The 72,089-nt window shown below is 36.0% G+C and overlaps 2 protein-coding genes and 1 long non-coding RNA gene across 3 annotated transcripts; 2 read left to right on the top strand and 1 right to left on the bottom strand.

Moving 5' to 3' along the window:
- Window positions 1–24,626: 24,626 nt before the first annotated feature.
- On the top strand, window positions 24,627–39,829 carry LOC123874828. The gene is made up of 15 exons (XM_045920353.1): window positions 24,627–24,941; window positions 25,340–25,739; window positions 26,307–26,397; window positions 27,407–27,615; window positions 30,064–30,148; window positions 30,892–30,946; window positions 31,788–31,904; window positions 32,436–32,726; window positions 35,928–36,140; window positions 37,182–37,374; window positions 37,549–37,615; window positions 38,110–38,312; window positions 38,893–38,977; window positions 39,050–39,104; window positions 39,560–39,829. Exons 1-15 carry the CDS (start codon window positions 24,655–24,657, stop codon window positions 39,798–39,800), a joined length of 2,592 nt encoding a protein of 863 aa, XP_045776309.1. The 5' UTR covers window positions 24,627–24,654; the 3' UTR covers window positions 39,801–39,829.
- Window positions 39,830–46,389: 6,560 nt separating this feature from the next.
- Window positions 46,390–48,291, bottom strand: LOC123875313. The gene has a single exon (XM_045921065.1). The coding sequence runs from the start codon at window positions 48,289–48,291 to the stop codon at window positions 46,390–46,392; it is 1,902 nt and encodes a 633-aa protein (XP_045777021.1).
- A 3,447-nt stretch (window positions 48,292–51,738) lies between these two features.
- Window positions 51,739–52,740, top strand: LOC123874830. The gene is made up of 2 exons (XR_006798014.1): window positions 51,739–52,018; window positions 52,369–52,740. It is a non-coding gene; the product is annotated as an uncharacterized LOC123874830 (long non-coding RNA).
- The last annotated feature ends 19,349 nt before the right edge of the window (window positions 52,741–72,089 follow it).

Raw genomic sequence — 72,089 nt, 5'->3', positions numbered from 1 at the left:
CAAATTGTGGTTTAAATAACATTGAGGTATTTAGAAGGCTTATTTTACAATGAAAAATGAAAAATGTTTATTTACAAAATACAGTCTTGTACAATTTTCCTGTGTCTGGTCACTGGTGGTACCCGCACTAGGTTATCCTGTATCGTGGGTACAATGGAATAGATAGTGAACATAGTGTTAAACAATATAAAAAGTGTGGTTTACTTAATGATGGGCGTTATTGTTACTTTTAAATAGTTTTCAGGATGTATCTACTATGTCCTGCCGGGGTTTTATTTCTCATTAAATGATTTCACAGGTGAATATCTCACGGAACGTGGTATTTCAATCTTCACACTTGTAATCGTGTGCCGAATTAGTTTGGTTAAGAGTTACGATAGGGATTTATTTTCACATAGTGGTTTTGTTTTACGGAAGGTGAATTTCTGGATTTAGGTTCAATCGTTTGCTGCATTCATTGTATAGATAGATGTTTTCCTTTTTCTAGCACACAGTGACGCGATATTATCACACAGCACTCATTGGGCATCTTGAATGTTGTTTTGTGAAATTATTATTTTTTGTAAACCGCTTTGGAATAAGGTAGAAAAAGTTACATGAAATAGCTTTTCGTTTTACGCCTGCCAGTGAAATAATCCGCCTCTACTTGTAATGGTTACTGAGTGATTGGGGATATAAAATGTTAATTGATAAAAATGAAGGTGATCCGTTGTAATAAAGTAATAGTGACCAGGGTTAATAAATTGAGCATTTTGAGAAATATAAATCCTAAAATGGGTGTAAAAGTAGGTTTATCTTATCTGGTTATTCTTTAACTAAATTTAAAATTATGGTAGGTAGGTAGTCAGATAGTTTTAAATACGGGGTGCATAAATAAGTGTTTTTTTTTTACAAAAGTGAGGAGAAATGTTTTCATTTATCTATTTTTACCACTTGAAACGCGTAATGTTTGAGTTTCAAACATAACTTTGCTGATAACAGCTCACCATGAACAACCCATGGCCGGCCCACTACTGAGCAACAAGTGTCTCCTCACAGAATGAGAAGGGTTTAGGCCGTAGTCTACCACGCTAGATAACAGCTAATTTACTTTTAATACTGGCACAATAATTTGAGTACTACGAGTAGTAGGTAGGTATAGTATATGGGCAGCGGGGTTTTTTTTTTTTACCTGTATTCACGCAATTAACTGTGTACTGCCGCATTTAAATGCAATATGATTTTGTTTTTATTGGATTAACATCGCTTGGCGGGTTAAATTCCTGGCAAATGTTCTATTAAAATTAGAGTAAGTTTTTTTTAATGGTAATATACCTACAGTACTGCCCTTAGGGCAGGGCGCGATAATAAGTACCTACTACCAAAATACTATTTTCTTTGTTGTACGATAGAAATTTTAGGCAAATATCTTTGCACTACGCTCGCGTTTGTGGCATGACATTATCCCAGAAATATATTTTAAAAAAAAATTCACGCTCGCTTGACTCGCTTCGCGATAGTTCAGTTTCGATATGCATTTAGTTAACAAAACTCTCAGGAGACCACGTTTGTTGTGCTCTCGAAATTGATCAGTCTATTTGATAAAATCGAAATGCGGTGCCTTATAAATTTCGCTTAGGAGCGCCGGTAGTATCTCATGATAATAATATGAATATTGATCATAATTTTTTTTTTAGGCTGATTAAGCATTGAAGGGTTTTCGGCTGGTCTGGCATTTCGCCTGATTTTATGTTTTTGCTTATTTAGCGCGTTCAGGAAAGCTTTGACAACGTTTTATAACATGAGTATATATTTTTTTTTGTTTTAGTTACCCAAACAAAAAAAAAAAAGCATTAAAGATGTGGGACCGAGGGATAAATCTAGTTTGATTTTTGGTTGGATTATGAAGTTGTAGTTAGGGTATTTAAAATAGAAAGATTTCAATTGTAGGAAATGATGTAAAACATGTTGAGGATAAGTTGTGTAATAAAGTCGATAATTCACTTGTTGGATGTCACGCGATCTATTGCGAGGAGGAATCTTTTTCTTGTCTCTGTTTTTATAAATACGGTGTTCTGACGGGTTTTTATTTACGTCTCGGATTATTGAATACTTTCGGTGTTTGATTGGACGGTTAGAGATTGCGAAAGCAATCGCCCTCTAATTAAATCATTTATTTAGGCATTAGTTCAATTTGGATTAAATCTCGCGAAAAGCCACGGTGGCTGTCTCTCGCGCGTCTTGGAAAGACATTCCTAATGCCTGTTTTTCTGAGGGAGGGATGCATTATCAAGTGAGATGAGCTGCAATGTTTGCGGCTGATTATTTTGGAAAATTTGCAATCGTGGCAAGTGGAGTAAAGTTTGACTAAACTATTTAATGAACTAAGTATATAATGGATTTGGTGAATGGTTATATTATATAACATTTTGATAAATGGATGAATTTGAAGAGTGTATGTATGTGGTTGATGCACATTTGTTTCATATTTTTACTTAAGTTATAAAGTATTACATTTGGTGAGTAATTATTTATATTTGGTAGGGTAGGTTTGATAAACAGGTAGTTATCTTGATTAATAAGTGAGTTATTATTTTATAAATGCGTACTTTAATGTTTGATGGACTGGTATACTTGATAAATGTGCATATTTTCATACTTCAAAGACAAGTTGTACCTATTAGTTTCTTCAAGCTTTTAGTTGCTGATAATTATATTAACATTCTTTAGAGCGCATGTCCTATGGACGAAATCGTTTATACATACTTTCACTGTTTGAAATGTTACAATCATAAAGATATAGTTATGACTAGAGGAGGTCATAGCTTGTTGCCGCTCTTGTACATCCATGTGTCGACTAGGTATTGTTATCTCAGTATATTTCAGGGAACCTCCGTTCGGGTGAAAGCGATAGCTGTTGGATAAATGCTTGTTGGGTTATCAGAAGACCGTGTAGTCTTCGATGAGGTTACTTGTAAATATTATAGCGAAATAGTAAGTTTAAAAATAGAATGAGGCTGAACTAAAAAAATGAGACAAAGATAAAAATGATAACTTAAAGCATTGAAACAGCATAAAGTGAAATAGTAACTTACAAACTATACATACATATTTATGAATTATGTAGATAGATATAGTATTACTGGATTACGTATATCAAATAAGAATACTGTCAGCTCATGTTTTGTTTTCGGCGTGGTAATTTTACGCTTAAAACTCATAAGAGATATCATGAGGTTCGCTTTCTGTAAAAGTTATTAGCTTTAACAGTTAATTGATTTATTACATTATTTATTTATTATACACTCAACAAGTAAAAGTATTTTGTTTTGACAAAATCCAAAGAAGTACCTATTGGATTAATAAGGCAAGGTACGAAGCATTGGCTGGATTTTACAACATTTAAAGTTTCCTGTTCATTTTTATCATTGAGTTAATTTGAGGCGGAAGGATCCTCTTGAAAACTTTTAAGATTAAGTTATTAGTAAGAAAGTATAGTTTGCTTAGGTTAGTTTAAAATGTACAGCCGGTAATTTAAAAAAAAATATATATATACCTATTTAATTTTACATAATAGGTGAAGCTGGTTGATGCACCAAAAATCGAATTATCATAGGAATTTAATTAAGCTAACATTTTTATTTATTATCAACTTCAAATATACAGTAGCAAACTGATTAGTTGGAATACATGCAGTGATTGGAATATTGAAGTTCCGATAGAAGAATCTATATCGTGGCTTGTTCCTTTATGGACAAGAATATTTTTTTTTGACTCGTGGGACCACTTACACAAAATATCAACGTTCGGTTTGGAGGTCTTCCATGGCTATTCCTACAGTTCCATGACGTATTGAAGAGGTTAACACTTTGTCGCTCATCACATCAACCAGCACGGCATTTGGGTATGATGGATGGATGTAGATAGGTACACATTTGATGGGGGGGGGGGTTTAGTGGTTTGTATCAATAGGAACCAGGGGTTGAATGAGGAAGGCTGAGGACAGTACGTGTGGTGCTTACTAGGGAAGGTTTATGTTCAACAGTGACCTTATGATGATGACGATGTAGATGACGATGATGATGATGATGGACGTACGAGGATGAATCTTTTACGAAACGAATAAAGGGAAATCGAACAGATGCGGGTCATTACGGTTAACATATAAAATAATGTATAAGGTACCTACTTTCTTCTAATCTTTATGATCGATCAGCTTGTGATAGAGATCTTGATGTCGTAGAGAATAGAGATGTATCGAACGGAATATTTATTTCATTTTTTTTCCTGCTATTATGTTGATATCGCTTTTCTCTATGAAAAGGAATTAATGATAAACTAATAGGTATCATTCGGCGGCGAGTCGCGACTGTGTCGTTCCCAGGGTCGAATTTGGTAGTTCTGCTTATGTTACTCGAAACGACAAAGTACGCCATATGGTGCATATTATGGCTAAAATAAAATATATAAGTATCATGTGAAATTATAAATCAAAGATTCTTTTTGCACGTAGATATTATATGGTTAAGAGGCACAAGTGACGCAACTACTGTACCCTGGCGTTTGTTTAACATTGTCCATTAGTACTTCAGAATGTGGATTTTGCTAGAAAAAAAAAACAATAGGTAATTGTAAGAAATATGGGAAGCGTAATCTGCATTAAAAGAAAAAGTTTGAATTGGAAGCAACCAGGCATAGGATTTTCATACATCCGTAATCACGTTCCTTTCAACTCTCTATCTATCACGGTTCACGATACGCCGTTCGCGGTTCGGGCCGTGACGCACGTGCAGACGGACAGACGGACGGAGAGCAGAGGTTTAGAAAATAGGGTCTCGTAGGCACCCTTCGAGGGGTACGGAACTGGAGAAAACTAAATTATAATAATGATAATAGGTTTTCTAGGTTACCAAGTAAAATTACTTCTCTTAGGTCGGATTGTATTATGATGGATGCTTATGAAACAAAATTAAATGAACGGTCTACTCAAAGTGTTTTATGTTTGCAGGATCCAAGGATGTTGGAAATGAACAAATGAGGGAAAGGAAGACCCAAAACTAGGTATGGGTCAGGGACACAAAGTCCCAAGGAAGGAAAGGATGGAAAAGCCCCGAGGTTACGGGCTATGGACAAAAAGTCCTATAGGAGGAAGGAGGTGGACCCTAGGATAAGGGTCATTAAAAATTTGGATCTGGAGGGAAAGGACCCTAGGATAAGGGTCATTAAAAATTTGGATCTGGAGGGAAATAAGGACAATCATATATGTATCCCGGTAGAAGAGAGACGCGCCAAGGCTCGGAATCCGCGATTTTCCAATAAGAAGGGAAGAAGAAAATATGTGCGTAAAACTATTGCGTTGAAAGTGTATGAAAATGTTTTGTGATTTAAATCGAGAACTGGCGGCGATTAACTTTAAGTCTAGAGAGTTTATTTTATCAAAAGGACAAGAAGTTCACTTACACATATTCATATTAAGAATCGCTCCCGATTCTAAATATAAATATAGAAGAAAACATAATCTTTAAAGGTATGGTGACTATACAATAATATAAAAAGTCAAAACACGTTATATTCGTTAACAAACTATACCTACATCTAGCTAAGATATCTATGGTGTTTGACACTGTTTGATTAAACTTTAAACTTTGTAAAAGATTTTTCCTCCAGTATGAGTTTCGGCAAGTACATTATGTAGTAGAGCTAGGTAGTTTACATACCATAATTAGTCCTAGCTTTATGTAATTGTAGCATAATAGGTATGTTCGTTTTGTGTACCATATTTATGAGATTTAGCTTTAACAGGGCTCTCTCCGTCACTCGTTTCATACCATTTCATACAATCGTAGTTCCAATTTCATTTGAATATTAAGCAACCAAAGTCCATGAAATTTTGCAGACATATTCTAGAAACTAATATCTGTGTCTGTGGTGTTTTAGATTTTTCAAAAAATATGTAGTTTTAAAATTACAGGGGCTCAAAGATTTGTATGAAAATTCTAAGACCGCGTAACTTTGAAACCGAATATTTTAACAGAAATCTGGAAAACCACAGACATAGATATTCGTTTCTAGAATATGTCTGCAAAATTTCATGGACTTTGGTTGCTTAGTATTCAAATGAAATTGGAACTACGATTGTATGAAATGGTATAAAACGAGTGACGGAGAGAGCCCTCTTAAAGTGATGCGTGTATGTACGGACTTTAATAGTATTTTCCTAACAAATAGACATATTTTGAATTTGTATAATTGACTTATATAATATAGTTCATCAGTTTTCTTATATAATTCTTTAGTGGGAAGGAGAGTCTAGTTGAACAGAACTTTTAACAATTTATTTTGAGATACTTGAAACCCTTTAAAGTAGTTTTTAGTAATTAGTTTTACATGCTCATCCCCAAATCTCTATTGAGTGTTCCTGTAAAATATTGGCTTGTGAGTTATAATTGATACTTCGGACTTTATGCATGTACCTACCTTCTTTGATTAAATGGAGGCCTCCTTTAGTTGCTACTGGTCTCGCAATTTTTGATATCTTTATGATTTTTGAAAAATTATTTATAAATTTAGAGTGTCTGCATCTTTTTATTTTAATATTAGCGGAAGAGAACAGAAAAATGAATTTTAGATTAAAGGCTAAATTTGAGTGCTACTGTAGACTGGCAGGTAAAGTTGCGAGGGTAAATAGTTTGGAATTGAATTGAGTTTATCTGCTATTTTCTAATTATATCGGATGGAAAGGGTTGCTGCGAGTGCTCTAAAATTAAGTTGCAATCATAATCAATACCAATGTATCAATAAAACTGTATATTCCTTCTAGTTAAGGTTAGCAAGAATATTAATTTAATTAATTACTATCTTATTTTTTTTTTTGTTTTGTTGAACTAAGTCTTTGTCATCTTGGTTGTGAAGTTTACATGTTACTTAAGTTTTAATTTTTTTTTTTAAAAGCGATGAGACTCGCTTAAAACAGGATGGCCGAGCTGTAAGCTTGGCCCATATTAATTATCTATAAACGTGTAGAAGTTACTGATTAGATAGTTGGCGCCACTCAAATTATAACAAATCATAACATCATATTAGAAGGCGTCATTGATTGGCTGAAGTTGTTCAACATCTGATCGATAAACGTACTATATATAAAATTCTTATAGTTTTTAGTTGATGAATTGTAGCATAATAAAGGATAATATTTGTAATCAATATATAAGATGAAAACATCTTTATTACTTAGATGATTTGCTAAACGAGCTTGATGATTTGTATATTAGTCACTAAGTTTATTCATTGTACAATTTGGATTGGCCGATAACGATAAGATAAAAAGGGGAGTGGCTAATAAACGTGGAGAGGTTACCTGTAAGAGTGGTTTTAAAACGACGACATTCGAAAATATACTAACGTAAGAGGAACAACATTTATTTGACACAAATGTAAAAGTTAATAAATTTAAATATGAAATAAAAGTATAATAATTTATCATAAAGATTGTGTTTGTGATTTCGTCAGACCTTACCCAAAACTACCTACTCATTTTACCTATTGTAAATGCGAAAGTGACTTTTTGTTGGTTTCTCAATATTTTGTCCTTCAATCACGTCGCAATGGAGCAACGGATCGACTTTTTCGCATGAGTAAAATCTGTTAAAGACCGAAAACTCTAACTGGATCTTAATTTTCAGACTTTTATGCCGGAAAATGAAAGGATTTCCACATAATTTTTACAAATCCTAAATCCTAGCCGCTGGAATCAGCTAGTCAATTATATCTTGTAGTCAATTATATCTCCCGAGATCTCAGAATAGACTTCCCAAAATTCCTCTCAAACTTTGTATCTTTAGAATAATTTTATTCCCCTAAAAAGCAACATGTTCCCTCATTAAGCGTAACTTAGAGGTGTTTATCGAACATAATTTATCACGCACCGACAGCGCGGTGAGTGAGCGATCCCCTTTATTTTGATGTGCGCCCATACGTCACGCCCGCCCATTCACATTTCAAACTGTCAACGTGATGGGTTCGGAAGGTGTTATAGTAATAAGCGGTAGCGTGAAGCGGTTAAATGATAATAGTTGTTATCCTACTAATATTATAAACATGAAAATTTGTATGTATGGATGCTTGTTATTCTTTCACGCAAAAACTACTGGACAGATTTGGCTGTTTAAAATAGAAATAGATTATACCCTGGATTAACACATAGGTTACTTTTTATCCCCGGAAAATTAACGAGTTTTCACGGGATTTTAAAGACCTATATCCACGGGAACGAAGTCGCGGGCATCAGCTGGTTGTTACATAATATGCATGTGGAAGGACAAAAAAAGAGAGGAAAATCAAAGAAAAGGATCCATCCGGGATTGCGTGAACGAGGATATGCGTGTTAAGGGGGTGGATAATGCATTGCCGGATCACAGAAACGAGTGGAAGAAGAAGACCTGTTATGCTGACCCCACATAGCGTGTAATAAGGACAAGAAGAAGATTGTTTTTTTTTTTTATAATTTTATCATTATCACACTTCACACTAATATTGTAAAGGTGAAAGTTTGTGTGTATGTGTGTATGTTATTTATTCTTTCATACAAAAATTACCGGACGGATTTGGCTGAAATTTTGAATAGAGATAGATTATTTTCTGGATTAACACATCAACTACTTTTTATTCCGGAAAATTAACGAGTTCCCACGGGATTAAAAAAAACCTATACCCACGTGAACGAAGTCGTGGGCTTCAGCTAGTTACCTATATATTTTATTACTTACTATTAATACCTTTTAAGTTTTTTTCTGTAAGAAGGGCAAAAGCAATATTTAAAAATTTACACGTGAATTAAAGAGAAAGAAAATATGTTGTAAGTAGTTTAATTATAATTATTTTATCAACCCCCGCCCCAAAAAGAGGGGTGTTATAAGTTTGACGTGTGTATCTGTGTATCTGTCTGTGGCATCGTAGCTCCTAAGCTAATGAACCGATTTTAATTTAGTTTTTTTTTTGTTTAAAAGGTGGCTTGATCGAGAGTTTTCTTAGCTATAATTTAAGAAAATCGGTTCAGCCGTTTGAAAGTTATCAGCTTTTTTCTAGTTACTGTAACCTTCACTTGTCGGGGGTGTTATAAATTTTTAATTTACACTTGTCATCACCATGACCACTAACCGATAGACGTACACTGCCGAAAATAAGTATTGTAGAGATTTCTCCACGTCACAGTTTTGCGCCATCTGAAACCAGTGGTTCTCTGCGATTCAAAAATCGCTTAGTTTGCCCCTGTGCCCTCATTCTAATATTTATTTTGCGCGTAAAACGACACTGATTAACATTTTTTGTGACATTTGTCAACCGTTTGGGGACTACTAAACGCACTACTAAATGATTTTGTGGAGTTTGTGGCTTCCCGAGTTTGGAAGCCATTTTTTATTACAAAATTTTCGCCTCACATTTACGTTAATTAGCTCATTAAATTTGCGAGATCGTTTGTGGTTTACACGTGTGCTCTTATTTATTTGTTAATTACATTTCCTTTTTTGGTAGAATTCTAAATAATTAATGACAATTCGAATTTTGGTAGAGTTTTATGAGTAATTATTATTATTGTTGTGGTTCAAAGTACGGGTATGTGGCGCGTATCGTACATTTTCCGTAGTTATGAAAGCAACATTTTTAAAAATTCCTCCCGAGATAACGCAGTCAACTTTTAGTACCATTATCATCAATAATTGATTAAATTATTTAACATCAACAATCCATGGTCACTGGTCAGTCTACTACTGAGAACTAACTGGTCTCCTCACAAGATGAGAAGGGATTGGGTAATTGTCCATCACGCTGGCAAAGTGTGGATTGCCGATTGACAGCTTTGAGAAACACTATGGAGAACTCTCAAGCATAATGCTTCCTACACGATATTCTCCACCAGGTTAAAGCGTCCCACAACCCGCTGACATCTAAGATTTTGAGAAAATCCAACGAAATAAAAAAAAAATTAAAATCCACGCTGATGAAATCACGCGAAAAGCCTAGTAGACTTACATTTTTTGTACTCAACAATGGTTTTAATAAAAAAACCGGCAAGTGCGAGTCGGACTTGCTCTAGAAAGGTTCCGCTCCAGCGTACCTACAACGCAAGAAATCACAATCCGCGGTAGGTTTACCTATAACATATACATATAGGTAGGTATAGTAATTTACAAGCTTATGACGGACGGCGGATACTATAGGATTCTTGAGAGACACGACAGACAAACATACAGACAGACAGACAACGATGTGATCCTCGGCTCCTTTTTCCTTTGAGGTACGGAACTTTAAAAACAATAGCGTCATGACTAAAAACTAATTGGCAGATGTTCGCAAAACCGCCGAATTTCGGCCGATTCGGACAATTTGCAAACAGATAACTAATCGGGAACTATTCGGAACTTGCATTGCGGGGACAATTAGATTGGAAATTTGTAAGCCCAGTATCTTTGCTTGGCTGGCGAATAGTTTGGAAGACCCGCACTGTGCATTTCAACTTATTTTGTACTATTATTCACCCTTCTACCCCTTCTACCTTTTGGCTAAGATATCAAAAGTCAAAGTCAAAATCATTTGCTCAACATAGACACTATAGTACACCTTTTGTTCGTCCCATTTGTTAGATTTGAAAGATGATATGGTGGTGATAATTAATTACGTAAACTTAAAACTAAAGCTACGAGGGTTCCAAACGCGCCCAAATCTGAGAAGAGACCACGACAAACGCAGCCGGGAGATCTTTTTCGATTATCTTTCGAGTTTGTGTTTTATTCTATCTCAAAATAAGTCAATGTACACTCTAACTCAACTTCTCTACGAGTACCTATTACTGTTTATGAGATACAGCCCGCTGACCGACATACGGGCGGACAGACGGAGGGACAGCGGAGGCTTAGTAATTCTCCAAGCAAATACCATTGGTCGTCTTATTAAATTTAACTTGACTCGTAAAATAATAGAATAATGGTACATATACCTACTCAAATAATTGGTAGGTTATATTGGTATTTATTGTATTGTGTGCATAATATAGTAATTGTTTTATCTATGTGCTTGAACCCTGGTCATGTTGTGCTACTCTCTAGGGTTACAATAGGAACAAAATGTACTGATTTAGGAATTACTTTAGAATTATAATAATATATTGTAGTCTGTTTGGTTGCCTATAAAATAATCGGTGAACATACATTAAAAAAAAAAAAAAAAGATTCCGACGAATTGAGAACCTCCTCCTTTTTTGGAAGTCGGTTAAAAATAGGGTCCCGTTGGCATCCTTTGAATATGGAACCCTAAAAACCGACTAAAATACTTTGCGAGAAGTGAAATTAGTAGCTGCAAGTCCAAAACAAAATCGGAACTCTCAAACAGATGTAGAACATTATCACCTCCACCAACACTCCTCACCTATTCCGAAACCGGAAGACCAGCATCCTCGCGTAACACTAACCACCAAATAGACAAACAAACATGCGGATAATTGATGGGGAAGCGACGTCCCATTTCGTCAGCTGTCCCCCGATGATGACATCCGAGATGATGCTGTGAAGACGTTTTGAGCTTACGATCCGATGTCGTGTATATGGTTCTCTCTCGTGTTGTAATCTTTTTGCTTTGCTCAACTTACTGACCCCTCAATCACATAATAGTAGTTGGGTCGAGCCAATAATGCGACCAGTTAGATATGTTAGTGATATTTAAAATGTACTAACATAACTACATCGATAAAGGAATACCTGGGTCCAAGCACTGGAGTATCTATAAACATGGTAATTTTCACAAAAGTAATCACTAAAAATATCACAAAATGGACTCTATTTGTGCTAAACTGTGTTAGTCGTTACCTGTTCATAGCCCACAGGTTGGTATGTTATATTTATTGACGCAATAAATTCATGCATAACAGACTTGAACATTTTATATAAGCGCAAGAAAAAATCAAATCAAATATTTAATCATGTTTCTTTTTTTTTTCTATGATCTGGAACTCCGGACTTGGAACGCTGAGCATCGAAACCGGAGTTGTGAAATAGTTTGATTTTAAAGTCCTAACTCGTACTGAAAAAGCGGGAAACATTCTATTTTTTATTTTGTACTACATAGTATATAAAATATCGTAAAATATAAAGAGATTCATAATAAAATATGACAGTTGGTATGTCTTGCTCACCGGTGTTTAAAAAAGCTTTTAAGTCTATATTAATAATTTGTATAAATAAACCACAAGTTAGGGTCGGTCGTTTTAATCGTTGTTTTAATTCGAAAAGGAAACGAAATGTTTTATCATCGATAATCATTTTAGAGCCATTTTTGTTCTGTTTTTAGCTTAGGTAGAGCGTAGCGTTTCATATCACGCTAATATTATAAAGGCGAAAGTATGTGTGTGTGTGTGTGTGTGTGTGTGTGTGTGTGTATGTTTGTTACTCCTTCACGCTCAAACTACTGGACGGATTGGGCTGAAATTTAGAATGGAGATAGATTATACTCTGGATTAGCACACAGGCTACTTTTTATCCCGGAAAATCAAAGAGTTCCCACGGGACTTTTAAAAAATTACATCCACGCGAACGAAGTCGCGGGCATCAGCTAGTAACTTTCATAAGTTTTTATTTGATTAAATTCATTTTCTTGCAGCGAAGCTTCGGAACAGGCGTTTTGGATAGAGATTTAAAAATTGCACTTCAAGCAAGGCAGCAAGCAGTCTTGTTTAAAGTAGTAATGTTTTAATGTTGTTTTGACATTTTCATGTAAAACTTGTACGAAATTTTGACTAGACAATACAGCATTGTAAAGTCGAAATCTCCTGAGGATGCTCCAGTGTCGGGGCGAAACGTGCGTCGAGAGTAGTGGAAAAGTCTTGTGTGGTGTTGCATGTGAGTGGTGGTGGCAGTGCTTGCTTGGGAACTTGGCTTTATTGCTTGGTTGGGGAGGTAAGCGGTGCTTAGCTTGTAACTGCATGTTTGACCATACAGATTTTTTCTGTTGGCGGATTATAGCAAAATAATTTTTAACTGTTTCTTGTATGAAATTGTCAAAAAAATATTGAAACATTATTAGTAGGGCCCCAGATTATTTTTTGACTGACACTATTAAACAGAACGACTAATATTCTATCTTTTATTATTATGTTCTATTTATCATTTAATATATTTACACTATATAAATACTCATGCTTTCTTTATTAAAATATTAAAAAAATGTAGCTATGATAATGTACCTATTAATATGTACCTATATGTTTCGTCAAAGCTACTAACACGTATATACATAGTGATTTAGATAAAATAATAGCTGTCTTTTATAATATGATGATTTTTATCAACAGGCAGCCTTGCTAAAATTAAATATTGTATGTAAATAAAAAATACAGCATACCAAAAGAGACCCTTGAAATTAAACAAATTGAAAGTCCTGCGATTTAGATTTTCTTTGGAAATAAACAGACGAGGTCATAGTAAAAGATAATATACAATAAAATACGAGTGTCTGTTGGTTAACCACCCGAACACAATAAAAACAATTTAGACAGGAAAGTTCATTGCCAAAAGGAAATCGTTTCAAAATCGCAATTATGGCTAACATATAAAGACCTTTTCTTTGCTTGATCCAATACTAAAACACCCCCTACTTTTCAAGTCTCTATAAGCATTTTGAGTTTTATCGACGTAGGAATAAGATGTATTTTTGTAACGAACACAATTGGCATTTTTCTCCTTTTCTGAACTATCGTATAGTAATGACAGTAATAAATCATACGGATCGTTAGGCGCGCTCCCCCATCGGTGCGGGTTCGATTCCCGGTAGGAATGGCATCATCTGTCAATAGGCCTGACTTGACATGACTCGCTAATGGAGTCGCGAGGATTGTTGCTACACAATCACAGATACTATATATATATATATACATATATTTTCTCTCTCGTCTGGCTTTACAAAGATTAGCCAATGTCAAGTTTGTAGTTATTTGTAACAAGTTAGTTAAACTATACAAGTATGGACCCCGTCTGTGCCGGCGCTCGCTGACATACGCACGGCACCCCGGCCCCTTAGAGTGCTTTCCACTTTCCAGTCAGTTTTAACAAAAAAATAACACTCCAAAAAAGCAGAGCACGCCCGCCAGCTAACACCAACACAGACGAAGTAGATACTATATTTCGAGAACTATGCTATTATTGTGTCCTTTTGTTTTGCTGAATCTTACAATGAAATTCTTAAAAAGGTAAAACCAGTAAGAACTAAAAATATGGAAAATAATCCATTACTTAATAATATTGTAGATGCGAAAGTGTGTTTGTCTGTCTGACTGCTAGCTTTTCATGGCTTGACAGCTAAACCAGCTTGATGAAAGGTACAGAATTAGCTTGCATCCCTTACAGGCTTCCTTTTATGCCGGAAAATAAAAGAGTTCCCACGGGATTCTTAAAATCCTATCCGTCCAACCGATTTACATGAAGGCACAGAGGCCCCGGAAATTGAAATAGGCAACTTTTATCCCGGAAAATCAAAGAGTTCCCACGGGATTTAAAAAACCTAAATCCATGCGGACGAAGTCGCGGGCATCATCTAGTCTCAATACAATTTTTATAATGATACTTAAAATAGAAATAAAATATACAATTAACTACATAATATATCACAATTTAACATCATCATATTATTGTTATCATCATCGTATTATCATCTTCATGATCAACCCAACGATGACTCACTACTGTACACGGGTCCCCTCTCAGAATGCAAGGGGGTTTTCCTTAAACTCCTGCGCTACCTGGTAAAGTGCGGACTGGTATGCTTCACACATCTCTGAGAAAATTATGGGGAACTCTCAGGTATGCAGGTTTCCTTACGTTTTCCTTCACCGTTATAGCAAATGATACAATAATTGTAGAGGTGCGTACCTAGAATCGAACCCCGGTCCACCTGACAGGTTATAACTCTTATGCGAAATGCCGCATTACTATAATACTTACCATAATAAGGATTTTAATGATAAGAGTAACGACCATCAAAAATGAAGGTATTACGCAGACAGACTGTGTTTCTAATCCCATAATAATTTTGAATAAAATAATACATTTATCAATACCTAGCTGTTTACGTAAAGAAATTAGGTTAATCCATACTACACAAAATTATATCGACCACAACATAAACATGAACTATTTAATGATATATAAACATAGTGATGGTAGCGCAAACAAAAGTCTTTGAACAAAGTAGACGAAACTGTTGTAGAAGATAACTCTCACAAAGAACTATTCCGAACTCGGTACAACATTCTTCATACATAAAAGCGAGAAGTTTCGGCGAAATAAGTTCCCCAACTTATGCGAAAGATTCTCAGTATAGACAAGAACTGATATAAATAGGGTACGTTCAAGTATATAGTTGTAAAGAGTTGAAGGAAATTGGTTTTCTGGTATCTGCTATCGGTCTTAAAATACACCCTCTACGGACAGCCAGTGTACAGGCCTGCCCATCAATTGTTTTGTGCCTGGACAGAGTTTTTTCTGTGTCTTATAAAAATCATCATCATGATTAACCCATTGCCAGCCCACTACTGAGTACGGGTCTCCTTTTAGAATAAGAAGGGTTCAAGCCATAGGCCGTCAAGTTTGTATACTGACCAAGTGCGGATTGGCAGACATCACACGCTTATGGAGTAGTACATTACGGAGAAATCTTAGACATGCAACCCAGCTAGCATGGGCAGTAGATAAAAATTATATCCCCGATTATATCCACTGATTTCTATGACATCAGTGGATATAATCGCGCGATATAATTTTTATCTACTGCCCATGCTAGCTGGGCAGGTTTCTTCCCGATGTTTTCCTTCACTGAAGCAAGTGTTACCGTTTAAAATGTAACTAGAGAGGGTGTGCTCGGGATCAAACCCTGACCTCTCAAATGCGGCTATCATGCTCTTTAGAATATTATCATCAGCGTCATAATCAACCCACCGCCGGCTCACTACAGAGAACGGGTCTTCTCTTAGTATGAGAAGGGTTGGGCCTATAGTCCACCACGCCGCGCAGGCCAAATGCGGACTGACAGACAACTATTATATTATAAAACAATCACACTATCACACTCCACACTAATATTCACACTTTCACACTAATATTATAAAGGCGAAAGTTTGTGTGTATGCGTGAGTGTGTGTGTGTTTGTGTGTGTGTGTTTGTTACTCCTTCACACAAAAACTAATGGATGGATTTCGCTGAAATTTGGAATGGAGATAAATAATATCCTGGATTAGCTCATAGGCTACTTTTTATCCCGGAAAATCAAAGAGTTCCCACGGGATTTTTAGAAACCTAATTCCACGCGGACGAAGTCGCGGGCATCAGCTAGTAATTTTATGAAATCGGAAGTCAAGAAACATGTAAAACAATGGAATTCATACAAAGAGCATGAAACTGTTGCAGATAGCTCGAACAAAAGATTCACTCCGGAACTAAGTGGTGCATTCTTCGTGAATAACATTGCAAAGTTTTGGGGAAATAAGTTCTGTAACTTATGCAAACTATTTAAGCCAGCGATATAAATGTTCTACTAGATGTGGCACTTCTTCTGGCGATCCGCACTTAGCCAGCGTGGTAGACTATGGCCAACCCCTTCTCATACTGATAAGTGGCCCGTACTCCGTAGTGAGCCAGCGAAGGAATGATCATGATCATCCTAAATCCATACTAATATTATAAATGCTAAAGTGTGTCTGTCTGTCTGTCTGCTACCTTTTCACGGCCCAACAGTTTAACTGATTCTGACGAAATTTGATACAGGGTTAGCTTATATGCCGGGGACGGACATAGGCTACTATTTATCCCGGAAAATCAAAGAGTTCCCACGGGATTCCTAAAAACCCATCCGCTTAAGCGATTTAAGTATATGAAAGGTACCGAGATAGATTGTGTCCCTGTAATTGACATAGGTATTTTATCCTGGAAAATCAAACAGTTCCCACGGGATCTTTAAAAATCTTAACTTAAGCGGCCGAAGTCGCGGGCATCCTCTAGTAAAAAATATATTAAACTTTTTGTCCTTGAAATAAATTACTAATATGAATTTACTGATAGCGATATTTAATCGAAAAAATATATAATCTTTACTTATGTATTTAAACATTGATAATAATAATATGATCTGATATGAAAAATTATACCCTACACCAGACTAATCTCTCGTATTATACCTATCTACTAATAAAATTGGCACTTATACTTTTACATCATATTATATACATTGCATACAAGTGTAAAAAATTTATAACACCCCCGACAAGTGAAGGTTACAGTAACTAGAAAAGAGCTGAACTTTCAAACGGCTGAAACGATTTTCTTGGATTATAGCAAAGAACACTTGATCAAGTCACATTTCAAACAAAAAAAACTAAATTAAAATCGGTTCATTCGTTTAGGACCTACGATGCCACAGACAGATACACAGACACACAAGTCAAACTTATAACACCCCTCTTTTTGGGTCGGGGGTTAAAAATCGTCCTGCCCAATACCAAGTACCACAACAGAGGAGACACGACAAACTTTGTTCAAAATGATAATATTATTAATAATCTCGAAGAAAATTAATTATGAAACAAAAAGGTACTTGGGGTTTTATCTAAGATGCTTTTGTGTATAAATTGTTGACAGAGTCCCCAAAACTTTCTTTAAAGTGCCAATTAATTGTGTTTCGGAGATGCTACATAAATTTGAACTCTCTAAAGATGGCGGAAATGTTTAGGCGCTTTGCCTAAGAACAGGAATTTATGAACTTTGTGATACTCTAAATATCTTAAAGGTGCCCACGCACTTGAACTGAACTGCAGCGGAAATGCGCGTCGCGGCAGCGCCCCGCACGATATTCTCTCCAGCCGCGACGCGCGGCGTGTCACTTGCAGAGGTGAAACCTTTCACAGGTTAATATGAAAAAATTATGTGTAAAGCATTTTTGATGTAACTACCTTATACGTACTTAAAGTACCCTGTGAAAAATCACATCACACTAATATTATGAAGGCGAAAGTTTGTGTGTATGTACGTTTGTTACTCCTTTACGCAAAACTATTGGACGGATTTAACTGAAATTCGGGACGGAGATTGATAATATTCTGGATTAGCACATAGGCTACTTTTTATCCAAGAGTTCCCACGGGATTTCGAAAAACCTAAATCCACGCGGACGAAGTCGCGGGTATCAGCTAGTAAGTATTATACCTACAAGTACCAAAATCAAACAGAAAACTATTATATTTCATTCAGCTTTAATTAATGGCGGCTAATTTCTCCTTTCACAAAAGATTGCCTGGTGGAGGTTGCTCTGAGCAATAAGGCCGCCTTTGCATACAATTGTTTTTAGTTTTTTTTTGTTTTGTTTTGATTGTTTCATGTTTTGTGTGCAATAAAGTTTTCCACCTATCTATTATCAATCTATATATCTATCTATCTATCTATCTTTGTTTTTTTTTTTATTATTTTTTTTTTTTTTTCATCAATCCGCGCCATCCCGTACCGGGGGGTTAGCACGGGGTCTGTGCGGGTGTGCGGGGCGTCTCCACTCCGATCGCCATCTCGACCTGTCGCATACTAAGTATAGGACTATAATGACCGCTTTTTTATATGTACAAAAAGATTTTATTTGTTTTACATCAGAAGCATTGCTTGATATGTTTCGACATGGAAAACCAATTTGCTGACTTCATAAAAAGTAAATTCAGCACACCGCTACGGTTAATAACTAAAATGAACGAATAAACCAAAGCCATATTTAAAGATAGATGGAGCAATCGCACAGAAAGGTGCTGATAAAAGAGAAACCTTTCGATACGAAAGGATACGCATCGTATCTTGCAGCCAAAACGAAAATGATATTCTTATATGACTGTCTAAAAAAGGAGTGTAACTAATGTTTTCAGGGTACATATGTGTATGTTTATAAGTTTCTTTGTTCCACCATATCGTCCCCAAAGTACCGTACAGTACTGAACATTCCGTTTCTTGCGGCGCGTTCCGTAGTTATCTAGTTCCATGATCTGTCTACCATATTTCTTTAGTCTGTGCAAACAATATGGAACGTAGCGGAAACCGTAAAACGCATTTTTTAATTACGCTCTCTGTTTACTTTTTAATTGGCGGCCGAATTGTATGCTTTGTTGTAAATAATATTTTTTTATTCCTCAGCTAAATTTATTGTTAGACGGAGTGTAAGTAGAATATTTTATATTTATTTTTATATTTATTTTACGTTTGGGGATGAGGAAACCCCTCATGGATACCTCAATGTTTTAAGAGGGGTCTCTCCGTCACTCGCTCCATACAAACGTAGTTCGTCTCTCATTGGAATACTCAATCGAATTTTGTAGAAACGTTCCGGGAACTAATATCTATGCCTGTGGTTTTCCAGATTTCCGTTAAAATATTCGGTTTCAAAGTTACGCGGTCTTAAAAATTCACATACAAATCTTTGAGACCCTGTAATTTTAAAACTACATATTCTTAAAAAAATCTAAAACACCACAGGCACAGATATTAGTTTCTAGAACATGTCTGCAAAATTTCATGGACTTTGGTTGCTTAATATTCAAATGAAATTGGGACTACGATTGTATGGAGTAAGTGACGGAGAGATCCCTGTTAAGCATGCCTAACTCCATTGGGGACACTGCCCAACGACCTAAAGACTAAAAGCCTCCTCCTCTCCTGCGCTCTATCTTTCAGGCAATATCTTTGCATTTCATCTGAAAGACCTGAAAGATGGCTATCTTTAGGCACAACCCATTTTCTGTCTATCCCATCCGTCCTTAATTCTTCTTTTCGTAATAGCACGCAGCATTTAAGCGCATGCTGTGTGACCTCGTTTAGATAAAAACCTTCATAATTAGGTATAACCTGTGCTACTTACCATTATACATTGTGAACCGGGCCTTTCTTCAAATTCAAATTTAAAATATTTTTATTCAATTAGACTATTATAAGTACTTTTGAATCGTCAAAAGCATGTACCACTGGTTCGAAATGCCTTTCCTACCGAGAAGAACCAGCAAGAAACTCGGCGGTTGCTCTTTTCAAATACTTGATATACAATATTATGCCATGTATAAAAGCAATTGAAGTCCCGCGCATTGCTGGAGCGAATTGCAGGTCAAAAAAAAAACGCTCTTTTATTCTTCCTTTATCTCTTTTCTTTTTCTGTATAAAGAGTTATATAATATCCATAACATCCCGGCAAGCTGAAATTAGGTCTGATGCGTAGATGTACCAAAAAACAATTATAATGATCATCTACCTATCTATTATGAGGACTCGACTAAACTAACGAGTTTGCTTAAATAATGCAAATAGCTGTTCGCGGAAATAAACTCTTAAAAAATTCTGTGTAATCCTTCGAACCGATTCGCGTTTCTTCGTTTACCAAGTAACAAAGACAAGGAAAGAATCTATAGCACTATTTGGTACCTACTACTTTATGCTTACGTCATTTTCATTTAATGAAGTGTCCTCCCAAAAGTTACGCGAAGATATAGATCGCACACGCGTATAGAATATAGAAATAGAATGCGACACGCTGTATAGCGCTGAACGATATTCAAACATGTTGGCAAAACGGAAGAGACTGGTTTTAAAGCATGTCGTGCTAACTAAACACGGCTATAAAAAATTGTGTCCATTAATAATAGTGAAACAATGAAACAAAATTAATATCTATTCATTATCATGCCAGGGGTGTGTCTGTAATCAACTAAAACAGAACATTCCCTGCCAAGTCCCAGCCCGCAGAGAAGTGACGAATTACAGCAATGTGTTATGTCAGGGACCCAAACTAACGTGATGTTGTGTCATAACGCCTATTTAGCATTGTAGTGTCTTCCCCACTCACCACAAGGATACTTGAAGCCTTCCCTAGCTTTATTTGTTACTAGTTAATGCTCACAACTTCTCTGCATGGTAAGTAGTAATTGCAGTAATATTTTATATCAGGATCCTTAACTAAGGTAAAGATATGTTTTTATTTCCATCTCAATACAAATTAATTTTAATTAATACAAATTAATTTTAAGCCCTTACACCAAAAATTTCCATATTTTGTACAGAGTTTGTTAGCTGCATGCCCTCGGCAATTAGATTGGTGAGCATAAAAGGTATCTGAGCCAGCAAAGTGCGAAGTACTAATAATTTTCGAAAGTAAGTATAGGATGGACAGACAGTTAAGACGCTGATCGCTGGATAAAGTGATACGCACCGAAAAGAACTTGCGGAGTGCAAGATTTGGTCAAACAGTAAATGGCTTTTGTCGAACGGAGAATACACCAGTTCACCATATTCGCCTTGTCATAGCAGTAATATATTTACGTGTTTTAGGTATGTTTGTTTTTAACCCCCGACCCAAAAAAGAGGGGTGTTATAAGTTTGACGTGTGTATCTGTGTATCGGTGTATCTGTGTATCTGTCTGTGGCATCGTAGCTCCAAAACCAATGAACCGATTTTAATTTAGTTTTTTTTGTTTGAAAGATGGCTTGATCGAGAGTGTTCTTAGCTATAATCCAAGTAAATCGGTTCAGCCGTTTCAAAGTTATCAGCTCTTTTCTAGTTACTGTAACCTTCACTTGTCGGGGGTCTTATAAATTTTTAATTTACACTTGTTAATAATAAGGGCCCATTACAGACACAATATTATGTAAGCGGTGATATCCTAGTGATTGTCTTCCGTATCCTAATTGGTGGTCCAAGGGTTTGACCTCAGGCACCTCTAACTTTTCAGTGCGCGTTTTAAACAACCTTACCACTCGCTTTAACGGCGAAAGAAAACATCGTGAGGAACCTGCATGGCTGAGAATTTTCCATGAAGTCCTTGAAGATGTGTGAAGTTCGCCAATCTTCACTTTGTAAACGTTGCTGACTTTGGCATGGCCTACGACCATTTTTATTTTGATAGGGGATCCGTGCTCAGTAGTGGACTGACGATGGGTTGTGATGATGATAAACAAACAAAAACAAAAATGTAGCTTATATAAAGGCCAGATAAGAACATTTTGATGGCGGGATGTAAAAACTTTTCTTATTAATCAAAGTAAGGTTTTTATCCACCCGTCCCCATTGTTGAGAGAGATCTGTTTAAGTAGGATCACGAAGTTTGACTGTTTAACAGGCAGTTTGAAGAAATTAAAAGTCCATCGTCTCCTCGCTAAAGATAATAGGATAATACCCACGGGTTCTTTGACATCGGTTTGAGAAGGTTTGAGATTTTAGCAAATGCTTAAAGGTGATTGCCACGGATTTGAGATTAAATATAGAAATGATAAATTGAATTAAAGTCTCCGTAGATGAATACCTCCTATGGGTGACGTATGGAGCAGAAACGTGGAGACACTGCCTGTTGGCTACATCCACAAACTAAAAGTTGCTCATCGCGCTATGGAGCGAGCTACAAGTATGTTGGGTATCACACTCGGGGTAAAATCTGGAACGAAGAAATTCGCAAAGAACAAAAGTGACCAACATAGCCAAAGGATTACAAGTAGAAGTGGCTATGGGCTGTAAAAGATGCTGTAGAAGCATGTCTGCTGTAGAACTGACGGCCGATCGGGCAGTCGTGTTCTGGAGTGGATACCGCGTAGCAGTAAGCGCAGTGTGGGACGACCTCCAGCCCGCTGGACCGATGACCTGAAGAAGGTGGTGGGTAGCGGGTGGATGAGGAAGGCGGAGGACTGTTTTTGGTGGTTATGTCCAGCAGTGGACGCATACAGGCTGATGGAATGGAATGATAGCTGAATAAGAAACCACTAGGTATAGTATAAATGAGGTAGTTATATTGCACCAGTAAATAAGTAGTAAATAAGTATGTTATATTGCACCAGTTTCGCTTCAAAATTCCGCCAGATAAGAGTTGCCGGAAGGTACTCAAAACTTCGCTTGTAACGTTTAATATCGGATGTTCGTACTCCAACTTAAAACAACCTACTTTGTGGAACTATATCAAAAACTGTTGATTGAATTTCAGATAAGTTTGCAATTTCGTGAGTATGTGGAGTTTAGAAGTTTGGATATAGGTAAGAACCCAAACATAAGTATTAGTAGGGAATGTATCTATATACTTAGTACGCGACAGGTTGAAATGGCAATCGGGGAAAGAACGCCCCGCACATCCGCATAGCACAAGTTTCCCTAGTACGGGTGTCAAAGCACTAGAATAGAATAGAATAGATTTTTATTCAAATAAACTTTTACAAGTGCTTTTGAATCGTCAAATAATTTACCACTGGTTCGGAATGCCGTTCCTACCGAGAAGAACCAGCAAGAAACTCGGCGGTTGCTCTTTTCAATTGTTCAATTTACAATAATAGGTATTCTATAATATACAAGCAATTGCAGTCCCGCGCATTGCTAGAGCGAGTCAAATCCATGCTTTTTTATCATTTACATAATCTTCGATTGTGTAATATGCTTTTGCTAGGAGCACACTTTTAATGGATTTTTTAAACTTTTGTAAAGGCAAGTCTATTATTGACTGTGGAATTTTATTATAAAATATTACACTCATTCCCACAAATGACTTTCCCAATTTTCTCCTCCAACGGGTATCATAGTTATTGTGTTTACTTTTTACTTAATCCTGTATTTTTCTAAGGTTCACAATATATTGCAAATAAAACATCAGCTGATTGACGCTAGAGGTCAACGAACGTTACGTAAATAGGCCACTCGGAGTCAATGCCGCATCATATGCAAGGCATTGACCCGAGTTTTGCACGGTATACATTGCGAGTTTGTAAAATACTAAATCATTAAGACTACAAGATAATGCAAATGGTTATTGGCATTGGATTGTGTTGTATTTAGGTAGTAAAATAATAACCTTCAATTTTTGTTAATATTCTGGTCACATTCTGTATAATCACGATTTCACACTAGACGGGGAAAAGCCGTGCCGTTGCCGTCCAATGCAAAAACACTCTCGCTACATTAGTCCAAAGAGCATAAAACAAAAGTAGCTACAAACTAAAAGTGAAACTGTAAATACACAGTAACAAAATACTGGCTCATTAAAAGTTCAGTTTTACTAACTGAAGTAACGGAAAGACTGCCATTGTCTAAACCGATAAGTTTTCTGAATAATGTGCAAAGTTGCACAGCGGTGCTGGTTTAATTTGCTCAAACCATTTCACGCCATTACTAATTTCAATTTTAATTAAAGCAGTTGTAGGTACCAAGTGAAAAATTATGGAAGTTCTTGTAATTCTTTTAAACTAGCTGAATCACCCCGGCTTTGCTCGGGTAGTCTTACCTACTTTATAGACTAAATGTGAATGTATCTACATAAACACCATTCTCGAGAAATGTCCTAAGACCTAAATGTTAAAGAAAACTGCAGTGAAATTCGAATCCATTGAAAAGCTGACATACGGACAGACAGATAACAAATTGATCCTATAAGGGTGCCGTTTTTCCTTTGGAGGTACGGGACCCTAAAAATCAGTTAAATTACTCAGCATAGACAAAGAAACTAATAAATTCTTCTAGGTATCGTGAAAGATAATAAATAAAGAATAATCCTGACAAGATCAATCTAAGATCTAAGACAATCTTAAAGATGTCGCATTTATGACACTTTAAAATTTATATTATTTTTCTTTAAATTTATTTTATACACTTTAAACAATGAAATTAATCCATTATTTTATAATTTTAAAAACTATTGGACTCTGTGAATGTAAGGATTATACAAACTATGCATTATTCAATGTACTACCATTGGAGAGATACCAGTTAGAATTTTTGCAAAATTTGGAAAAACTAAAGTACATTAATGTAATGTTTTGGACGAAACCTTCAAGGCTGCATAACCATGTCCAGATTTTAGTAAGCCCGAACGACATTAATCTATTCAAAGAGAGGTTAAACCACTTTTCTTTGAAGGAGACTATTCTAACCAACAACATACAACAGTAAGTGCGAAGCTTTTGTTACAAATCTTTTAAGGTAAACGTTAAATCATAACAAAACACCATACCATACCAAATGATGTAGTTATAATATGCCACAGTGGCAAACGATAAAATAGAATAAAAGAAAGCTCTACCATAACAATAGGAAAATCTTCATTTGAGCTGGAACTAATTTTGAGGACTGGCTGGTCTGACAGTTCTAACTTGTACAAATAGTCTTCTGAGGTAAAATTTCGTGATTCAGGCTTTACAATTACATTGAGTGATTGAAGATACCATCTAGTTCTAATCGCTGTAAGTAACTTCGTCATGGGCTCGCATCCCATGATAACTGTATTATTATGTGACAATATGTGGAGACCGCCATAACCCAGAAAAAAATTGCTTGATCTTTTTAGGTTGTTCAACACTCAAAGAGTGACCAGTTATACAAGAATGAAAGTTGAATCATTTTCATGGAACACATACCACAACCTTGAGGGAATCTACCAATGGATGACAGACATTGCAACAGAATATAATGATAAAGTAAATTTGACTGCTGTCGGTCTATCGGCGGAGGGTAGGGAGATTTTAGCAATCGAATTCTTCAATCCAACAGCAAAAAGCACGGTCATTATCGAAGGAGCAATGCATGGCAATGAATGGATAACGACTGAGTTTGTGACATATTTGATATATCACATAGCAAAAGCTGAGAAAGCCAGTTATAGAAAGTTGCAGCAAGTGGCTAAAAAATTTCGCTGGATTATGATACCTGTAGCCAATCCTGACGGTTTTGTCTATAGTATGCAAAGTGTTAGTATTTCATGTTTGATTTCTTGCTTTTTAACCCCCGACCCAAAAAGAGGGGTGGTTTGACGTGTGTATCTGTGTATCTGTCTATGGCATCGTAGCTCCTAAACGAATGAACCGATTTTAATTTAGTTTTTTTTTTGTTTGAAAGGTGGCTTGATCGAGAGTGTTCGTAGCTATAATCGAAGAAAATCGGTTCAGCCGTTTGAAAGTTATCAGCTCTTTTCTAGTTACTGTAACCTTCACTTGTCGGGGGTGTTATGATTGTTTTAATTTACACTTGGTCCTTTACAACCTCTGCTTCTGCTAAGGGTCACCGGTAGGTATCTCTTTTAATAAAAATATGTGCTTCTCTGTTGGCTTCTCTGTCCACTCTTTACCTTTTTTATACTGATTGTACAGGTTTTTTAACGTATAAATAAAATAATATCCAGCTGTGGATGTTCATCGACAAATATAGATAGTGTCAAAATATAAAATAAAATAAATAAATAAATATACTTTTATTCGGGACTATAAGCTAGGCAAATATAAAATATCAAATTTCTTCTCATTTTTTTATGTTTTCAGGATCGTTTGTGGCGCAAAAATAGAAACCATCTCGGCACTCATGGTCAATTTGGAGTAGATTTGAATAGAAATTTTGATTACAACTTTTGCAGTAAGTTGGCTTTACTATAATACAGCGAGTTGACCTGTGATATTGCAGCAACAGTACATAATGTTTGACTTGCCTTTATGTTAGATGATAATTATCTCATCATCAACCGTTGCTGGCTCACTACTGAGCACAGGTCTGCTCTCAAAATGAAAAGGGTTTGGTCATAGCTCACTACGCTGTAGCCAGCGAAGTGTACGAATTGACAGAGTTCACACTCCTTTGGGAACATTGTTGAGAACTCTCAGGCATGTAAGTTTTCTAACAATATTTTCCTTCGTCGTTAAAGCAAGTGAAATAGTCTGATAGTCAAAATGAATTGTTTAAACCATTTTTTTTAAAGAATATATTAGTCATTTTAGTCATGACTAACATTCCCCTTTCCCCTCCAACTAAGCGTTAAGCTTGTGCTAGGAGTGGGTACGACAATAGTGCAACGAATGGGGTTTGAACCGCCGACCTTTCGGTTTTCAGTCCGCTCCTATAACCGTTGAGCTATTGAGGCTTAAACGCATTTAAACACATATAGCTCTTAAAGCCCGAGTTTTAAAGGAAATTTCACGTGCAGATAAAGGGCTATACAAGACGTGTCTGGTGGGAGGCTTCGGCCGTGGCTAGTTACCACTCTACTGGCAAAGCCATGCCATAAAGCGATTTAGCGTTCCGGTATGATACCGTTTAGAAACCAAAGGGTAATAGTAAAAACTGCCATTCCCCTTCCAGGTTAGCCTGCTTGCATTTTGGACTGCATCATCACTTACCACCAGATGAGAATGCAGTCAAGGGCTAACTTTTATCTGAATAAAAAAAAAGTGATCTAGGCTACACGGCATTTCCAACAACAACGTAGCACGAGGACTAAGGCGCAAGCAAAAGCTGGTTGTTCTAGATAACATTTAACTTTTGTTTAGAACAAGTAATTTTTAGGATTCCGTACCACAAAAGGAAAACGGAACCCTTATAGGATCACTATACTGTCTGTCTGTTTTTAATTATTGTGACCATATTTCAGGTCATGACAGTAGCAATAATTCAAATCACGACAATTACTGTGGTCCAAAACCGTTTTCCGAACCTGAAACCCAAGCCATCGCTAATTATGTGAAGAAGATACAGAACAAAGAAAAACTCAATTTTTACTTCTCTTTTCATGCCTATGGACAGAAAATTATCGTACCATATTCGGATAGGATCCAACATCTTGAAAACTTTAGTGAAATGGTATGAGTATTCACTTCTATACTGTAAATACTCACAGGCTTAAGAGTGCGTTTCCACTGACCCAGAGCTGGGCGAAGTGGAGCGGAGCGGCCTATCACAGTGCACGAAAAATCCACACCGAATCAGTGGAATCTCTGTAAGTGTAGCGGTCTTTCAAATAAAATATATGGAGTCCCGGGCAGAACGGACTGAATGAAAGGCTGTGGTGCCGAGCGAAGGGCGCGAAGCGGAGGGTAGCGGGACCGTGCGACGCGGCGGGTAGAGTAGACAAATTTGACTGATCGAAACACGGCTCAATACAGCTCTAGTGTGCTCAACTCAGCTCAGCTCCACTCCGCCCCATTCCGCTTCAATGGAAACACTTGCCACTTTTCACTGCTCCTCTCCGCTTAGCTTCACTCCACGCCACTCCGCTTCAATATAAACACTTGCCACTCTTCACTGCTCTTCTCCGCTCCACTCCGCTCAGTACTTTGTGGTTTTTCTCCGTTATGATTATTAAAAAGAAATTCATTTGTGAAGTTCTCAGAAGTATGCCTAATAAAGCATTTCTGTATAAGAAACACTATGACCTTGTCGAACCTTCGGGAAAAGTTTTTTATCCGAATGTAGTTTAGTAGGTCATGCCGTGTAAATATTATACTTACCATAGAGGCAGCATAAATAGGCTGTTGCTTCGCACAAAAGATTTATTTGAAGCCAAGTTTGCCTTAGACTGTGTGTCCGTTAAAAGCTGAAGCGGAAGCGGTAGCGGTATATAAACGAGACTAGTAAGCTTTAATTACACTTTATACAAGTTCAACCATTAAAGTATTGTTAAGAGAAAGATCGAAGCGTGGTCTGCGTCTTTTATTTTACCAGTGTGTAAAATATGTTTTTAATAGATGATATCCACAACTTCAACCGAGTTTTTGAAAATACTATGAAAATCCTTAATTTTTCCGACCTCTCATGAATTAATTTGAAGTGTGGACAGATTTTCTATACAATCTGTCAAAGCATCATTCCTTAGATATCAGATTTGATGATTTAATTAATTATTATTATTACCACTAGATAAGATGCAGTCAAACTGCAGTCAGTTTTATATTTATTAAAATACTAGTCTTGTTACAGTACAAAAACAGAAATTGAATAACTGAGAACCAGAAACTAAAAAGAATGAAGTAATTCATAAAAAGCATAACAACTTTTGGTTTAAAACCTTAGTAGACAATATTAGTAGACTATGACCAAATCCTTTTGCATTGTGAGAAGAGACCCGTGTTCAGGAGTGAGCCGGCGACTACCCGTATATTCAATGTACTCTATGGCCGCAATAGGTTGATCCTGATGGTGGTGACAATAAATCGCTATCGCGCCCGCTTGCGCTCGTTCTGTGACAGCAACTTGCGGTTAGATTCCTCTAGCTATAATTTACGAATGTTATTTATGACAGTTGACACAGCCGCGCATATCGTGGCAATGCATCTTTGCTATTCAGCTCCTAAGCCTTACAGTCATTAAGCAAATAGTAGCATTTGCCAGTGCCACTAAACTACAAGTATTGCAATTGTATACTATGATCATTTCAGGGTTGATCTTTATCGTTATTTATTAATTTGGAAAACTTTATCACACACACAAACATATATACAGAAAACATTAGAAGAAACTATACTAGATGGTGCAAAGGCGGCCTTATTGCTATAACAATCTCCTACACGCAACCTTTGGTGTATGGATTATATTAATGACTATTAATAATAATTAATTGCATAGCTCTCAATCTGAGGGCCAGCGCATACGGATGGAGTGGAGTAGAGCTGAGTCTTTTTGGATAACACCTGAAACTTAGCTCATTGAAATACGGTTGAAATTCAAATTCATTTTATTCATAGTCTGTACACTTTTTGATTGTTATTTGTTGAATTTAATAACTAAATTGACATGGTGATAATTTTATTTAGGTAAACTAATCCACTCTGGATTAAGAAGGCCACACCAAACTCAGTCGGATAATTCGAAATTGGTATAGTTCGATAACACGATATATGTTGGGGTCCTAAGGTACTAGAATAGCGACCTCGTACCGGAAAGCGTAGTGTCGGAAGATCCTCCACTAGGAAGATGGATGACATCAAACGAGGCGCAGCAGGGAGCCGCTAGATTCTGGCGGCGTGGCGCGTGGGTTTCTCTACAAGGGATCTACTTCCAGCAGTGAAGGGCTATCGGTTGTTAATGATGATGATGATACTGAAAAAAAAAACACGGAGGTGACTCTAAAAAAAGCGTCATGCGTATTATGAAGAAAGATGAAGATTTCAATTCAATTCTACTCTACTCTACTCTGCCGGTGTGCATTCTCTCTTAGTCGATACCTATAAGGCAATTCTTGGAAAACACCCACCTACGCAATCTGTTTGCGGAATATTCATGCGAATTTTGAATTTCAAATCCCGTTTTCAGGAAAATTATGGGAAACAAGCAATATTGCAAATGTACAAATTGTACGGCATCAAATATGGCATCGGCACTATTTACGACACGTACGGTAAGTGTGGATGTAGCTGAGGGACTGGTGGTAAACTTTTAGGGGGTGCTTTATAAAATTTGAAAGCTTGTAAATTAGTTCTTCTGCATTATCTGAGAATGAATAACTACTAGAAAACCTGTTTTTTTGTTGTTAATAAAACACATTTACAGGGTTTTTGAGATTGTGGTGTAAACATAAACTCGCTTGAGTAATGTGTTGTTAATATTATGTATCATTGCATGGAAGGTATTTGGGGTCATCTTATATTTTACCTGCTGTTGTAACGTAATATAAAGACTGTGCTGTGAAGTTACAGCTTTTTATCATTCACCACTTTCTTTTCTACTGGTTAGTATTTCTCACGTTTTCAAAACATTTGTGCGACGCGATATAACCAATTAGCCAATCTGTTTTCTTCAAATGTATCACATTTATTTATTTACATGTATTATTTAAATAGGTACCTACATACATATTTTGATTACATAAATTATATATATCTTAATAGATTCCTGAACTTCAAAAACTTTTTAGTGAAAATATTAAAAATATAATAAACCGTCCGAGGTCTCAATATGGCCCGGTTGGCAGGTCTAATTTTATAAAAAAGGTAGAAAAACCACGTTACCAACTTTCTGTTTTTTCAAGCACCCCTTGAATTTTTTCCGTGGACTCTTGGTTCAGTAAGTGTGGGTATGAACCGAATAACTTATTTGTGTGATGAAATTGGAAATTGAAATTACGAGTATTTCGTGTTGCAGGGTATAGATCGGCTGGTGACAGCGTGTCGTGGGTGAAAAAAACATATAAAGTGAAGTATGTTGGATTTTATTTTTATCGCGTAATAAATTGGTTTGAAATAAAATTTTACAGTTTATCCCAGTTCAAACCAAGTATTGTGTGGGCGAAAAAAGTGCATTGGATTTTATCCTAATCACTACCCATATCACTTATCATCACTACACTATTATAAATGCGAAAGTGTGTTTGTTTGTTTGGCAATTATTGGTTTATTGGTTTGTTCTTCAATCGTGCCACAACAAAGCAACGGATCGATTTGTTTCTTTGCATGGTAAAAGTCAAAGACCTGGAGGAGTGACATAGGCTCCTCTTTATTACAATGACTCAACCGATTTGGCTGAAGAACGGAGATAACTTGTACCCTGAAGCTTTTGCCTGTGAATTCGTCCGTGATACATTATATAATTTTCAAGCCTACTAGACTATGCCCTTAATATCGTCAGCGTAAATTTAGGTTTCTAAAATTCCCGTTGATCCCTTGGGTGTGGATCCATGTATTTTTATCCCGTGAGATTTTCTGGGATAAAAAAATAACATGTCAGTCTCTGGAATGCAAGCTATCTTTGAACAAAATTTAGTCAAAATCAGCTAAACGATAGGTCGAGAAAAGGTAACAGGTAGACAGACAGACGGACAGACTTTCGCATTTACGTATATCTGATACTAGTACGGAAGAGTCTCTTCTCAGACTAGGGCGCGTTTGGAACCCTCTTAGCTTTAATTTTAAGTTTACGTAATTAATTATCACCACTACAATATTGTTTGACAGTCAGAAAGTGTACAATAGTACCCGATTTGAATAAATGACTTTGACTTTGACTATAATGTTTCAAATCGGTACGTATGCTTCTTCCAGGTATGCATTAACATTCTACCTTCGGGATAACGGAACATACGGATACGCGCTACCTGCAGAAATGATTCAACCAGCTTGCAAGGAAATGTTGGTAGGCCTGGTGGAGCTCATGACGGCCAGGCATAGGCATGTGGCAAGGGAGCTCTTCAGTTCTTCTGTTACTTTGCGATATAGTTGTATGATGCTGTTGCTATCTTTGTTTTTGTAGAAGTAAACTGTTTGTAAGATTTTAATTATTGTTTTTCATTTGAGATTATCTTTCTTACTTACTGATATGAGATAGATAGACAGATAGAAAAGTTTATTGTACACAAAACATGAAATAACCAAGACAAAACAAAGAAACTAAAAACAATTGTATGCAGTGTGGCCTTATTGCTCAGAGCAAAGCCCACCATGCAACCTTTGGTGAAAGGAAATACGAATATGTTGCGAATATTTTCCATGGAAGTAGGAAGTATTGGTTCCGGTTTCCTTACTTATATGGTTCCAGTACGAAATACAAAGTGTCAATCTAGTATGACAGTAATAAAAAGTGACAGTAAGGCGTGTCAGCAAAAATCTCGATGGCCGAATGCAACTGAAACAAACTCAGACAACAATAAAACAAAAATGTTTACAATTTTATAAAAATTTACACCGAATCAATGAAAAAATGAAATTGATTATTACAATTGTAATTTTAATTTTCTTGGCAAGCGAATGCTTTTCGAAAAAGTATCACAATTACACTTTGTACAGAGGGATTCCAGTCTCGGAAAAACATTTAAGCTTTTTCAAGAATTTAAGCAAATTGTATGATGCGAACTTCTGGAGGAAGCCTGGGCTACTACATAGGCCAAGCGAATTTACTATACCACCAGAGAAGAAGATGTTTTTTACTCACCACGCTATGAGGGAAGGGATTTATTACACTACGATTATGGAAGATGTTCAGAGGTAAGTGGAATTAACTAAGGCATAGGCAAATGCAACGCGTAATGACAACGTGCCCATCATGTTAGCAAAAGAGCTACCAAGATGATGAACGGCTGACGTTGCCCAACAACGATATCCTTTAGCTCACCTCGTTTTTCTAGGGGACTTCAATGCCCACCATCAAAACTGGCTATTCCCATTCCAGAAAACCGACCACGCTGGAAGAGAGGCATATAAATTTGCCCTTTCTTATAATCTCACCCAGATGGTCCATGAAGCGACAAGGATCCCTGATGTTGATGGACACACTCCGAACTGTCTTGACCTTTTGCTGACTTCTGATCCAGACCGATACTCAGTTTCTATCTCGGCACCTCTGGGCTCATCCGACCATTGCCTGGTGAGGTCTGTTTCTAAATACTGTCCTCCCGTCTCTAACCCTGGATGCAGGAGAAGAGTGTGGAAGTACAAGTCAGCCAATTGGGATGAGATGCGTCATTTTTTCGCATCTTATCCTTGGCAGCGAACTTGTTTCTCCTCCGACGATCCGTCGAGCTGCGAGTCCTCCATCTCCGAGGTGATACGTCAGGCAATGGAGTACTTCATCCCATTTTCTGACGTATCCCTTAATGGCAAAACCCCGCGGTGGTACAATGCTGAATGCGCCCGCTCTGAAGCCCGCAAACAATCAGCATTTGTAGCTTGGGTTAACGCCCGAAATCGTAAAGCTCCGGACATGCAAATAAAGAAGAAGGAATTCAATGCTGCTGCCAAGTCACATAAGAGAGTTTTGAAAAAGGCTCGATTCAACCGCACTAAGCGCATTGGGAGCAAAGTGGCTTCATACCCAAGCGGTAGTAAAGCTTTTTGGTCCCTTGCTAAATCGGTTGAATCGAACTTCTGTCGCCCTTCACTGCCGCCGTTGCTCAAACCTGATGGATCGCTTGCTTTCGCTGCGCCTGAGAAGGCAAATCTGCTCGCTTCTCAGTTCGGTAAAAGTTCGCATCTAGATGCGGGAGATGCCTGTCCACCTAACATCCCAATCTGCGACTCCACAATGCCGAAGGTGCGCATCCACCAAAAAGATGTTCTAAAAACTCTCCGCTCTCTAGATGTGAACAAAGCCAGCGGTCCTGATGGGATTCCAGCAATTGTCCTGCGGAACTGTGCCCCTGAATTGTCTCCTGTACTGACACGCCTGTATCGTCTCTCACTATGCAAAGCTCGAGTTCCCAAATCCTGGAAGATCTCTAACGTACAACCTGTGCCAAAAAAAGGCAGTCGTGCTGATCCGGCGAATTACAGACCTATTGCCATCACCTCCATACTCTGTAAGAGCATGGAGCGTATAATAAACACGAAGCTCCTGGCATACCTGGAGATCAACGACCTTCTCTCAGACCGTCAATATGGGTTTCGCCAGAAGCGGTCAGCCGGAGATCTACTAGCGTATGCCACCCATGTCTGGGGTGAGGCCATAGAGAAGCATGGAGAGGCACTAGCTGTCTCTCTTGACATTTCTAAGGCTTTCGACCGGGTCTGGCATGACAGTCTTCTTAACAAACTTCCGGCATACGGTCTTCCATCGAGCTTGTGCGACTGGATATCTGACTTCCTGAGCGAAAGATCCTTCCGAGTAGTTATCGACGGCTGCTCGTCTGATCTCATGGTCACTAATGCCGGTGTTCCTCAGGGGTCTGTTCTCTCCGCTACTCTCTTTCTGCTGCACATAAACGATCTGCTACGACCCGGAATCGTTGGGTACGCAGACGACAGCACAGTAATGGAGAGATACATATCCAGTCCACGCGCTAGTAGTTCTGAGATCAATGAACTCAGGGAGGCAATGGTACTGCGGTTAAACTCTACCCTGAAATACGTTTCAGATTGGGGTGATGCCAATTTGGTAGAGTTTAACGCTACCAAAACGCAGGCGTGTCTACTTACAGCAAAACGGAGTCCTTTTACCTTGACTCCCACTTTCCGGAATATGTCTATTAACATCACTGATCACATAGATCTCCTAGGTCTCGACGTCTCGGCTAACATCAACTTCGGAAGATCCATCGAAGCCAAAGCCAAAACCGCCGCAAAAAAACTAGGCATTCTTAACAAGGTCAAGCAGTACTTTACGCCGCGCCAACTGATTACTTTGTATCAAGCACAAGTCAGGTCGTGCATGGAGTACTGCAGTCACCTCTATGATGGCTCCGCAAAGTACCAACTAGCGGCTCTGGATGCCGTTGACCGTCGAGCTAGGAGACTTATAGGCGAAGACTCTCCTTTGTTGGCGAAACTTCAAAGTCTCGATCACCGCCGTAAGGTCGCCGGCTTATCGGTATTTTATAGGATATATTTCGGAGAGTGTGCACAGGAACTTTTCGATCTTGTCCCCCCTTCACCATTTTACCACCGAACCGCAAGACGTCGGGCGAGTTTCCATCCTTATGTCGTCGACATTCCATCTACACGCACAAAACGTTTTGCGTCTTCATTCCTCATACGCATGGCTAAGGTTTGGAATACTCTTCCGCGATCTGTGTTTCCTACCAATTACAATCCGGGTATCTTTAAAACAAGAGTGAATAGGCACCTTCTAGGTAAACGCGTCCCATCTTAGATCACATCATCACTTTCCATCAGGTGTGATTGTGGTCAAGCGCTTACCTATAGTGAATAAAAAAAAAAAAAAAAAAAAAAAAAAAAAAGTGGATTGATGAATGAATGAATGAATGAATGATTGAATGAAAGAATGAATGAATGGATGAATGAATGAATGGGTGAATGAATGAATGAATGGATAATTGAATGAGTGGGTGAATGAATGAATGAATGGGTGAATAAATGAATGAATGGGTGAATGAATGGATGGATGAATGAATGAATCTGTTTTTATCAATATTAATTGGTTACATAAGCTGACATGGAATCCTGGCTCCAAATTAGAAAATAACGTATCTCAGGGGCCAGTAATAGCAAGCACATAGTTTTTTTATTGCTTGCTCAAGCAGCTCGAGCCAGCAAAAGGTACTTTTCAGATTTCTCAATCACAGTCAAGCACGTAAATGCTTGACTCAAGCATCAAGCAAACCTTGTAAACGGTCAAGTGCTTGGTTCAAGCAAAAATCTGCGTGCTTACCATCAAGCCGCTTGACAGTTTTGGAAGCCCTTTACAGATAACCCGCCATGTTGCCTTTTAATGACTGTTTTCTTCCCTACCAGCGCCTTTGATATGCAAACCGTAAAGTCCTACATGCGGCGTAACATGGCTTCCTTCGACTGGATGAACTACTTCCGGCTTGAGGACATTTACGATTGGCTAAAGGATCTAAGCCATCAGTATCATGACAGGGTTCATATAAAGCCCATCGGAAAATCGCTCGAAAATCGAGACATTTTAGCCGTGGAAGTTCGTCTGCCTCATTCAAAAAACAAGTAAGCATCACACTAATATTATAAAGGCGAAAGTTTGTATGTGTGTGTGTGTGTGTGTGTGTGTGTGTGTGTGTATATGTTTGTTACTAATTCACGCAAAAACTACTGAACGGATTTGGCTGAAATTTGGAATGGAGGTAGATAATATCCTGGATTAGTACATAGGCTACTTTTTATCCCGGAAAATCAAAGAGTTCCCACGGGATTTCAATAAACCTAAATCCACGCGGGCGAAGTCGCGGGCATCGGCTAGTTTGAAATAAATACTCGTAGTATTTGTAAAAAAGTCTAGGCATGAAGGTAGACTTTTTAGGGAAAACTGGAGCAGGTCAGATTGGATTTCGGAACACAAAAAAAGTTCAATTGTTATCAGAATGTTGTATGTTTTCGTTTCACATTTCGAGAACAATATTTTGTATAGAAATAATATTGCTCAAACTAAAACTACAAATCGTTTTGAATACAATGTTTTTTTATACTATTGTTACTAAGCTAATGAGCTATTGAGACTTATATTTATAAATAACTAGCTGATGCCCGCGACTTCGTTCGCGTGGATGTAGGTTTTTTAAAAATCCCGTGGAAACTCTTTGATTTTCCGGGATAAAAAGCCAATGTGGTAATCCAGGGTATAGCCATCGTCAGCCCATTACTCGCTAGAAAATGATGAGGCACTTCGGTGGACTGGTTTTTTAACGAGGAAAGTTTGAGCTAAGTATTGGTGTTTGAACCAGATTTATGGATGACTAGCCGATGCCCGCGGCTTCGCCCGCGTAGTTCAAGGGTTTTTTAAAAATCTCGTGGGAACTCTTTGATTTTCCGGGATAAAAAGCCTATGTGGTAATCCAGGGTATAATCTATCTCCATTCTAAATTTCAGCCCAATCCGTCGAGTAGTTATTGCGTGAAGGAGTAACAAACATACACACACACACACACACACTCACACGCACACACACACACACACACACATACCCACACACACACACACACACACAAACTTTCGCCTCTATAATATTAGTGTGATAATTAATTGTTCCAGACCAAAGGTAATAGTCGAAGGTGGTATTCACGCTAGAGAATGGATTTCGGTGGCGTTCGTGACGTATTTTCTGCATGAAATTGTATTGTCTCCCGAATCCAACAATACAGCATTGAAGTCGGCTGCAGCAAAATTCAAATGGCATTTTGTGCCTGTACTCAACCCTGATGGATACGAATATACCCATGTAAAGGTAAACCCAAGATTATTACTACTAGTCCATTTAAATGGAAAGTTTGTCTATATGTCTGTTACTTTTTTGGGACTCCCTCTACCTATTTTGATGAAAGGTACAGAGATATCTTGTATTCCGGAGACTGCCCCGTGTCTCCCTCTCTAAAGCGTTTAATGACGTTTTTGTTCCCAGGATCGTTTGTACAGAAAAAACATGAATGGTGTAGATTTGAACAGAAATTTTGGAATCGAATTTGGAGGTAAGTATGTTAAGTTTTCAGTTTTTCCTATTATTTGAATCGTATTTTTTTTAATCTAGCCTTAAATTGGATTTTTGTATTTTGCTGTAGCCTGTAAGTATCTTAAACTTGCCATCAAATGAGATAACAAAGTAAAAAAATAAATTAGTACCAGTTTCAACCAGCAGAGTTAACAACGCGCGATTGAAGTAAGTAAAGCCAATTTTGACGTCAACATACCAGATAAATATTTCAATTTTTAGTAATTTTGAAAATGAGTCGTACTAAGTAAAAAATAATGCTTTTAATCAAAGTACCTACTGCCTACTCGTACTTATTGCTTATAAAAGATGGCTGCCTAAAAAGAACTGTTCTGTTTAGTGGCTATTTTAAAGAAAAAAAGATCTGAGTCACCCTCAACTCGCACTCAAAGAGGTTTTACTTCAAAAAAATGTTTTTTCCGTAGTTTTTTTACAACCTGTATATCTTGTAATTTTACACCCATACACCCATAGGTGTTGGCACAAGTTCTGAAAAGCACACAGAGATCTATTGTGGAAAGTACGCGTTCTCTGAGCCAGAATCCGCAGCGATGGGGAATTATGTCAAATCCTTGAGCAGCAATTTGCAGTACTATTTCGCTTTCCACTCCTATGGCCAGTACCTGATCATACCATACGCGTACTCGTCGCAGCACTTGGATAATTTTAATGAAGTCGTAAGTACATACAGAAATAAGGAAATCCGTAGAAGAACCGGAGTAACAGACAGTTGGTTCGTCAGTCAATCTCTCACTTCCCGCGCCGTTTGAAAGAACAATACATTCCTTCGCCTGTTGTCCAGAGCTCTTTTTACATGAACACAAACACACCTAAATCAGTAAATTATTCGAGGTTCATCATCCAGCCCATTTACTGAGCAGAATTTCCTCTCAGAGGAAGAAAAGCAGGGAAGGGTTATGGCTATAGTCCACACGCTAAGCAAGGGTGGATAGAGAAAGTTCGACACACCTTTGAGAGCATTATGGAGAACTCTCAGGCATGCAAGTTTCCTCACGATGTTTTCCTTCACTGTTAAAGCAAGTGATATTAACTCTGACTGCGGTCTCAAACCTTGGACTCCCGGCTGAAAGGCCAACGTCTTTACAATTATGCTATCAATCTATTCGAGGTAAGTTTTGTTACATCGATCAGTCTGTTTGCGTCCACTGTTGGACATAGGCCTTCCCAAGGTCGGTCCAGCGGGTTGGAGGTCGTCACACACTGTTTTTGTTTAATTATAGTAATTATTATTTATAGCATAGAATGGGGCTATTAGCGGCTAACAAAATCGAAAAGAGGTACAAGACAAGGTATACTGTTGGCACAGCTTACGACACAGTCGGTAAGTTATTAAAATTATGTTAGAGAATGTTATGATGACAAATTTCATTTACTTACACTGTTTTGATTTCAGGTTACATGACCTCTGGTGTCAGTGGATGTTGGGTTAAAAAAACTTTCAACGTCCCGTAAGGATTTTTTTGTAATTGTTTCCCACCTTGTATAGCTACTCAGTATTATACCACCACACGAATAGATATAAGTACCTTTTCTTCTTCCAAAATTCCACGGACACATACGAAGCGATTTGCCTTCTCGTTTTTAATTCGAACCGCTAGGATATGGAACGCCCTTCCAGCATCAGTTTTCCCCTCTGATTTTAATATAGGATACCTTTAGGCCAATATCTGTGAATAAGCATCTTCTCGGCAAGCGGCACTTGCCTAGCAGACCTGATTGCAGCCAAGGGCTTAGTCTATTAAAAAAAATACATCTCTTATTAAAAGGAACCAACAGCTTAATTTGCTACCTTCCGCTGATTATATGTAGCAGCGGATTATAGCAAATTAAGCTTATAGTTCCTTGTATATCACGGACTTCCGCAAAGTAACGCCTGCTTCTATACAACATCTCTCATTTCCAGATACGTAGTAACGTTTGAGTTACGCGACAATGGGAGGCACGGTTTTGCGTTACCCCCAAAAGAGATTCTGCCTACGTGTTATGAAACTATGGACGGTGTTCTCTCCCTACTCAACCCGACCTTGAACGAGAAATACGAGGAAGTGCGTGTCACTAAAGGGGAGGCTAAGATGGATAAGATGATGGACAGATTTGTCATTTTTTGGAATTTTTTGTTCTTTATTATAGTGCGTTTTTATTAATCTATATTAATAAACTCTTTCTATTTTTAGCTAGCTGAATGATTTCTCGTTTGTTTCCGTTTAATTTTATAGAGACCTATTTGAAAATTTGTGAAAGCACAAATTTTCAAATAGGTCTTTTTAAGTATTCATGGAAGTTACTTCAGAATCTTTAAACCACTCTCCTGTAAAGTTATGTTTTTGCAGTTACACTAAGTTACATAGGACCTGTCGAGTCGATATTCATACTAATCCATCATTATCATGATCAATTCATCGCCGGTTCAACACTGATCACAAGTATCCTCTCATAGTGAGAAGGGCTTGACCTTAGTCTATGACTTGGAAAATTTAGAGGTGCATAGCCGGAATCGAATCCTGGATTTTCGACTAGGAGGCATTAGGCTACCGCCGTTAAAGATCACATAAGATTCCCAAAAAAAGTAACGGTCAGACAGTCAGTTGCCTTTTCCTTTTATATACCTATTTAGATTTATATAGGACCTGTGAGTCACCACAAACTCATTATGTTCCAAAAAAATCATTAACCTAAGTGCATCTACGAACCACCTTAGCCCATAATTTACACAATGAATGTTGTAATGACGTTATCAAAGGTGGTAACATGACTAATGACTCCTATAATCGTTTAGGCGTTACGACAAATCGACTCATCACGTGACCCCGAGTCATTTGTTTTGGTGCAACCAACCAGTTCACTTTGACCCCAATCCCTCGTGTCGCGCTAACAAAAATGGCCCGTCAGATAGTAAATGTATGGTACTTGATAGATCAATTTATGACGGAGGGTTAACCTGAACGCGTTTACTACGAGTCTAATTTAGATGATGTTTGTACTATTTTATACCTTGTGTCAAGGTTATAAAGTTTATTTTATAGTGCAATAACTCTAATCGCAATTTAGGGCGTGGATTTTTTTTTGTTTGGTTGATAATTACCTACTAGCTGGAATTAAATTGGTTTTTGTGTCATAATTATTCTTCGTGGGTTTTGATTTTAATAACTGCATTAATTTTATATTTTAATTGCTTTCTAACTTAAATATAGGTACTTTTGATTGTCTTTAGAGGTTAGGTTTACTTTTTATTTTGTTAGTTTTGATAGCAGTCGTTAAGAGGGCTCTCTCCGTCACTCGTTTCATACAATCATAGTTCCAATTTTATTTGAATATTAAGCAACCAAAGTCCATGAAATTTTGCAGACATATTCTAGAAACTAATATCTATGTCTGTGGTTTTCCAGATTTCTGTTAAAATATTCGGTTTCAAAGTTACGCGGTCTTAAAAAATTTCATACAAATTTTTGAGCCCCTGTAATTTTAAAACTACATATTTTTAGAAAAATCTAAAACACCACAGACACAGATATTAGTTTCTAGAATATGTCTGCAAAATTTCATGGACTTTGGTTGCTTAATATTCAAATGAAATTGGAACTACGGTTGTATGAAACGAGGGACGGAGAGAGCCCTGTTAAATATGTTACAAATGCGATCTATACAAGTGTGTCTATCTGTCGGTGATACATTTGAACAGTTTTTGACGAAATGGTAAAGCAAAATAATCCTACGGGATTAAAATAAAATAAAATTCACGCGCAAAAAGCCGCGAGCAAAAGCTACATCCATCCATACTAATTTTATAAAATATGAACAAGTGTAAATTAAAAATGTATAACGCCCCCGACAAGTGAAGGTTACCGTAACTAGAAAAGAGCTGATAACTTTCAAACGGCTGGACCGATTTTCTTGGATTATAGCTAAGAACACTTTCGATCAAGCCACCTTTCAAACAAAAAAACTAAATTAAAATCGGTTCATTAGTTTAGGAGCTACGTTGCCACAGACAGATACACACGTGAAACTTATAACGCCCCTCTTTTTGGGTCGGGGGTAAAAAAAAACTATATCTGTGTGGAAGTCGCGGGCATCATTTAGTTTTTGATAAAGTAAATTACCTAGATAATTAACAAGACTGAGCAATTTAAGCTTTGTACTCTTACAGTCGTCATGATCAACCTATTGCCGGCTCACTACTGAGAACGGGTCTCCTCTCACAATGAGAAAGATATGGCCATAATCCACCACGTTGGCCAAGCGGGTTGGTAGATACTTACAGTATACTTCCGTACTTAATACAATTTGTTCCGAAATAATATTGGTCAACATTATATTGCAACTAAAAGTCTATAATCATAAATAGGTAAGCCAGCGCAAACTTGCGACTTTTCCACGGAAAACCGCACTAATTGTGATTAATGACTGCTCAGTCGTCGCAGGGTCATCGTTTGTCTCAAGTGACGCAAGTCCCCATGCGGACAGTTTACATTTCACTCTTAGCACTGGATTCAGTAGACATGCGTTGAAAACATGCATAGATTTTCGTGTTTCAAGCTGATGGAGCGCGTTAAAATAAACAAAATCATATTTTCGTTAAAAGTCTATAACCATAAATAGGTAAACCAGCGCAAACGCGCGACTTTTCCACGGAAAACCGCACTAATTATGATTAATGACTGCTCAGTCGTCGCAGGGTCATCGTTTGTCTCAAGTCCTCATGCGGACAGTTAAGATTTCATTCTTAGCCCTGGCTTCAGTAGACATGCGATGAAAACGTGCATGGATTTTCGTGTATCAAGATAATTTAGTGTATGACAGGTGTAATTGAGTAGTATGCGAGTGTTCACATACAATTACTATTTTATACAAAAAAGAGTACCCGATACAAAATTCGCGCCTACACATTCAATAAAATACGTTTAGTAAACGTCTGTTCTAAAATTTCCTTTTTTTAGATAAGTTAGGTCTTTTAAGCTTAGTACGGCGCGTAGCCACCTGTAGAGTAGGAAAACACCAACATTTTTAATAATAAAATATCTATTGCATTTCTTATTTCATTTTGAGATACAGCTTTCAAGACATTTGTTAAACCCGGAGAAGCTTCAAAATGTCGTCTGTCTGCGCTACCAGAAAACCGCAGTCGGACTAAATCCACCGCATAATTATTGCCAACCGCAGGAATCGACGGCTAAAATTAAACTAATGCGATTTGAACACGAAACAAATGAATTGAAGCGATTTAGGACGCATTTAGTCGTGAGTGTCGTAAAATTGCGGTTTCACAAAGGGGGCTTGACAGAGTTGCGACTTTTGCCGGGCAATTGCTTTTGTTAATATCGCGTAAGTTTATTTTGTCGTTACTCTGGTTGACGTAGATCATTGTAAATGTTTTTTTTTTTTTGTTTTTTAGGGTTCCGTATCTCAAAAGGAAAAAAGGAACCCTTATAGGATGACTTACGGGATAGCTAAAGGGCGCCGTAACTAAAGTGCTGAATAAAAATTGATCAAGGGCGAGTTGGACTTGCACGCAAAGGGTTCCGTACCATCGCACAAGCAATAACACTTTTTTTTTTCATGGTGACCATTTTGAAATGCTTATTATTTATTGTGATAGCGACAATAGAAATACACATTCTATGAAAATTCAGCTGTCTGCATATTACGAGATACAGATCACTGACAGACAGACGGACGGACAGCGGAGTCTTAATAAGAGGGTCCCGTTGGCTTCCTGCGGGTACGGAACCCTAAAAACCAAAATCTCTCTTTAAAATAATTTACCCAAGTAGCTGAGCATTAATGAGAATCAGGTTTTATTCAAACACTTTAGAAATATTACTCTGAATTAATTAAAAGGGAATCTCACCGTCCTTTGTTGACCTTCGCTGGATTATTCCTCGGTATAGGAAGGTTATTAAGGAATTTTGCATCGTCAGCCCATTACTCGCTAGAAAATGATGAGGCACTACGGTGGACTGGTTTTTTAACGAGGAAAGTTTGAGCTATTGGTGTTTGAACCAGATATTTTATGGATTAGATGATGTCCGCGACTTCGTCCGCGTGGATTTAGGTTTGGTTGCGCTAGCGGGTTGAGACAAAGGAAAATTCGAGTGGCGAAGTTTAGAATAATGGCGGACGGCGTGGCGGCTAAAATTTGCTGGACAAAAGAGGAATAAGGGAGCACTTACAGGATGGTCTTTCGCTCGCTTCTTATCTTCAGTCTTCCCTTCTTACGGCTCACAGCACAGCACTCCACTTTATTTTGGCTCGATTTTTGCGTGAAAAACGTGGGTTTATTTATTTGCGCGCAGCGCGTTGCGGTTTACACACGATCGATCGGTGACATGCGGTTTTAGCGACTGGCGTTGAATCTTGCGTGTGAGTTTTCGAATGTGCGCGAAGGGACGGAGTGCGATGGATAATTAGGTTTATAGGAGTGCGAGAGAGAGAGAGAGAAATGGCGCAAACATAGCTCCCGCCCCTTGAAACGTCGTTTCAAGAAAACACTATTAAATAAAGAGTATATAACATTAAAATATCCATGACTAGGACAGCGATTAACCTTACTGAGCATTAATTATCTAAGAGAGACTAAATAGTAATAATTAGAAACAAAAAAATATAAATTGCGTAACTTAGAAAAGATTAATTATTAAGTTCAACAGGAAGTGGGCATAAGCGCACTACAGGTCGTTCGAGTGTACCATTCTTTGTTCTAACTAAAGCGACTCTAATACGGCCATCTGGGCCTGGAAAGACTTTCTCGACTTTGCCTAACGGCCAGTGCAGTGGTGCGCAATTCTGATTGATTAAAACTATTGTACCGACTTTTACTGGTCGAGATTCCGTATTCCATTTTGCTCGAACCTGTAGCGTTTGTAAATATTCTTCTCGCCAGCGTTTCCAATATGATTGTACTAATTTATCTAAAAGCGAAAAGCGTGAGAGTAAGCGAGAATTTTCGTTAGCGACGTCTGCAGCTGGCAGAACTTGGAGAGGTGCTGTGTTCAAAAAGTGAGCTGGCGTGATTGGTAAGGGCTCCGTTGGATCCTCACTAAGCATTCCGAGTGGTCGCGAGTTAAGCAAAGCTTCAATTTGACACAACACCGTAAGTAGTTCTTCATAAGTCAATATCTGTGAACCTATGACTCTAAATAGATGCGTTTTAAAGGATTTAACTGTCGATTCCCATCCCCCGCCAAAATGAGGGCCGTTGGGCGGAATCATCGTCCACGAAATGCGATTATTTGCGAGTTCATTTTTAAAGGCGTTATCATAAGTTGTATTCAAGAATTCATAAACCTCGTTTAAGTAGGATTTGGCACAAACGAAGTTACTGCCGTGGTCCGTCCAGATCCGCTGAATCGGGCCCTTTCTACTAAGAAACCTTTTCAAAGCATTTAGAAATGACTCCGTAGTTAAGTCAGGTGCGACCTCCACATGAACGGCTCGCGTAGTTAAGCAAATGAAAACACAAACATAAGCTTTGTGACTTTTTATACCGCGTCCTCTAGCGAGTGTTGTATAAAAGGGGCCACAATAATCTATTCCAGTATGCGCGAATGGCTTAGAAATATCCAACCTACATGCAGGTAGGTCAGCCATAACCGGTGCCTGGTAAGGTGTCGGCCGAGTTTTGAAACAAGGAACGCAGGCATGTATGCGAGCGCGGACGATTCTCCGTGCGGACAGGATCCAATATTTTTTGCGTAATAAACATAATGTGAGTTGCGGTCCCGCGTGACAACTAATGCGATGAACGTATTCGATAATTAAATTAACAATATGATCCTTGCTAGGAAGCAAAATAGGATGTTTATGATCAAACGAAATATCCTTGCAGGCAGATAAACGTCCACCAACGCGTATAATTCCGTCTACTAATATGGGACGTAATTTTCTTATAGCGCGCGGTAAAGCCGTACCTTTGTTTAAGGCTTCTATATATTCAGAGAAATAAACTTCTTGAAGCGAGCGAATGATAAACAATTCAGCGGCATTTAAGTCCTCTGCGGTTATTAATCCGCGAGTAATTATGCGTTTAGAAAAACGTAAAATGTACACAAAGATGCGTAGCAATTTCGACCAATTGGACGAGCGTTCCGCGATAGCCAATATAAGAGGCTTTTCTGGTAAGACATTATTTAATACGACTGTTTTAGTCTCAGGTAACTCGTTTAAATCTGGAGCGAATTGCTTAACGGGCCAATCTTTACAGCTTTCGCGCATCCAAGTTGGGCCGTTAAACCATAAAGGATGAGAAGCAAGTTGAGCGGGAGTTAAACCACGAGACAAACAGTCACTTGGGTTTTCTTTACCAGAAACGTGAAAGAAGTTTTCCGGGGCTAAATTATTTTGAATTTTCGATACCCGATTAGCGACGAATGTTTTTAGTTTATGCGGACTGGAATTTATCCAGTTGAGAGCGACTGTCGAGTCTGAGAATGCGTATGTGCGAGCAATAGTAACGCGAGAACAATAATTTGTCAACACAGCGCGTACCAACTTAGAAAGCAAATAAGCTGCACATAGTTCCAAGCGAGCAAGCGATACTGTTTTAATTGGTGCAACCTTGGACTTGGCACAGAGTAAACTAACAACGATTCCGTTTGGTGTGCTTGCGTGAATATATAAGACTGCACCATAAGCCTTTTCACTTGCATCCGAGAAAGCAATTAAATTTACTTCACAGTTTTGCGTTATACCGACATGTCTAGGTATCGATATTTGAGATAAAATGTGTAACTCGCTTTAGAATTTTAGCCAAGTTTGTGCAATATGTGCGGGAGGCTCCTCGTCCCAGTCAATTTTCAAAAGCCAAAGCTCTTTAATTAGTAATTTTGCGAATAATATTACAGGTGCTACAAATCCGAGAACGTCAAATAACTGAGCAATGACCGACAACATGTTGCGTTTAGTGCATTTCATTTCTTTAGGTGCAAAGTCAAAGGTAAACAAATCTTTATGAGGTTCCCACTTAACCCCTAAAACCTTCTGACTAGATTCGGGTTCAAAACTAATAGCAAGCGAAGGGTGCAAAAGTTCTTTAGGATAATGTTCAAGAAATTGCGATGAATTGCTCGACCATTTTAATAAATCGAAGCAACCCGCTGCGAACATTTCCGATAATTGGTCGGCCAACTCAATTGCGTCTTCTACGGTGTGCGTTGAACATATGACGTCATCCATGTAAAATTGACCTGCATTTATTACGGCAGCAGCTAAAGGGTATTTTTTGCCTTCATCTTCAGCTAACTGCTTTAATGTGCGAAGCGCAAGAAAGGGACTTGAAGCGAGGCCAAAGCATACGCGTTTAAATTCAAATAATTGCAAAGGATTATCTTTGCAAAAGCGATAAAAAATTCTTTGAAATTTATAAAATTCTGGATGAACTTTTAATTGTAAATACATCTGTTTGATGTCTGCACAAATAGCAATTTTAAATAAGCGAAAATTTAGTAATAGCATAAATAAATCCGATTGTAAATTAGGACCTTTATGTAATAGCGAGTTTAAGCTTGTGTCATTTTCAACGGCAGAAGCATCCAGAACGATTCTGACTTTAGTAGAAACTTTATCGTCGCGTTGAACACCGTGGTGCGGAATAACGTATTGTACGTCAGAGCAAGTTTGCGTTACTGGACTCAAGTAGTCTTTCTCCAGATATTCATCAATAATGTTATTATAAGCGTCGCGTAAAGAAGGTGATTTTTCTAATTTGCGTTCTAAATAATTAAAGCGTTTTTCTGCGTTTAGCGAAGCGTTACCCAACACACTAGGGTCGGACTTAAACGGCAAAGCTACGATATATCGACCGTGAGAATCGCGTTCTGTCGTATTTTTATAAATATCTTCGCATTCTTGTTCTTCCGTGCTAAGGAAATTACTCTTAGGGGAAGGTACATCCTCCAATTCAAAAAAATTGCGTAAAGAATTATCTAAGCGTTCATTAGTAATAGCACACAGCGTTTGCGTTTGCGAAGGGGAAACTGATTGCGTTAGCGGGGCTGTGCCCATTAAAATATATCCAAGCGTGGTTTGTAAAGCGTGAGGCATACCAGGCGGAGCCGCAACGCGGCCTGATAGCAGAATTTGCGTAAACATTTGCGCGCCTAAAATCATATCAACCTTACTTGGAAGGTGATAGGTATTGTCTGCGAGTGGTACTCTCTCTAAATAATTGAGCAGCGACCTTTCTACTGGCGATGTAGGTAAGTGATCTGTGATTTTGTCAACAATCAACGGCGTGAGCGAATATGATTTATTATTAAAGCGTGAAAATATTGTTATGCGACTTATACCCTTAATTTTGCTAGAGGTACCCCCAAACCCGTTCACAGACGCGGGATGTGTCAGGTTCTCTATATGTAAATTTAAGCGTTTGACACAATCATTTGTTATATAGTTGTGTTGCGATGCATTGTCAATAAGACATTTGAGAGTGTTTTCTGTCCCACGTGAGTCTAAAACGCGGACGCACGCAGTTGCCAGCAAAACGGTTGTGCGCATTGGTATACTAGTATTAAGCGAGCAAAGCGAGACTGCAGTTTGACTTTGTGATTTTGTATCCGAAGGGTCCGCAGATGTGCGATCACCCTTATCTGCAGGTGTGCGATCACCCTTAGGTCCAGAAGTTTCGTTTGGACTAGACATATGGAGCAGAGTGTGGTGGTATGGGTTCATACAGGAAAAACAGGATTTATCCGAACGGCATAACCGGTTTTTATGCAGGAATGACAAACATACTGTGCAGGATTGGTTAGCTTTCACTACCTTATATCGTTCTTGCGGCGTCAATTTTAAAAATTTAGGACAGCGGTAAAAATGTTTGTGCGTATCAGTTTTACAAAGCGGGCAACACTGATTCTTATTATCAGCCGAAATAACAAATGATTTAGATGTACTTGAAGAGGGTATATTTCGTGGCGAAGGGATTGTACGTTGGCGCCAATTTTTATTTTCACTTGGCGTGCGGTGAGAGTTCTCAGGAATTCTATCATTTATTTTAGCTTGTTCCTTTATAAATTTAATAAAATTATCAAAAGTAGGTACTTTTTCAGAGCGTATATAATTTTCATACAAGCGGGCAGTCTCCTTATCTACCTTTTTTAAAGCTAAATATAAATAAATAAAGTCAGCCTTATTTTTTATATCCAACTTTCCAAATGCTGCGATTGATGTCCCACAAACATCTAAAAACGAGTTTAAATTATGCGATGATTGTAACTGTTTAAAGTTAAGCACTTGATCTAGATAGCTATAACCTAAAGCGCGGATATCCTGATATTTATCCACCAACGTTGAGTAAATAAGCTCATAGTTTTCTCCAGCGGGTTCGATTCCAGCTATGGACGTCAAGGCGGTATCCGAGAGTTGGCCTAATAAATAATGCAATTTTTCAGAACTACTAAGTTCTTTATTTTTGTGAATTGTGGTATTAAAACATTCATAAAAGATAGTCCATTGTTTTATATCTCCATTAAACTTAGGTAAAGTTATGGGTGGCAATTTTACTTTAGGCTTCCATGACGTCACAACTGGGTAATTATTCGGCGTTGATGTGGAAGGCGCACATTCATTCAACTTATATTGAACGGACGAAAACAGATCTTCGAATGCAATTAAAGATTGAAAATTTGCGACATATTCTGGATTATTGCGGATACGAGCCATATTTAAATCCTTAACAAGGTTTATGTATTCTGTGCGTAAATTATTTATATTAGCGGCTTTCGACAAAAAGTATTTAATTTCATCTTCACTTTTCGTATGTTGCGATGCGTTATAAATAGACTGCATATTTGCAAAATAAGCCCCAACCTGAGCTTCCAAAATTAACACCTCTGCACTCACCTTCGGGGTTGAACATTCTCCTTTCGACATGTTTTTAACTCGAGATTAACCGCGGCACAAAGTAGGTATTCAATTCATAAACAATACGTAAAGTGAATAATAAAATGAAACCAAGTAGGTAGATAGAAATAAAATATCCAGCTTGCGAGAACAAAGTACGTACTTACTTACCGATTCAATTAATACGACCCGTACTTGTAGGTAAAAATTAAATTTTATACTTAAGTGGGTAAGCGAGTATAATATCACGTCTTATAACAAGTAGGTATAAACTTATTGAAGTCGCTCGTTAGCGTAAACAACATGTACCTATTCCATTCTGAATAGAATACGGCGGTACCTACAGTCGGAAATAAATTATGATGTGTAGGTAAAAGCAACTTGGCGTACGGAATTTACCTATTCGATTTATACCTTATGTGATTCACTTAACTTTTTTGCGAACTAATTTAGGTTTTGTGATTCGATTTAAATGTACTGCGCTGTATGTAGGTACCTACTGCACTGTAAATATTGCACTGTAAGAAAGTCTTTTCTGCGTTTTAAATGATACGATATATTAATATCGTTCTATAGCGTTGCGTAGTAATTAATACTATAATAAATAGGTACACTCGATTTTCCCTGTAATTTGCGTATGCGAAATAAGTATAAGTATACTTTAATCAAGAGATTTTACCGAAGGACCTGCGTTGCGTTAATTGCGTGAAATATTATAAAAATATTGAAGTGGCCAATATTTGTGGCCAAAATAGAATATTATTATTAAGAAATGGTTCCATCCAAGGTTCGTTAAGGACCAAACTTTTGGTTGCGCTAGCGGGTTGAGACAAAGGAAAATTCGAGTGGCGAAGTTTAGAATAATGGCGGACGGCGTGGCGGCTAAAATTTGCTGGACAAAAGAGGAATAAGGGAGCACTTACAGGATGGTCTTTCGCTCGCTTCTTATCTTCAGTCTTCCCTTCTTACGGCTCACAGCACAGCACTCCACTTTATTTTGGCTCGATTTTTGCGTGAAAAACGTGGGTTTATTTATTTGCGCGCAGCGCGTTGCGGTTTACACACGATCGATCGGTGACATGCGGTTTTAGCGACTGGCGTTGAATCTTGCGTGTGAGTTTTCGAATGTGCGCGAAGGGACGGAGTGCGATGGATAATTAGGTTTATAGGAGTGCGAGAGAGAGAGAGAGAAATGGCGCAAACAAGGTTTTTATAAATCCCGAAGGAACTATTTGATTTTCCAGGATAAAAAGTTGCTTACTATGTAATTAAGCTACCTTTGCACCAAATTTTGAATAAATCAGTTAAACGGATATGGGCGTTAAAAAACCCGTGGGAACTCTTTAATTTTCCAGGACAAAAAGTGCCGTCCGTCCCCTGGACGTAAGCTAACTCCGTACCAAACATCAAAATCGGTTAATCTGTTTGGCCGTGAAAGATAACAGACAGACAGACACACTTTCGCATAATTAATAATATTAGTATGATTACAGCTCTCCTTAATTACTATGTAAAGAAAGAAACACTTTATTTTTGAAACCTGTGCCACGCGTCATTAGGTGCCAGTTATACCTACGGGTTAGGATATCCCGGCGCCTCTAATACTTGAGAAGTAAAGTCAAGAGACCTCAAGCAGAAGAAGCACCAGAATAAACTGTGTCATGCGTGGCACAACCCGGCAAAAAAAACTAGTATTAACTAAAGATTTTAAGAAATTTCAACAGGATCTATTAAAAAAAACTTCAATCAATCAACCAATCATTTATTTGCTCTAAATGCAGGTTAACAAAGATATTACAATCATCCATTTAGTAGGATCACCACATTTGCCGTAAAGTAATGGCGTGCAAATGTTTTATACAGGTACCTAATGCAGTTACAGCTAAAAGCTACTCAACTGATGTATATAATACTAGCTGACGCCCGCGACTTCGTCCGCGTGGATTTAGGTTTTTCGAAATCCCGTAGGAACTCTTTAGTGTTCCGGGATAAAAAGTAGCCTTTGTGCTAATCTAGGATATTATCTATCTCCGTTCCAAATTTCAGCCAAATCCGTCCAGTAGTTTTTGCGTGAAGGAGTAACAAACACACACACACACACACACACACACACACACACACACACACACACACACACACACACACACACACACACACACACACACACACACACACACACAAACTTTCGCCTTTATAATATTAGTGTGAAGTGTGATGCCGATGCAACTGCATTATGTACTCTGCTCCATCTTCGATCACAATGCTACGGTATAGTAAGAATTCAAATCGTTACGAGGAATTTTTCATCGCAAACGTCTATACATGGACCAATAAATCAATTTAACCTGTATCCGAAGTATTGGACTTCGAAACGGCTTTGGCGAATCGCCAGTACGTGCCTAAAACAACGACAGTTCGAATTGCAATTGTCTGAATTAATACAGCAGTTTGACGGATCGCAGTGCAGTCCGGAGTCAGGACGCTAAGGCGGGAATAGATGACGTTATTACTTTAAGTGTGGAGCAAAGTTTTGCTATGTGCGCTGCATTTTATGATGTTTTCTTCTAATGCGTTTGAAACTTGAGCGAGATGCAGCAGTGAAGAGCTACTATTTTGGCTGTTTTGAAGTTTTTATAGCAGCAATAGAAATAAATACACATTCTGTGAAAATTTTCCCTCTCTACCTATTACGGTTCACGAAATACAGCCCGCTGATAGATAGATGGACGGACGAATAACGGACGCTTATTATCCGTTATCACTCTCCGGGTACGGAACCCAAAAATTATTAGACAAAAGTAAGTATAGTTAAATAATACCTTCTGTGCATTACCTAAAAGACAGCAACTATTGTACATGATCTCATTCATTACAGAGCACGCATTAGCGGGCGTGCGAGCGGCGTAGACGACGGCCCCTGATTTATCGGACCACCTCCTGCCCTTAACGACACGCGGTGATGTACGACTCTGGGACTGCAGACCAAGTCATAAACTTCAGTGGCAATAGCTATTTTGAAGTGAAACTTCTTTGGGGCGGTTGTGGTTTGAAACTTGATGAAACTTTTTTGGGACCGTTGTGATTTGAAACTCGATGAAACTTCTTTGGGACAGTTGTGATTTGAAACTCGATGAAACTTCTTTGGGGCCGTTGTGATTTGAAACTCGATGAAACTTCTTTGGGACCGTTGTGATTTGACACTCGATGAAACTAAAAAAGAAACAAACAGTGTCATTTGTTGAAATTGAATACTTGGAGACTGTATGATATATAATGTATCTGTATATTACTTAATAGACAGCAACTATTGTACATGATCTGATTAATTACAGAACACATGACTAATTTACTTAATCCCTTTCCACTACAACTAAGAGTTAAGACTTAATTAAAGCTGTTGCTATGAGTTAGTATAACAATATAGCAGAATCAATATAAAATGGATAGGTAAAGTTTTAATAATATACTTCAAGGCGATTGAAATATTCTAGTCGGACTTCGTCTGTGTTGCTGTTAGCTGGCGGTCGTGCTCTGCCTTTTTGGAGTGTTTTTTTTGTTAAATCTGACTGGAAAGCGCTCTAAGGGGGTGCCGTGCGTATGTCGGCGAGCGCCGGCACAGACGGGGTCCACACTTCTATAGTTTAACTAATTTGTTACAAATAACTACAAACTTGACATTGGCTAATCTTTGTTAAGCCAGACGAGAGAAAAAAAAATTCTAGTCTAGATTTGTGATACTGTACCAATAACTGCATATGATGTAAGTTCAGGCCTTGTACCACACAAAAAAACGGCAACAGCCATCTGCAAAGAACAAAGAGAATTATTCGAAGATGAAGTCAACCGCATTATTGTGGCACGGACGGACCCGGGTGATAAATGTTGTGCGTAATTTACACTCACGCTTTTGTTTATATACTACACAAAGCAGACTGGTTTTATTGTGACCGAAATGGACTAAACGCTCTCTGGTATGGTATAGATCAAAAGGTACTAGGTTTAAAAGCAGTTTCGAGTATATTAGGAATATCTACTGTTTTTAACCGACTTCAAAAAAGGAGTTTCTCAATTCGTCGGAATCTTTTTTTTATATTTTTTATGTATGTTTCCCGATTACTCAAAGACGCCTGCACCGATTTGGATTTCTTTTTAAATGGTATTTTGCAGGTGGTCCCATATGGTGAAGAGCTGGTGAATATCTTAGGAGATGGAGAACAGAACTCCTCAATGGATAAGAGTAAATTGCTCGCGATCAGTGTACTTAAATAGCAGTAAACATCGGTTTTAACTGGGCATAGCTTATTTATATATAGTACAGTGGTGTTAATAAAAAATTGTGAAATAAAAAATTTTCAAAAGAAAAATAAAACAGACTTCAAAAACCACAAGAACTAAAAAGTAAAAAAAATATTTTTGTTTCTACACGTGTAATGTATGTATGAAATCGGGCGAGCTTCACACTTGGATTTCTAGTTTCTTTTATTATGCTCGCTCGACTTCATACATACTCGTACATTACACGTGTAGAAACAAAAATTATTTTTTACTTTTTAGTGCTTGTAGTTTTTGAAGTTGGTTTTATTTTTCTTTTGAAAATTTTTACAAATCAGTGATTTATAAACTTTTTATCCCGGAAAATTAAACAGTTCCCACGGGATCTTCAAAAACCTACATAATAAAGGTTAATTGATTATTAAAAGTTGCAAAACTTTTACGGTACATACATCGACTATTCAAATGCATCTCATCTGCGGATCGATACGTCAAACTGGTGCATTTATGCAGGCTATTGCGATCCGAATTGTCGTTCTTTTAGATGCATACTGGCGCAGTGCCAAAGCAGCTTCCAACCTGATACTTTGTATACAGTTTTAATTGATTTATATCTCTGTAGATACTCAACGTTTTTGAAAATACTGTGATTTCTTTAATTATGATGCAAATCATTATTATCTCTACATAGTACCTAACGGTTAACATCGTCGCCTTGGCCGATAGCAAAGCCCATTTTTTAATATGGTCCAATAAATCAATCATCAATCAAAAATCCAAATCAAATGGTCCAATAAATCAATCAATCAGCCTGTTTGCATCCACTGCTGGACATAGGCCTTCCCGAAAGCGCGCCACCACACACGATCCTCCGCCTTCCTCATCCACCCACTTCCCGCTATCCTCTTAAGGTCGTCAATCCAGCTGGTCGGAGGTCGTCACCTGCTGGTACGCGGTCTCTCCCTCCAGAACACGTCTGCCCCAGCGGCCATCAGTTCTGCGGCAGACGTGGCCTATGAACACGCCCTCTATCTATCCATAGGTATGTTACGTTCATATTCTCACTGATGAGTAAGACAGAAGATATAAAACATAAGAAGAGATAACACACTATAAATGTAACCCAAATGCATTATTTTTTAGTTTAATTTTATGGTATGCAATACTTTAGGAATTAGGTAAGCCTTTATACTATCGATATTCGATATGGTATGCTCGAATTTTTGTCTCTTGATCGACGGGGTCTAAAATATAAGATGAGTAGGGTAATATTGTGTGTTCTAGCTCAAGTCTCTAGATGACGCGGCGCGCCAGCGCGCGCCGGATCTATAAGACTTAAGCTAGAACACACAATATTTTCACAATAGATATCAGTTACAAGAGAATGATCAGGTTATTGTTACTAACTCATGTAGAAAGATGATTCAATGGTTGATTTAGCACATTCTTAAGTGATGCAACTAGTTACGATACTGAGTTGGAATATTTTATAGAAATTATATTCTTAAGCATCGATTAGATTATTTAGAATAATTTATATTTTGTACTGGAACCCTTAAGAACCTACCTAATGCAATTAATGTAGCACTCATCTCAAATTTATGTTAAGCGGAGGTTCAGTTTAAGATGGGAGCATGTTAAAGCGGAACAGATATGTCAGTTTATTAATATAAGTAATTAGTAACCACACTCCTTTATCGTAAAGTAAAAATTCAAGTGTTGCGGTATAAAGGTTCAAACACGATCGTTCAATTATTCAATCATTCATTTATTCATTTATTCAAGTATTCAACTCATGGTAAGTGGTGTGTCAGTTTAAGATGGAAGCATACTAAACCAGAACAGGTACGTTTGTCAGTTTATTAATATAAGTATAATTAGTGACCACACTCCTTTACCGAACATTCAAGTGTTGCGGTATAAAGGTTCAAAGACAATCGATCAATCATTCAATCATTCATTCATTCATTTATTCGAGTATTCAACTCATGGTAAGTGGTGTGTCAGTTTAAGATGGAAGCATACTAAACCGGAACAGGTACGTTTGTCAGTTTATTAATATAAGTATAATTAGTAACCACACTCCCTTATCGAAAATTCAAGTGTTGCGGTATAAAGGTTCAAAGACGATCGTTCAATCATTCATTCATTCATTTATTCAAGTATTCAAAACATGGTAAGTGGTGTGTCAGTTTAGGATGGAAAGCATGCTATGCCGGAACAGGTAAGTATGTCGGTATATAAGTATCAATAATAATTACTAACCACACTCTTATAATAGAAGGTTAAAATTCAAGTGTTGTAGTATTAAGGTTCATCCAATTCATTCATTCATTCTAGTGTTATGGTATCCCACTAAAGCAAGTGTCCGAGTCAGAGGCGCATGCCCGGGATCGAACCCCTGCCCGACTTATAACCGGAGGCAGCGGGCGTCTTAATCACTATGCTATCATGACTCATAGAGTAGATCGAGTTCGGTTGATAGACCTACTATTCCATAAAATATTTACATTAACACCTTTCTACCTAACTATTTTTGCCGATAAAATCATATTTCATATAAGTAAGTATAAGTACTTTTTATTCTCTAAATGGGCGATAATTTTTATAAAATTATTATTAATCGATCCGCTTTTGGTAAGTAACTAATGAAATATTATATTGTATTTTGGCATTACACTATTTCAACTGCTGTAAACTATACCTACATAGTGCATAATATGCATACTTATCTAATGTAGAAATACAGAACAGACGCCATGAGTGTTAAAAAATAATATCAAAGTAGGTATAGTCGGGATACATCATGTGTTAACTAAAAGTGATTCTTTTTCGGTGTCTAATGACTCGTATTGCAGGATTGCATATTTGCAGTTTGCTTCCTAATAGGGAATCCTAAACATGCATGCGGCATCTTATGTATGTGTGTAATAATGAGATCTTTGAATGTCATTCTAATTACTTTTATGTTTAAGAGTCATTATTCTATGCAAATACTATGAACTTTTGACTTTATTGATTGACTATTAGAAGAACCTAAATTCTGTAAGCACTGTTTTCACTACGCATTTCTTTTGTGAGCACTTCAACGAGCAAACGTTTACTTAATTCACTTAAAAAATCATTTTTTAAATTTCAAAAAGCAGTTGTTTAGCTTCAGTATGTATGTATTTTTTTATTTTTTTTATTTTTTACATATTTTAATGAAAGAGTTGTTGCATCTACAGAGAAATAATATTTTTTTAATATTAACTTCTTACCTAATAGTATTTTAAAAAGTTACATTAAGTACATACATGTTTAAATTTCATTTCACCAAAAAATCTTTAATTGTTTCAGAACTAGATAATAGTATGATGTAACAACATTAAAAAAATGTTTTTTCTATAACAGGGCTTCGAACTTTAGTAATAATCCTTTTAATTCGGATGACGAATTACCTATAACTTCAAATTCAACTTCAAAGAGTAAATCACTCAATAAATTGAAGAAATCAAAAAAGCGGCAGTCAGATTCAGAATCTGAACCGGAACCTCCTGTAAAGCGTAAGAAAGCGCTTCAAAAAAAGCCTGTCAAGGCTGCACGTCCTTCATGGGAGTCTGAGGTGAGTTATTACACTTTATTTTACTGTAAATATAATATTATTACAATTGTTTTCAAGAAATATTAGAATTCTGACTGAATATAAGCATCAACTAAACCCTTTAAGAAGATATTAATGGTTTTTTTACATCATTATATTTAATTATTTAATTATTAGTTAATATTAGCTTAGCACGTTTGAATATGGAGCCTAAGGTCTCAAGTTCGATTCTTGAGCTGGATCAAATAAATTGTTAGCTTTAGGGAAGGTTTCGCAACTCAACTCTGGGTTGTTGAATTTATTGATGGAAACCTATAAACAATTTATTAATAAACATTTTATTAACTGAGTTAATATATTTTAATAACTAAAAATATTATTTTTGTCTTTTCAGTACGAAGAAGAAGTGGTGCAAAAGCTTGAACCACTTAAAAATTTTATCACCAAGAAAATAGCATCAGGGTATTCTACACAGCGAAAACCAGAGAAATTAATAACGGAAGGCGATTATTACTTAGAACTCCGCATCTATAACGCTGCTGAAGCATCAAAGATAAGCCCGGGTAATCGATGGCGTCACGCCCTTTTTACTTATAAGTCATGTATGGATACCAACTCAGAAATTTGGCAGGCAACGAATCGCTTGGTCGCTGCTGCTAAGGAAGATTTTAAAGGGGTTAAACCTACACTATATCCAGCATGAAAATTTTAACTGCATTTTACTAACTTCAAATAATAAGTACTCTTACTTAGTATAATCTCATAATGACTTTTTGTGATATTTGTAATATAACAGTGCCAAAATACTTTTCACACAAGAAAAGTTATATTCATAAGTCTAATTGTTTACTTCGCACAGAATTCGATAATGTTCAAATAATTGGAACTGCTTTTAAGAACAGAATACTAAGCTATCGTGTATGTCCATCAAAAAAATTTTTGTTACCTGAGCAATTTTTATCTGAAGTTGTAAATACGATATGTAATTTAGTAAAAAGAAGTCTTGAGAAACATAATGCTCTTAAAATAAATTTTGAATTATTTGCGACTTTTACTTTGCCAAAAAATAATGAAAAATCTTTGAAGTCGTTTAATACTAAATATGTACAAATATTTCAATCCACAAACATAAAAAATATATATTTAGAGTGTGTAAAAAGCCTGCTTAACAAATTATCAGAGTTTGAACATTCAGAATCAGGCTGGTCTTTTGACTCTTTGAATAATTTAGAAGTAAACATTAATAAATACAATCCTTTAAGGACAGGCTCCTATATTCCACTACCAATAAAAATTCTGAAAACTAGATCTTGTGTAAATATTAAAAATAGTGATGATAAGTGTTTTCTGTGGAGTATATTAGCACATATGTATCCCACCAATAAAAACTTTAATAGAGTATCTTCATATCCTCATTATTCAAAAGTTTTAAAAATAGATGGTATGTCGTTTCCACCATCTTTTGAGGATATCACATTATTTGAAAAAAATAATTCTGACATAAGTGTTAATATATACAGTTTAGAAAAAAATGGTGATATTAACGGACCTCTGTACAAAACCAGCAAGCGTAAACTTGTTCATGTTAATTTGCTTTACATTACTAAAAACAATAAAAGACATTTTTGTTTGATAAGAAACTTTGAACGGTTGGTTCATAGTCAACTTACTAAAAATAAGTCTAAAATTTTTTTATGTGAGGAGTGCTTCATTTATTTCAATTCAGAAGAAAAATTATGCAAACATAATTGTGCTAGAATTAAAACTGTTCTTCCAGAGAAAAATAGTAAATTATATTTTGATAATTATGAAAGAACTCAAAGAATACCAATTGTGATTTATGGTGATTTTGAAAGTTTATTAAGAGAATATTCTGATAAAAGTAAATCTGGGCATACTGAAACCATACAGGTTCATGAAGCCACATCTTTCGCGTACTATATTTGTTGTGAATCTAAACCTGAACTTAATGAACTGGTTTCATACATAGGAGCTAACTGTGCTCAAAAATTTGTAGAAACAATTTCAAATGATGTCAAACGATTACATGCAATTTTGTTAGAAAATAATCCCATGAAACTACTTACTGAAACTGAAAAGAAATGTTTTCATAATGCAAAAGTTTGCTGTATATGTAAACAAAAATTTACATCCACAGATAAAATTGTGGCAGATCATGATCATTTTACAGGGGAATATAGAGGCGCGGCTCACAACATTTGCAAGTTGAGTGCAAAGAAATGTCCTTTTATACCTATTATATTTCATAATTTAAGTAATTACGATTGCCATCTTTTTATTAAAGAGTTAGCGAGTATTAACGGTCGTATAAATATTATTCCGAAAAATAAAGAAAAATACATATCGTTCACAAAATTTATATCAGTTGATTCAAAAACTGCTGCTCAACTGAAATTCATCGATTCTTTTAATTTTCTCAGTTGTAGCTTAGATAAATTAGCTAGATCTTTACATCAAGACGACTTCGTAAACTTGCGTAGGTATTACAGTGATCAGTATTTATTTGATTTGATTTGCAGAAAGGGTGTGTACTGCTATGATTATATAGACTCTTTAAAACGTTACGATGAAACTGAGTTACCAAAACGAAAACATTTTTTTAATAAACTTACTTCAGAACTTATTTCGGAAGAAGATTATAAACATGCATTGAAAGTTTGGAAAACTTTTAAAATAAAAAATTTAGGCGAATATACAGATTTATATTTAAAATGTGATGTACTATTACTAGCAGATAGTTTTGAAAAATTCAGGAAAATTAGCTTAGCAACCTATTGCTTAGATCCGTGCTATTATGTTTCTTCACCTTCTTTAAGTTGGGATGCAATGCTTTTGCATACCAATGTAAAATTAGACCTTATAACTGATGTGGAGATGTATCAAATGATTGAAAAAGGTATACGAGGTGGTCTAGCTCAGTGTTCATTAAGATATGCTAAAGCTAACAATAAATATATGTCTGACTATGATATCAACAAATCAAGTAGCTTTTTGGTATATTTAGACTGTGTGAACCTGTATGGTTATGCAATGATGATGAAACTTCCTACAAGTAATTTTAAATTTTTGAACAAAGACCAAATTGAGACTTTTGAAATTGATTCTATTACTGTTGACAGTAACATTGGGTATATACTTGAAGTAGATCTTAGTTATCCATCTGAAATACATGACGCTCACTCAGATTTACCATTTGCTGCTGAAAAATTTACACCTTTTGGTCATAGAAATGCCAAGCTTATTGCAAATTTATACGACAAATGTTCCTATGTTATTCACTATATCCATTTAAAAGAATGTCTTAAAAACGGTCTAAAATTGTTAAAAATTCATAGAATTCTATCATTTGAACAAAAAGAATTTTTGAAACCATATATTGAATTGAATACCTCTTTGAGGCAAAAAGCAGAGTCTGAATTTGAAAAAGACTTTTTCAAAAAACAAAATAATGCTATTTTTGGTAAAACCATAGAAAATAAAAGAAAACAAGTAAATGTAAAACTTGTTAATACATGGACAGATAAGAATAATAAGACAAACAGGATTATTGGAGCAGAAAAGTATGTAAGTGCGCCTAACTTTAAATGTTTGTCGATATTTACAGATAATTTGGTAGCAATCCAATTAGAACAAACGAAATTAATTTTGGATAGACCAATTTATGTGGGGTTTACTGTTTTAGAGTTGGCTAAAACACATTTATATAACTTTCACTATTCTATAATGAAACCATTATATAAAGAAAATATTGAACTTTGTTATACTGATACTGATAGCTTACTATATCGCATATATACTGATGATTTTTATTCAGACATGAAAAAGAATATTAAGTTTTTCGATACCAGCAATTTTAGCGATAAAAATGTTTACAATATCCCTCAAGCAAATATGAAAATTCCGGGGTTTTTTAAAGATGAGATGGGTGGAGATGTTATTGTTGAATTTGTTGGCTTACGAGCAAAATTGTATTGTATTGAATCACAAAAAATGTCTATTAAAAAGGCAAAAGGAGTGACAACATCTGTTACCAAAAGGTTGGATATAGATAAATACAAAAATGTGTTATACTACAATCAATCAGTCAGAAAGAATATGTGTGTTATTAGATCTAAAAATCATAATGTATATACCCAAAAAATTAATAAGTTAGTTTTAAATAGTGAAGATGATAAAAGACAAATTTTAAAGAAGCAATTTAAAACGTTGCCGTGGGGGCACTACAGTACAATTTTTTAGTTGTTAATTTGTATTAGATTTTATGTTATTCATTACTGTGCAATTTTGATTGTTCATGTATGCATGCAAATATTGAAATAAATATTTACTACTCATCATCACTGACATTTTATTATTTTACCTTTCAGTTTTTTATTTTTATATTTATCGAGATCAATAACTTGAGTTATAGTGATATCATAGCAGGTGATAATGTTTGCTTACTGACCTTTACGTTTGTTTATATATACCTTCAATTTCAACATTATATCCTTATCACCTTGGTCAAGAAATGAAAATGCAGTAAGCAAACATTAAGCAAAATTAAAAAAACCTTTACATTTAAGGGAATCGAACCCTTGAAATATTTGAAAAAACTTGATTGTACTACCTAATATTTACATGGAATACGTTAATATTATTAGGTACTTAGTACAATCATAATGTTTTCAATTAATAATTTAAAATTTAAAAAAACAATTTTATTCTTTAAACCACGTTTATTTCATAAATAATGAATTCATGCTACAGCTCCTTACTCTAAAAAACACTATTTTTATAAACAAAAAATATGATGATATTTAAAAATAAGCAAATTACATTTCAACAATAGTTCACATTTATATGGAGTGAGTAATTTTTGACATTATTTTACCTATCAAATTTTCTGTAGCATCCATAACTTCATCGTAATTATCCTTGACTACATACTGTGCACTAACACTAGGAGTATCACCATTTATATTTTCATCTTGTTCTCCTCCATTTAGTCCATAAATATTTATTTTTATTAAATGAAGCCGTCTTCCAGTTGCTTTGCGAATAACATAGGATGTTGATGTAGAAGTCGGGGGTGAAACAGGCTTCAATAGTGATAAACTGCATTTTTTCTTTTTTTTCATCTCCTTACTAGATGCTTGAACTGGTTCTGCTGCTTGTTTTTGAGCTAAATCCTCGCAAAGTCTCTGAAATTCAGTTTCCGCGAACCCGTTTACATCTTGTGCGTAGTAAAAAGGATTTGTTAGATTTTCGTTGGGTAAGATAGGAGTCGACATAATTCTGAAACAAAAAGAAAAATAATTAATAAATAACGGTAAAAAAATACATGCTTTATTAAAAGTCAGCACATTGTTATAAAATAATTATAATAACTTACCAAGTAAAATACTCGATATTTATTATGATAAAATTATGAGCGCGGCTACTGTTTTCTTCGGGAGCTGTAGCAGGAATGAAGCTTTAATAAATAATAATTAATCTAATACTGTCTTGCGATCTAAAACGATGTAATTTGAGCAAAACGAAAACATAATGCTTTAGTGACACAGCATCACATTCCAAGTTTTTCTCGAGAGCTGTAACAGGAATGAACATGCATCGATAGTAAAATCTTATATAATCTTGTATTCTCAAATGGGTAATTTGAGCAAAGTGAAAACAAATCTTTAGTGACACAGCAACGCATTCCGAGTTTACACGTGTATGGTGTCATTTCTTTAAATTGGTTATTAACATTATGTTACATTTTAGTTATAAAATTATATAGAATATAATGTGAAGACTTTATAACAGGATTTTATCTTTTTTAACAGAAAACACAATGAAGTTGATCAAACAACCAGTAACATTGGAAATTAACAATTTAAATATAGAAGCGTCATCAATCCAAAAAAGGCATAGTTTGCTGTTGCCCGATACGATTCGCTGTATAATATGTGGACCGTCAAATTGTGGCAAAACAAACACAATGTTAAGCTTATTACTACATCAAAATGGTCTCAAGTTTCAAAATGTTTACCTATATTCTAAAACAACATTTCAACCAAAATATTGTTTTTTGAATAAAGTTTTAAGCATGGTTCCAGCTGTTAAGCTCTTTACCTTCAAAGATGATAAAGAGGTTATTCCTCCTACTGAAGCCTTGAAAAATTCTGTATTTATTTTTGATGATGTTACTTGCGAGAACCAAGTAAATATCCGAGATTATTTTTCAATGGGTAGACATAAGAACATCGACTGTTTTTATTTGACTCAAACATATTCTAAGATACCAAAACAATTAATTCGAGATAACGTAAATTTTTTAATAATTTTTAAACAAGATGATATAAATTTGAAACACATCTATAACGAACATGTCAATTCTGACATGACTTGGTCAGACTTCAAAAAATTATGTTCAGATATATGGAAAGATCCATACACATGTTTAATAATTAACAAAGATTGTGAATTAAACAACGGTAGATATAGAAAATCTTTCGACGTTTTTGTAAAATTTTGAATGAAATTATTTAAACAGATTGTAATTTAAAATTAGTTTCATTTTAATTTTTACTACATAGTTCAATGGTTGTGTAAAATAATTAAAAAAAGAAATGGAAACAAGTTTGAAAAAAGAGTTAATTAAATCAGTAAAGGCTATTAAAAGTAAAGTAAAAAGATTACGTGATGAAGATGAAGAGTTAGAACTGAGGCGGAAAAAAATATTTAAACCACTGTCTGATCCTTTGAAAGCAATTGTTACACTAAGTAAATATGCTACAAACAAATCTTATCACGAAACTAATTGTAACAACGCAAGTGTTGGAAATAATCAATCGCCTGAAATTCCAAATATAAACTCAAAACAAGATGGTGATATTGAAATTACTTACAACGATAATAACTTTGAAGAAAATCCGAAAAAACAAGAGGAAATGTCTGAACCTTTGGAATTTCTAAATGATGAAGTCAACATTTCCGAAACACTGGCAGACAATGATCTGTTTGGCGAGCAAAGCAATGTATCTATACCATTTGGTATACGTCGCATTAACAAAAAATTGATGATAGGAAATACCCCCGTCAAATTTTCAACTGTAGATGATATGTCTTCAAACAAATTAACGTTTATTACTATTGATGATAAAAGTTATGAACTAACTGCTGGTTTAATAGAACTTTTATTAAGAAATAAACCAAACTTGAATAAAGTAACTGAAAGTGATAAAATCACATATAAAGATATCTTAATTAGTACTAGTGCTCATAAAAGAGATTACAATCCTGCTAATCAAATTAAAGGTGACAAAGGAAAAAAATATTCTCAAATCATCAAACCATTATTTTATGAAAAGGATATGTGTGAAACAAACAAATTAAAGTACGGTGGTAGGCTACCAGTTTTAAAGAAATACAAAACTGATACTGATCTCATCTATTGGGATGATCCTAATGAGTTAATTGAAAGATTAAGATTGATTATTGCGTCCAGAGACGCTGGCAACACTAATCATGATAATGAAATTCTTTCGATTATTGAAGAGTTAAAAGAAGCGGGTATAATAAAAGAATAAAAGAAAGCACATTTATGGAGCGTGTTCAGTATTGATAAGCAGGTTGAACATGAAAGTTGATAAGTTTGGACATCATGTTAATAAGATGCGAAGAATGAAAGGAGTGTTATTAGAATGCGCTTTGAAGTGTACAAACAATAATTTGGATGCTCAGCATAAAAGAGTAAAAAATCTTGCGCAACCGGTAGATTCTAACGATTGTGTTACAAAAGAATACGTTGATGTTTTGGCAGACAATCTTTCAAAAAAAATATCATCAATTAATCAGTTTATTACAGAAATAAATATTAAAGTAAGTAATTTGATCGAAATCACCGAGGCTAGTAAAGTAAAACATGAGCAAAAACAGCGTCGTAAATGAAATACATAAAAATGCAAGAGTAAACTTTCCTCGTCGACATGTTGTCATGAGAGATATAGACGATTTATGGCAAGCTGACTTGATTGATATGAAATCTCTTTCGAAACAAAATTCAGGTTATAAATATATTTTAGTTATAATTGATACATTCTCAAAATATGCTTGGGCATTTCCACTAAAGTTTAAAAATAAAGATCAGGTCTCTAAAGCGTTTGAATCTATATTAAAGAAAGGACGTATTCCAAAAAACCTTCAAACTGATTTTGGAACTGAGTTTTACAACGAAAATTTTAAAACGATAGTCAAAAAATTTAACATCAATCATTATTCTACATATTCCACTAAAAAAGCTTCTATAGTTGAAAGACTTATAAGAACTTTAAAAAATAAAATGTATAAACAATTCAGTTTCCAAGGGAACTACACTTGGATTAAAGGTGTGCTAGAAGAAATAGTTGAAAATTATAACACCTCTAAACACAGAACGATCGGTTTATCTCCTAACGAAGTTAATGAAAATAATAAGAAACTTATACTTCAAAGATTTAATGTAGGAAAACAGTTGAAAATCCTTAAGAAGAGAAATTTAAAAGTTGGAGATTTTGTGCGGATTAGTAAGTATAAAGGTGTTTTTGAAAAAGGTTACACTCCTAATTGGTCCACCGAAATATTCCGTATTAAAAAAGTACAGAAAACGAATCCTGTTACTTACCTTATAGAAGATGCTAAACATCAGCCAATTTTGGGCTCATTTTATGCAGAAGAACTTCAAAAAACAGAAAATCCTAATGTCTATCTTATTGAAAAAGTTTTAAAAAGAAAAGGAAACAAGATATTTGTAAAGTGGTTAGGATTTCCATCGAGTGAAAATAGTTGGATAGATAGAACGAATATTTTATAACTAACCAGTTCCCAATTTATTTATTGTTATTTAAGTGATAGTATAGTTATTTTACATTCATTGTAATAAAAGTAATGAAAGAGAGCAGTATTCTCAATTGGTTTATAAATCATTTACCATTTGAACTTCATCTACCTGGATATAATTACTGTGGTGCTGGTACAAAATTGTATAAAAGGCTTGCACGGGGAGATCAAGGTGTAAATAAATTGGATGAATATTGTAAACAACACGATATTGCATACGACTTGTCAACTTCATTAAGTGATCGTCATAAGGCTGATAAAATATTGATGAAAAGGGCTAAGCAACGTGCTTTAGCATCTGATGCAACTTTGGGAGAAAAGATAGCAGCAAATTTAGTTAATAAAGCTATGATAGCTAAATTGTATACCGGGTCGGGACTGACTAGTAAAGCCAACAATTCTAAAACAGTGTCGCCAAAAAAATCCGCTTCAGGCACTGGTTTGAAAAAACACTTTAAACATGTTGTTGCTCATGCAAAAAAGCATGTGCAAAAAATGAAACCCAAATGTAAGAAAATGGCTATAGAATTAGCCATAGCAGCGGCTAAAGAATTGACTAAAGACTCGTCAATAAAACTTCCTCGAATTATACCAATTCCAAAAACTGGTGGAGTACTTCCTTTGATACCTATTTTTGCCGGATTATCTGCTGCGGGTAGCTTAGCTGGTGGTGCTGCAGGAATCGCTAAAGTTATAAATGATTTGAAAGACGCTAAAAAACGTTTTACAGAATTAAAGAGGCATCATGAAAAAATGGAAACCCTCCATATAGGCAAAGGTTTACATATCAAACCGCATAGAGGTAGTTTAGGAATTTACATTTCAAATGAAAAAAACTAAGAGAAAGGCTACCCAAACGAGCGCTCACCAATATCGACATCATCAACCATTCGCAAGACATTCCTTACTTTCGAGGGGTGTTTATGAGAGATGAGATGCCAAAACATCCTTTTCGAAAAGAATGTGGTATAGTTAATTTGGATAGCTCCAATAATCCTGGCTCTCATTGGGTAGCCTATGCAAAAGTAAATAATGAAATTCAATACTTTGACAGCTATGGAAATTTAAAACCACCTAAAGAGTTAATTCAATATTTAGGAACTGGTATGAGTTATAATTACAAAAATTTTCAAGGTAGTCATCCTTATAACTGCGGTCATCTATGTATAAAGTTTTTAAGAAGTTTTTGGAATACACAAAATAAAATGTATAAATAGTTCAGTAAAATCAGTAAATTTTTAGTTTACGATCATGTCTGTAACAATCACTATTACCGGGCACAAATCTGTGCTGGAATCATTTTTTCAACCTCCTCTTATTCTCGATGGTGAATATGAATGCGGTTTATTATATTTTTCTGCTCTGAACTCAATACCAAACATAAATCATAGCAATAACATATTTGCATATGGTGATGAATGTAAATATTTAAAAATTCCATATGGTACTTATGATTTATATGACATAAGAGAATATCTTGCGAGTAAGTTAGACAACTGTGAAATTGAAATAAAACCAAATAATAATACTTTAACATGCTCGCTTTTTTGTTCCAAAACTGTACATTTTGACGTAGAAAACAGTTTAGGACGCTTACTTGGTTTCCCAAATGTAAAACTTGAAGCAAATAAATGGCATGAGTCTGTTAATCCAGTTAACATTCTTCCCTTGTCTGTCATCAGGATCGAATGTGATCTTATATTCGGATCATTTAATAATGGGTTTGCATCACATATTATTCATGAATTTATTCCTAACGTTCCTCCAGGATATCGATATATAGAAATTCCAAAAAATATTATTTATCTTCCTGTTAATAAGAGTAATATATCATCCATAACTGTTAAAATCATTGACGAAAACGGTAACAATATTGATTTTAGAGAAGAAAATATCCAACTGAGACTTCATTTACGTAGAGCAAAATGATAGTGTTTAATAAAACACTTGGATATGAGGTGAAAAGAATCAATCATTTGCCTGCTACTAAAGCGCGTACACGTATTAAAGCAAATCGTAATATTGTAACAAAAAGAAACAAAGATTTTCTCCGATCACTCGGATTCAAAGTATGAATATTCTAAATATTAATAACACCCCAGTATTCGATAATTCTATCGAAAGTTATGAGATCCACACGTACAATCCATACAATAACAGCTTTAAAGAAAATGATGAAATTCGCATTCCAATACATCAGCAAGACATATACATATTACCATGTAATAGTTCAATTTATGTTGAAGGCTTTGCCACAGTGACTGGAAAAGATCAATCGGGGAAAGAAATAAAGAAACCTGTAAATTTTACTAATAACCCTGTTATGTTTCTATTTCAAGACATTAGGTATGAAATGAACGGTATTGAAATAGATCGCGTAAGAAACCCTGGAATAACCACAACATTAAAATCATACATATCGATGAATGAGGGGGATAGCAAAGTCGCAGCATTGTGGGGTTGGCAAATGGATGGTTTTAAAATGACAGAGGGATATTTTAATGCTGTTATACCATTGAATAAAATAATGGGATTTGCCGAGGATTATAATAAAATTATTATAAACTGTAAACATGAACTTATTCTGAATAGAAGTAATAGTAATTTAAATAGTGTAACAATTCACAAGGATGATAATATACATATAGAAGTACGAACAATTCAGTGGCGTGTGCCGCATATAAAAGTTTCGGATCGTGAAAGACTCTCACTACTTAAGTATTTAGAAAAAGACAAACCTATTCAAATAGCATTCAGAAATTGGGATTTATATGAATATCCTTTACTTCCTAAAACTACAAAACATTCGTGGTCAATTAAAACTACTTCTCAACTTGAAAAGCCTCGATATGTTATTTTTGGTCTACAAACTAATAGGAAAAACAGTAAGACTAATGATAGTTCTATATTTGATCATTGCAAATTAACAAATGTAACACTGTTTTTAAATTCACAATATTACCCATACGATTCACTTAATTTGAAATTTGATGAAAATAAATACAGTATATTATACGAAATGTACACTCAATTTCGTCAGTCTTATTATAATCTTCCTGTTGACCCGTTGTTTGATCTGATCACATTTAAAGAAAAGGCACCACTGTTTGTAATTGACTGTTCAAGACAAAACGAGAATTTAAAGACAGGACCTGTAGACGTACGTTTGGAAATTGAAAGTTCGCAAGAAATCCCGGATAAAACATCAGCATATTGTCTTATAATAAACGATCGCCTCTTTGAATATAAACCCTTAAGTAATATTGTCCGCAAGTTGTCATGAATGTCATCATTGATGTACAAGGATTCAAGACGGATTCCAATGAGTTTATAGTAAAAGAAATAGCTATATTATGTAATAACCATATCCAGACTTATTTAATCAAGCCACCATACCCATTTTATAATTTAACGAAAACGGAAAGAAAACAAGTTTGTTGGATAGAAAGAAACAGAGGAATACATTGGAAAGAAGGTTTTATTTCATACTTAAACTACAAAGGATATGTAAACATGAATAATTATTTAAATAATAAACGTGTTTATGCTAAAGGTGTAGAAAAAGTGCAGTGGATATCGAAAATGTTTGGTTGCGATAGTGTTTATAATTTGGAAGATAAATCTTGCCCTAGCTTATTAAGTTTATATGAACAATACGAAACGAATAGTGATGTGTTTAGTTGTTTATACCATCCTTCAATATGTGCATTAAAAAACGTGCTTGTTTTAAGAAAATGGTGTCTCGATAATAAAATTTTCTAATAAATATATATCTAGTAGTTTTTATTTACTTTCCTTTTGTTAAGGGTTGATTAGTAATATAAGTATGACTAGCAAAGTATAGTCAATATTTTTATTAGTTATTGATTAATACGACTTTAGTTTATTCATGTACATGGTCTAAGAAAGTCATTCCTTTTCAAAAACTCAAAGTAATCATCATAATTATAAACAAATAAAAATGATATTAAAAGTTAATGATTTAGTTGACGTTGTTATTGTAAAATGGAATTTGTGTGGGCTGCATCATGTACATATATTAAACTATAAGGAATACGATGGTATTCTGATATCAACGATCTCAAAGAAATCCAACATTTATTATAAAGGTCTTAAAGTTTCCGCACGCGTATTAAGAATAAATAATAAGTATGTTGACTTGATACCATCAGCTGATTAATGTGTAACTAAAACCGTCTGATTTTCATAAATAACCTTATAAAGCTGAGTCATTAGGATTTATCTGAAATTGACACATTAAAAGTAATTTGTTGAACGATTTAAAAAAACCATTACTTATATAAATCCAAATAATTCTAAAATGAGATGTTAATAGTGATAAGTAGGCTATCCAAGAATAATATCACCATTGAATCATCTTCGAGGAGTTTGTGACAACCTGATCATTCTCTTGTTACTGATTATATTTAACATCGATCGTGAAATTGGAAGTTGTAGCTCACGTCTATACGATGCGCGGCGCGGCGCAGCTACACCGCTAGACGCGCCGCGCTTTATCTAGAGACGTGAGCTACAACTCCCAATTTTACCCTACTAAGATGTTTGCATAAAACATACAAAAAATCAATTGTTACAAATTACGCTTCTAAGTATTTTGTTTACAAAACAAACCTAAAAAGAGTCGTTAATGAGAAAAATATTTGAATTACAAAGTTTTCAACTCCAGTGATTCCTTATGATTTGTTTCAAAATTATTAATTGGCTCGTTTCAACATTATATTAACTTGTTTTTTTCGCTTGCGTTTAATTTGTTTAAGATGGACTTCCGAATTTTTTGTTTGGTTTATTGATTTTTGTTTATTTTTTATGCTCGCTCTTATTTTTAATCCGATTTGATGATAATTTTTGAAGACGTTGCAAAGCTGATTGGCTTCTTTAACAGGGCTCTCTCCGTCACTCGCTTTATACAATCATAGTTCCAATTTCATTTGTATATTAAGCAACCAAAGTCCATGAAATTTTGCAGACATATTCTAGAAACTAATATCTGTGTCTGTGGTGTTTTAGATTTTTCTAAAAATATGTAGTTTTAAAATTACAGGGGCTCAAAGATTTGTATGTAAATTTTTAAGACCGCGTAACTTTGAAACCGAATATTTTAACAGAAATCTGGAAAACCAAGACAACATAGATATTAGTTTCTAGAATATGTCTGCAAAATTTCATGGACTTTGGTTGCTTAATATTCAAATGAAATTGGAACTACGTTTGTATGAAGCGAGTGACGGAGAGACCCCTCTTAACCATGAACTGGATGAGAATGAACAGCTCTGTTAGGACATACTCGTAGTTTGAATTGGAATATTGCGTAAAACTGCGACTCTGACGCTCCGCTTCAGGAAAATGGAAAAGTACCTAAAGCGTAGATTTGACTCGCTCCAGCAATGCGTGGATACCTCGTGATGAAAAAGAAAAGTGGAATATTATTCTTCTTTTCTTAAGAAGAATGTTAATTTTCTTTTCTTAAGAAGAATATTATTCTTCTGTTCTTCTTTGGTGGTTTTTTGTAGTACCAGCCCAGCACAATGCATTTCACCAGTGTCGAGTAGCTTGAGGGAGGCACATAAGAGATTGGTCGGTAATAATGTGCCAATTTTCTCTGAGTAGGTAATATTGTAAAGTAGTATGATTGTAAATCGACTCTGATAAGAGAAACCGTCGAGTTTCTTACTGGCTCGTCTTACTAGGACAGGCATTCCGAATCTGTGGTTAACATTTGACGATTCATATGTAGGTGCCTACTTTTTTTTTTTAACAGATTCTTACAATGCTAAAAGCAAGCAAATGTTTTGCAATTGCAGGTCACGACTATATAATTATTATTAACAAATATTTTCTATTACTACATATACATCTA

The sequence above is a fragment of the Maniola jurtina genome, chromosome 19 (genome assembly GCF_905333055.1).
Source record: "Maniola jurtina chromosome 19, ilManJurt1.1, whole genome shotgun sequence".
NCBI classification, from domain to species: Eukaryota; Metazoa; Arthropoda; class Insecta; order Lepidoptera; family Nymphalidae; genus Maniola; species Maniola jurtina.
Note: the sequence above shows the minus strand (reverse complement) of the source record. Positions and strands in the feature narration are given on the sequence as shown.

Coding starts and splice junctions, on each gene's coding strand:
- LOC123874828 (XM_045920353.1), top strand. CDS start 24,655: ATGAAATTAATCCATTATTTTATAATTTTAAAAACTATTGGACTCTGT. Junction 32,727..35,927: donor ATTATGGAAGATGTTCAGAG/GTAAGTGGAATT, acceptor CTTCCCTACCAG/CGCCTTTGATATGCAAACCG. Junction 39,105..39,559: donor AAAAAAACTTTCAACGTCCC/GTAAGGATTTTT, acceptor TCTCATTTCCAG/ATACGTAGTAACGTTTGAGT.
- LOC123875313 (XM_045921065.1), bottom strand. CDS start 48,291: ATGTCTAGTCCAAACGAAACTTCTGGACCTAAGGGTGATCGCACACCT.